At 42.7% G+C, this 51,304-nt stretch overlaps 1 long non-coding RNA gene across 1 annotated transcript; it reads right to left on the reverse strand.

The window, feature by feature from the left end:
- Positions 1-18,718: 18,718 nt before the first annotated feature.
- LOC144455038 (uncharacterized) lies at positions 18,719-26,842 on the reverse strand. Its single transcript, XR_013483681.1, has 2 exons — positions 26,426-26,842; positions 18,719-18,920 (listed from the first exon to the last, which is right to left on the reverse strand). It is a non-coding gene; the product is annotated as an uncharacterized LOC144455038 (long non-coding RNA).
- Between the last annotated feature and the right edge of the window lie 24,462 nt (positions 26,843-51,304).

The following is a 51,304-nucleotide window of genomic DNA, read 5'->3' on the forward strand; positions in this document are numbered from 1 at the left end:
CATGCAGATGGTCTGAGCCTGCTCTATCTTTGGTCTTTGTGAGTTTAGTGCTGTCACTCAACCAAATTCAGCCATTTAGTACAAAAGGGCTATTTGGTGATAGCTCTGAACATGGAGGGGAAGCCTGGTGTGCTCCTGGGGGCAGGAGGAAAGGTTCATAGGATTATGTCAGAGCTGGAAGAGACTCAGATGAAAAAAGAATAAGACCTAGAAGAGACCTTAGGCTAGAAAATTAGGGGCTCTTAAACTTTCATCTGTCCTGAACGCCCCATGGCAGGCTGGTAAAGCCTATGGACCCCTTCTCAGAATAATGTCACTAAAATATACAATAAAATACATAGGATTACAAAGAAAACCAAAAGCTGGTGAAAATATTGATGTCATTTTCTTCCATCCAAGTTCATGGACCTCTGGAAATCTATCCCCAATCCCCTTGAGGGTCTGTGGCCCCAGCTTAAGAATTCCTGTTCTAGTCTAACCCTCTAATTTTACAGATGAAGAAACTGAGGCCCAGTGAAGGGTCTTACCCATGATAACACATGGCATCACAGATTGACAATTTGCAGAGACTTTAGAGGCCATCCATCCAATCCAATCTCCTCATTTTACCCATGAGGACACTGAGGCTTGGAGAAGGGGAAGGACTTGGCCAAGATCACAAAAGTAGGAAGTAGCAAAGGAGGCAGCTAGGTGTCCTCTCCCCATCACCTAAAGAAGCCTGAAGGAAAAAAGAATGAGTCTAACTCTTCAGACAAGCAAGCCAGACAGCTCCATGTATTGGGCTCTGCTTTCCCCTAGCTCTGTTCTGTTCCCTTAGCTACCATCATTGAGCTAGGAAGAGAGAAGATGGGGATGCTCTTAGAGTCCCAGACTCTAAAGAGACCTTCAGAGGCAATCTAGCCCAACCCATCCCTGACCAAGAACCCCCTCTATGACATCTGATGCAAGTGTTCAGCCAACCTCCACCTGAAACTGTCCAAGGAGGTGGGGAGCTCATGCAGATCTCCTGGGGAAGTCCATTTGTTCATTCTGTTGAGGCAACAACTGCCTACTTCCCTGGAACTCTTCTATCCAAGGCCTGCCCTTTGGGGTCAAGCTGAACCCTTGTCTGCAGGGAATGGCAAACCCTCTGGAAGGGCTGGCAAACAACACAGGTCTTATAAATAAGAGAGCAGAGACTGCCCTGAGCAAGATCATGAAATCGGCATGGCACAGTAGAAAGAATGCTAGATTTGGAGTCAGAGGACAGGAGTTTGAATCCTGGCTCTGCCATTTATTAACTACATGACTTTGGACAAGTCACTTAACCTCTAGGGACCTCAGAACCTTATTGGTAAAGTGAGGAGCAAGTGTTGGATCTTGAAGGCCCCTTCCAGCTCTAATCTCAAATAAGTTTGGCTTCGCTGATACTGGCAACCACCCACTTCTTCCTCAAACAACTCATTCATTCTGAGAGATGAGGTACTCAAAGTAGGGGATTTGTATTTCTAAAGACTGAAGAGTAGGGTAATTCTTAGCACAAAGATTTAAACTACTAATAATGGGATTGGTTGGGCCCTCCTGGAGATTTGAGGACAGGGTGCTGTGTGACCCTGGGGAAGTTACTTACCCCTGTTTGCCTCAGTTTCCTCATCTGTAAAATGAGCTGGAGAAGGAAATGGCAAAGCACTCCAGTAACTCTACCAAGAAAACTCCAAATGGGATCACAAAGAATCCGACACAGCTAAACAACAGCTGGTCCTGTGCTCCATGCTAATATAAAGAAAAGAGCACTAGACTTAAGTTAATGCAAAGATTGGAAAGCAGACTTCATGAGGATCAGTCTCCTTCCCAGAGGGGGAGCATTCTTTCCTTCTGTTCTCATTAAATGGGGAAGCAGGTTGCCATTGAGATGCTTCTTTGCAAAGAGTTAAGTGAATGGGAATCCTTCAAGTCACTTGCACAGGTTTGGAATGTTCCTGCCATGGCAGTCAATGAATGGATGCTCCTGATATCATGGCTAGATTCCTTGGGAACACTGAGAAGCATCTGTTCCTTTCTTATTTTATTAATAAAAAAAATCAAAACAGAAACAACTGAACATGAAATGATGGGGATGCCAGTTTGTTTTCCTTCTGGGACATTTTAAAAGGAGGCCTTTTGCCTCTTGGATGGCTTAGCCTTCAGAAAGTCAAAATGGTAACATATGTTTCCAAAACTTGCCCTGTGCATTTAACCACTGCCCTTATCCAAAGGAATGAGGCATTTGGGAGCCACCCTTTCCATAAACACATCATTCTTAGGTGTCATGTAGAAATTTTGTTTGAGGCTGTGAAGTATTTGAATCATAGATCATCGAAGCAAGAAGGGACCTTAGAGACCTTTTCATCCAAGCCCATTGCCTTGCAGGTGAGGAAGCTGAGGTCCAGAGAGGGGCAGAAACTTGCCCAAGGCCACCCAGTGAGAACTAAAACCCAAGTCTTCTGACTTCCTATTTAGCAGTCTTTCTACCACACCTTGATGCCACGTCTTACCTATACCCGAAATTTGCATCCAAAACAGCTTTAAGACCATTCTATAGTGGAAAGAAAATTGTCCTTGGAAGCAGGAGACCTGCATTTGAGCCCCGATGCTGCAGCGTGCTAGATGTCTAATTCCAGGTAGGTCACTAAACCTCCCTGGTCCCTTGTCTATAAAGTGGGAATGAGAAGCAGTGAAAAAGAGCTGGCTTTGGAGTAGGGGAGACCTGGATTCAAGTCCTGCCTCTGATACCAGCTGTGGAGTCATGGGCAAATCACTTAACTTCTCTGGACCCCAGGCAATTCTCTAAGACCAAGAGTTAGCAGCAAATGGAGCCACATTCATGGAGGTTGTCTCCCACACTGATGAAATCCAGAAGTGCTTTGGAAACATTAGAGTGTTAGAGAAAGAGGGTCTATTGGATATAACCTGTGCGAAGAAAATGATTCAACACAACAGACATGGATTTGGTGTCTCCTACGTGTAAAAGCAGCGGCGTCAGGCCGTTCAGGTCCTGACTCGGACAAACTTAGCAGCTGTGTGACCCTGGGAAAGTCTCTTAACCTTCCAGAGCCACAGGTAACTCTCTAAACCTGTAAGATACGGAGGGACCAGAGGACCCTCAGTGTAGATTGAGAGCTGGACAGGACCTTCAAGGCCATCTGGTCCAACCCCCTCATTTGACAGATGAGGAAAGTAAGATCCCAGGATGGGGAAGAGATTCGTCCAAGGTCATACGTAGGCTCATAGCTCTAGGGATGGAAGGGATCTCAGGAGCCATCAAGTCCCATCCTTTCCTTTGATAGATGAGGAAACTGAGGGTCAGAAAAATAAAGTACATAGCTGAGGCTGTATTTGAACCCAGATCTTCCTGACTCCAGGCCCAACCCTCTATCCACTGTGCCACCAGCTACCTCTTGGGCAAGTGACTTGCCTAAGGTCACCCAGGTAGTAAATGGCAGAGCCAGGATTGGAACTCAGGACCTCTGACTGCAGCCTATGCCCTTTCCACTGTACACACCATCTTCCCAAGAGGTTGCAGCACCTTGATGGATCCTGGGGTCTTTGGGATACAAAGATAAAACACTGATTATACTATAAAATCACTAATGGACCTTACTGTGCTCAGGAAACATGAACTATTCTTATTCCTGTAGAGAGTACTCAGCTCTCATTTCCTGTTTGGGAGCCAAAGTTTTATTGGGATGAAATCTGGTTTTTTTGTGGAAAATTCTTGGCCCTCCAGCATAGTTGACAGAGGAGGGTCCCATACATTTCCCTTGTGGGAGAGAGTCCCACACCCTAGCATGGGAGTGGGCCATTGTGGTCGTCCAGTTTGATGCTCATCGGTATGTGCAATTCTTTCACTAGTTCTTCCCCTATTTGTCCAAGCCCAGTTTGAGTCTTGAAACAACAATTCAGTTAAACATGCATCTATTCAACACCTCCTCGATGCCAGGCCCTGTGCCAGATGCTGAGGAGACAAAGACATAAAGGCAAAAGTACCTGCCCTCTGAGAGATCCTATCCTAATGTGGGAAAACAATATATGCTTGGGTAAGTCAAAATACAGTACGTATGAAATCAACACAGTGATTTCTGGGTGTCGGGAGATCACTAACAGCATGGGGCATTAGAAAAGATCTCCTGTAGGAGGTAGAAATTGGGAGTTGAAGCTTGAAGCTGTCTAAGGGTTCCAAGAGGTAGAGGTGACGAGGGAAAGCATTTCAAGCAGGAAATGTGCAAAGCCATGGAGGTCAGAAATGGAATGGAATGTACAGAGAAGTAGGTCAGTTTGGCCACAACATAGAGTATATAAGGGAAGTAATGGGAAATCAGTCTGGAAAGGGAAATTGGAACAGGATTGTGAAGGGCTTTAAATGCCAAACAATGCATTTGATCCTAGAGGTGATGGAAGCTGCCTAAGCGTCTGGAGCAGGGCTGTGACAAAGTCAGAACGATACTTTAGAAATGTCAGTTTGACAGCAATGTGGGAAGATGGCCTAGAAGGCTGTATTGTCCCCTTCAAGGCAACTTCCCAGTTCCCAGTCATATAGGTGAGCTGGGCCCCAGAGGCTATATGAGTACTCCCCTCAGAGTTCTAGAGGAAACCTGAGGAGCTAGAGGATTTCTAGTATCATGGCTCACGAGCCCCAACCTGTGTGGGGCTTCCATTCATTAGCCAGTTGATATCAACCAGACAGCCAGAATTAGTTAGCTTTTAGTGAGGGGTATTTATTTAGGTCAGGGGTGGGGAACCTGTGGCCTTGAGGCCACGTGTGGCCCTCTAGGTCCTCAAGCGCAGCCTTCTGACTGAATCCAAACTTCACAGAACAAATCCTCTCGAGGCCACGTGTGGTCTCATAGATTCCCCACCCCTGATTTAGGTAGTATAGTAAGAACAGTTGATATAAAATATTCCTTCCCAAAGTCTGGCACACACTCTCCCGCAATTACATACAGAGTCCAAAAGAGAGTAGGCCAAATCTTAGGGAGTACATGAAGCAAAGGGGTAATATATAGCTCTTAGGTGGACAGAAGTCCTTTTCTCCCTTCCCAGAGTCCTCAGAAAGTTCCCCTGAAATATTTGTAGCTCTCTACTGATCCCCAAGGGTCCTTTTAGAGTCTTGAAGCTGTACTTTCTGCGCCAAAGAGGTCACACTCCCTAAAGCTGCTCTTTTTCCCTCAGCATATCTGGTTTGTTGTCTCTCAGCTCCCACCTAGATACATTATTTGTTATGGGTTCAATCTCATAACATGGTCAGTGGGGAAGGGAGGGTAGAGACAGTGTGACCCTCCCTCTATCCTACCCCCACCCCTGCTTGCTGCAATCTGCTTACAGGCACAAAGGCCTACTTCCTCAAAGTGAAACCAAAGCTTCACTCTCAAAGCAGTGGCTTGAATTCTTCTGCTGGAATCACCTTCTCTGATATTCAAGGCCCAGAGGAGTATCTTATTCTTTCAACCAATCCCAATCCCAATATGTTATCCAATTTTATTCAATGTCTGAAAGCATTTCATTGTTGACCCTCCTCGCCTTTCCAGTCTTCCTACTCCTCATTCACCTATCCCACCCCAGTCCCTGCTCACACATACTTTAGGGCCCGGTGACACTGGCCTCCTTACTATTCCTCTCATAATACCCACGCGTCTCCCAAATCTGGACATTTTCATTGGCTGGTGTTCATGCCTGGAATGCTCTCTCTCCTCATGTTTTCCACCTGACTCTGACTACTTTCAAATCCCAACTAAAGTCCCAGTTTCTACTGGATGCCTTTCCTGATACTCCATAATGACAGTGTCTTCTCTCTGTTAAGTATCTCCAATTCATCCTTATCTATATAATGTTTGTATATAGTTGTTTCCATGCTGTCTTCCCCATTAGACTATAAATACCTTTGGGGGGGGGGGATGACTATTTTTTGCCTTTCTTTGCATCCCCAGGGTTTAGCATGGTGCCGACACAGAATAGGCACTTAATAAATGTTTACCAACTGACTGATCTTGTCAAACAGGCAATAAAAATATCAAGGTGTAGAGCATTTTGTTAATTACATTCATTGGGATGGGGTGCAACCTTTTTAAAAGGAGAAGAGACTAGAGGCAGGGAGACCAATGAGATCATTGCACTTCCCTTACAAAGCTCAAATAGACCTGCCCAAAGGGAGATCTCCCTTCTTAGAACTCTTGTTGCATTTAAAACCCAAAGCACATGGGTTGCTGCAATCTGCTTACAGGCACAAAGGCCTACTTCCTCAAAGTGAAACCAAAGCTTCACTCTCAAAGCAGTGGCTTGAATTCTGGACTATTCTGGAATTCATCTCCCCAGTCAGACTCCAAACTCTGTGAGAGCAGGGGCCCTGCCTTCTACATCTTCATGCCCTGTACTGTTAAATATATGGTTGAGCACTTAATAAGATATGGAAAAAAGGACACTAGACTGGGGACCAGGGGCAGCTAGGTGGTGCTGCAGTGGATAGGGTGCTGAGCCTAGAGTTAGGCAAACTCCTCTTCCTGAGTTCAAATATGGCCTTAGATACTTACTAGCTGTGTGACTCTGGGCAAGTAAGTCACTTACCCTTGTTTGCCTCAGTTTCCTCATCTGTAAAATGAGCTAGAGAAGGAAATGGCAAACCGCTCCAGGATCTTTGCCAAGGAAAGCCCAAATGGGGTCATGAAAAGTCAGACAAGACTGAAATGACTCAACAGCAACAGCAAAAGCCTAGGGACCAAGAGGTCTGGGTTCAAATTCTAACTCTCCTACTTGCTAACATGTGTGATCTTAGGTAAATCACCCCACCTCTCTGGGCCCCAGCTATTCCTCTGTTCTCTATGGCCTTTTAAGGTCCCTTCCATCTCCAAATCTATTATCCTGAAATCTTATGATGATCCCTAATGTACCATAATCAGGAAGACAGGCAATTGGTCTATGGAGCCAGAAGACAGCAGCCATTAAAGACAGGACTGCCTGAGGAGGGCACTAGACCCTTATAATCTCAGAGTCTAGCCTATAGCCACAGAACTAGTCCCAGCTTCTTGTCCTCATACTGCAAATTAACTCTACTATCAGGAGAGAGAGCAAGAGATCCAAGCAAGAACTTTTCCTAACAGAGTAGCCCCTTCTTGGCAGAAGTCTGATTTAGTGGGCTGTGCTGCACACTGCCTGAGATCTTGAGGCAGAGTTTACATCAAAAGGCTTGGGCAATGCTAGTCATATCTCTTTGCTACATCTTGTCATTTCTCTCTCTGTAACATCTCTTGCATCTGACCCCTTCTCACTGCTCACATGGCCAGCATCCTAATTCAGGCCCTTAGCACCTCTTATCTGGACTGTTATAACAACATCTTAATTGATTTTCCCGTCTCCTCTCTCTCCTCTTAAATTCATCCTCCACACAGTTGCCAAGCTGATTTTCCAAAAGTGAAACTTTCCCCAAACCTTTCCCCAACCCCCACTTAGTAAACTCCAAAGTCTCCCTACCACCTCCAGAATCAAATATAAACTCCTCTGTTTGGCATGTAAATCTCTTCATGCCCTGGCTCCACCTTACTTACACATTATTGCCTAACGTGTACTCTATGGTCTAACTAAGCTGGGTCTCTTGCCTTTCCTCCAACTCCTATCTTAGAGCTTTTGCACTGGCTATCCCCCATGCCTGGAATTCACTCTCTCCTCACCTCCATCTCTAAGAATCCCTTGTTTCCTTCAAGACTTAGCTTAAGCACTACTTTCTATAGGTAACCTTTCCTGATTCACCCCAGAGCAGGGGTTCTTAACCTTTTGGTGTGTTATGGACCCCTGTGGCAATCAGTATGATAAAAACCAATGAACCCCTTTTCAGAAAAATGTTTTTCAATCATTGAAGGAAATGCTAAATTTAGAAGTTTGTGAAAATAAAGATGCCTTTTTTTCCTATCCCGCGTCATGGAGCCCTTGAAATCTATCCATGGCCCAGATTAAAAACCCCTGTCCTAGGTCTTAGAGCCCTTCCTCACAAAATGTTCTTGTATTCATTTGGTATACACTCCATATATGCTTATTTATTTACCTGTATGACCTCTTCCTTGATGGACATGAGGACAACTCCTTGAGAGCAGGCATTGTTTCATTTTTGGATCCAGCACAGTGCCTGCCCCAGAGTAGGCATTTAAGAGATGCTTGCTGGTTGACTGATGTGCCAGCACCTTTTGAGCCTTTTCTAGCCTCTCTTGGGGGACATGCCTGCGTCCATGCTCACAGAACGCTGATGCTAAACTCCCCATGTTCTACCAGTCTACAGGGCTCTATGGGTGCTGGAGAGCTCATCACCTATGGATGTGGCCACTTCTATTTTCCGATAACTCTGATTGTTGGGTGTTTCCTCTTCATGTGGAGCTGAAATCTGCTTGCCAGCAACTTCCCCCCATTGCTCCTAATTCCGCCCTCTGGGGCCAAGTAAAACACAGCTAATTCCTTTGCCACCTGATGGCCTTCACAGATTTCTTTGTGTTTTGTATGCCATATCCTGGATGACCTGAATCTCCACCAACTTTATGAAGGGGCTGACTTGGTGCTCTGAACATGGTAGGACCCTAATTAAAGGTTTTTGGATTGAATTGAATTGCAAGTGAGTTCTTTTGTCAGAATAGCCTCAATCTCTTTTAAAGCGTCTTAAATTATTACCTTTTAAATTCACAAGCATTTCATTTTCTCTCCCACCCTGCCCCCACCACATACACACTGGGGAAAAAAAAGAAATACAAAAAGCCTTGCAACACATATGCATACTCAAGCACAACAAATTCCCACATTGGCCATGCCCAAAAATGTATGTCTAATTCTGCATTTCGTTCAAGTCAAACAGCCTCATTCCCACTGCTACAGATAATAACAACTCTTGTTTCTCAGGCATTCTAAGGTTTCCAAGGCATTTTCCTCATAGCAACCATATGAGGCAGGGAGTGCGAGCATTATTATCTCCATAGTACAGAAGAGGCCAGTGAAGCCCAGAGAAGGAGAATGGCTTGGCCATTAAGTCAGAGCTGTCATTTGAACCCATCAGTATGACTTAGTGAAGAGGGCCCTGGACTTGGAGTAAGGTCGATCTGGATTCAAACCCTACCTTTAGATACTTACTAGCTGTTTGACCTGAAGCAAATGACTCCCTCTTTGTAAAATGAGGGAGTCGTACTGGATGGCCTCTGAAGTCTCTCCTAGCTCCAGATCTGTGATCCTCTGTATGACCTTGGGCAAGACACTTTACTTCTCTAGACCTCAGTTTCCCTGTGAGGAGGTTAAACTCAATAACCTCTAAAATTCCTTCCAACTCTAGGTCAGAATCCAATGACTCCAAGTAAGGCACTCTTTTCACCATAACACACTGCCTCCCTGAGCCAGGAGTAGGGCCAGGAGGCACAAGACTAGTGTTCAAATCCCAGCTCTGCCATTTACTGGCTGTGAGACTTGGGGAAAATCCCTTCCCTGCTCTGGGCCTCAGTTTCCTCTTCTATAAAATGACAAGGCTCAACTTCACGGGCTCTAAAATCCCTTCCAGGACTGACATTCTAAGTGGCAGCTCTTGCCAGAGGCAATCCTGGGGAATTCCTGCTAGGCAGCCCTGGCCTTGCATTCCAGTTCATTTTCCCAGTTGCGGTACTTTATTCTGAACAGGCTTGCCAACCATTCATTTCACGGAGATCCTCTCAGGAAGAAGGAATGGGAGCTAGAAGCAAATCTGTTTGGACCTCTGTGCACAAGACCTGGGAGAAGGCAGTTGGGAGTGGGGGTGGGGGGGGGAGAGGGGAGGTGGAGCTGGCCCAACTCCATTGTCTCAGCTTCTCAGAAACAGTTAGTGGCAATGCCTAGAGAAGGGGCCAGGGCCCTCTGAGGGCCAGTCCAGCCCCTCAGGAGCCTCCTGCATCCCAGGAGCATTCAGATCATATGATTCTTGAATCCTGTGATTCTGATTCTTAGGATTCCTTAAGGAAAGGATCTTAGAGAAGTCTGGTCTAACCCCTTTATTTTATAGAGAAGGTCACTTAGGTGCAACAAGATGATGTGGCTTCTTGCCCAAGATCATAGGATGATAAAATATATAGCCACGAGGAACCTGAGAGACCATTTAGCCCATCCCCTCATTTTACAGTGGAAGAACATGAGACCCAGAGTGGAAAAGTGATTTGCCCAAAGTCGGGTGAATCCATTCTTCCTCCAAACTCCCCAGTCTCTCTTGATGACATCACTAAAGTGTGACCTCAGGCCAGCCTCTGGGACCCAGTTTCTTCATTTTTAAATCAGTCAGTCAATCAACAAATATTTATTAAGTACTTCCTATGTCCCAGGCACTGTGCTAAGCAGTAGGGATCAAAAGAAAGGCAAAAGTACAGTCCTGGCCCTCAAGTAGCTCACATTCTAATGGTGGAAACAGCATACAAATAATGAGATATGTAAGAATTGAAAAGAAGGTAATCCAAGGGAAGATACTAGCAAGGGGTAATGGGGGAGGGGCAGGGTGGGATTTGAGCTGAAGCCGGGGAAAGTAAGAGGCCATTAAAATAATCCAAATGAAAGGCATCGAAGGTCCAACTAGAGGGGTGACTATGGAAGTAGAAAGAAAGAAATAATACAAGAGATATTTTGAAGGTAGAAATGACAAGGTCTGGCAACTGATTGTATATGTGAGGTGAGTGCAAGTGAGAAGTCCAAGAAAATACAAAAGTTTTGAGTCGAGGTGACCGGGGGAATGGTGGTAACCTTGACAGTAACAGGAAAGTTGGGAAGAAGGAAGGAAAGATAATGAACTCTGTTTTGAACACGTGGAGTTTGCAATGCCCACAGGCAGTGATGTGCTAGAGCCAGCTCAAAACTGGCAAACGCTATAAATCAGGGCTTTGATTTACTGTTTTGTTGATTTCTAGACTTAAGAAAGTGATGGAGAAAACATTAATGATGCAGATTAAACTTTAAAATGTGTCAGTACTTTTTTTTTTGTTCCAGAGAGCTGGTTGTTAAACATTTACCAACATATCCCTACCTATGGAATTTTTAGTTCAAGATATCCAGTAGGTAGTTGGTGATACTGGAGCTCAAGAGAGACACTGGGACTGGACATATAGATATAGGAAGCATCTGAATAGAAATGATAATTGAATCCATGGGAACTGATGGGATCACCAAGTGAGATAGTATAGAAAGAAGAAGGCTGAGGACAGAGACTTGGAGAACATGGTTAGTGGGCTTGATTTGGATGAAAAGCCAGCAAAAGAGGCTGAGAGGGAACAGTCAGACAAAAGTAGCAGGAGAGCTAGGAGACGACAGTGTCATGAAAATCTAGAGAGGGTATCCAGGAGGAGATGGTGACCAACAAAGCAGGCTGCAGAGACATCAAAAAGGATGAGAACGTGAGAGACCATTGCTAACTTTGGAGAGAATGATTTCTGTTGAATGAGGTAAAGTCAGAAGCCAGATCACAGAGTGTTTAGAACCCAATGAGCAGAGAGGAACTGGAGGTATCTTGTATAGGCAGTTTTCTCAAGGAGTTTAGTTGAGAAGGAGAGGAAAGGTAGTGGCAGTAACTATCAGGGATGATCGGATCAAGTGAAGATTTTCTTTAAGGCTGGAGGAGACATGGGTATATTTGTATCAGGGAAGCAGAGAAAGAGCCAATAGATTGAGAGAGACTGAAGATATGAGACAGTAAGGACAATGGTGTGGAGGATAAACTAATGAAAATAGAAGGGGATAGGATCAAGGTTGGTGTTTGTAAGGAGAAGGGCCACTTTTTCTTCAGTGTCAGAAACAGTCATCTTCCTGAGTTCAAACGTGGCCTCAGCCACTTACTAGCTGTGTGATCCTGGGCAAGTCACTTCACCCTCTTTGCCTCAGTTTCCTCATCTGTCAAGTGAGTTGGAGAAGGAAATGGCAAACCACTCCAATATCTCTGTCAAGAAAACCCCAAATGGGTTTACAAAGAGTCAGACATGACTGAAATACAACTGAAACAACAACAACAAAAAATAGGGATAATAATAACCCCTACCTCACAGACTTGTTGTGAGGATCAAAGGAGATAATATTTGTAAAGTTCCTGGCATATATAATAGGTACTATATAAATGCCAGCTATTATGAATTAATTAGACTGGAGTGAAAAAAGATAGGGGGGGGGAATGTCTGAGTGATATGAAATGAAGAAGGGAGAAAAAGGAACTCTCAGTGAATCAATATTTTCAGTCAAGTACAAGTCAAGGTCCTCATCTGAGAGTTGGGAGGGAGGAATTGCTGAGGAAGGCTAGGAAGGCTGGAAGGGCCAGGGCCCTCTGAGGAATGAAAAGGTGTAAGGAGTGGAAGTGGGAATCAATTAGGGAAGTGCAGAAGGATTGCCTTGCTGTTGTGAGGGCCCAATGGAGATTATGTAACTTAAATTTATAGTGGCTGCAATCAACATGGTTTCCTGATTTCTTCTAACTCTACTCATTGGCAAATGAATAGGTGAATAGGAGTGAAGGAATCAGATGATGGGAGCAACTGAAGATTGGAATTTGGCAAGTAGTGATTGGTGATCAAGGGAGCGAGGGACTGTAATGTAGGGAATAGTATAGAGTTGAACTGATTTACCAAAGGGTCTAGACAGAGAAGGAGGGAGAGTGTAGCTGGTATATGAGATGATAGCCTGGGAAAGAATTGAAAAGTTAATATAGGCCACTGTAAGGATGAAGAGCAGGATTAGGGATCATAAGACAGAATTGATGGGACTTGACAAATTATTACCTTTGAAGCATGGGGTAGAGGAAAGAATCAAAGATGATTCCACAGTTTTGAACCTGGTTAACTGAGAGGATCCCAAATCTTCACACAGAGAAACTCCATCTAATAATTTCTCAAGTCCCATCGATTCTGTCCTCATAGCCCTCATATCTGTCCCCTTCTCTCTACTCACCTGGCCACCGCTCTAACTTAGAACCTCATCACCTCTCTCCTGTATTATTGCAACTACCTCCTCACCCATCTTTTTACATGAAGCTTCTCTTCTCTCTGTGCCAACAAAATCTTTCTAAAACATGAGTCTGATCATGTTAGTCTCCTGCTCAAAAACTGTTAGTGGCTCCCCACTGCCTCTAGTCTAGGATAAATTTGCAAACTCTTCAGCCTAGCACTGAAAGCCCTTCCCAACCTAATTCCAACCTATTTTTTCAGTATTCTTTCACGTGAGTCCCATCCATACTCTACATTCAGCCAAATTGGACACGACTAGCTTTTTCCAGATTTTGACCTGCAAACTACAGCTGTCCCCTGGCCTGGAATGCATTCATGGCTTACCTCCAGCTTTCAGACTCTTTCTTATCCTTCAAGGCTCAGTTCAGGTGACACCTTTGCTGCCCAGATTTCCCAGATCCTGTCCCCCAAAGCCAATTCCTGCCCTTTGGCTAAAAGTGTTCTTCTATTCTCATTATTTCTGTCTCTCCTTTGCTCTACTCATTCCCTACTTTGTATCATACTTATCTGTGTATGTATTGTATCACCTCAGTAAAGTCTAAGATCCCTAAGGGCAGATATTTTGTCATTTAAAAAAATATCTTTGTATTCCCAGTGGCTGAACCATTACCTTCCACTGTACTAGTAAATGCTTAAGAAACATTTGCTAGAAGTTAAAACAACTCTGAGATACTATCTCAAACCTAAAATAGGCTAACATGACAGAAAAGGAAAATGACATGCTGGAGGGGAAAAGGGAAAATAGGTACATTAATGAATTGTTGGTAGAGCAATGAACTGTTCCAATCATTCTGGAGAACAATTTGGAACTATGCCCAGAGAGCTCTAAAACTGCATACCCTTTGACCCAGTAATATCACTACTAGGTCTATATCCGAAAGAGATCAAAGAAAAGGGAAAAGGACATATTTGTAAATATATATATATATATATATATATATATATATATATATATATAAAAATATAGATAGATATATATATACACATTTATTTATTTATTTATAACAGCTCTTTTTGTGGTGGAGAAGAATTGGAAATTGAGGGGATGCTCATCAACTGGGGAATGGCTAAACAAGCTGGGGTGTATGATTGTGATAGAACACTAGTGTAGTACAAGAAATGAACAGGATGGTTTCAGAAATATCTGGGAAGACTTATATAAACTGATGCAAAGTGAAGTGAGTAGAACCAGGAAAACATTGTACACAGTAACAGCAAAATTGTAACAGTGATCAATTGTGAAAGACAGCTACTCTGACCAAGATAATGACCCAAGACAATTTCAAAGGAATCATGATGAAAAATGCTATCTAGCTCCAGAGAGAGAACTGATGAACACTGAATGCAGATTGAAGAAGACTTTTTTCTTTTCTTTTTCCTTTGCGTGTATGTGTTTTCTTTTCCAACAGTGGCTGATATGGAAATATGTTTTACATGACTTCATATGTATAATCTACAACAAATTGCTTGTTTTCTCAAGAGGTAGGGGAAGGGCAGAAGGGAGAGAATTTGGAACTCAAAATTTAAAGAGAAAAGAATGTTTTTAAAAATTACATGTAATTGGGAAATATTTAATGAAATGAATAAAATTTTTTTTAAAAAAAAGAAATATTTGCTAGATTGTTGAAAGAACCAAGTCAGAATTCCAAGCCAGTTCCTCCAATTTTCCAGTCCATACTGGTTCCATTGCACTGTGCTGCCTCTCACACATGACCTTGATTTTTACCTCCACATTCAGAGAGTTCAGGAGGGTAATACTGATGATATCAAATATGTCCCTGGGCTTGTGTCTGTCTCTTAGTGGCCACTTTCAGTAGGAACAGGGCCTCTGAGAAGCAAGGGACTTGAGAGCAGTAGATCTCCAGCCATCTGTTGACAGAAATAAGCCCTTCCTATTGCTGAGCTTCTCTTTCTCTCTTCACAATAACTGAAAGGGAGTTGTACTAAATCAGGGGTGGAGAACCTGCGGCCTCAAAAGGATTTGTTCTGTGAAGTTTGGATTTGGTCAAAGGGCTGAACTTAAGGACCTAGAGGGCCACATGTGGCCTCAAGGCCACAGGTTCCCCACCCCTGGACTACATTGTCTCTAAAATTCCTTTCAGTTCTGACAGTCTATGATTTTCAAGTCCTACATCAGAAGCATACTAGCTGTGTGAATCTGGGCAAGTCACTTCCCTTCCTAGGCCTCAATTTCCTCCTCTATAAAATGAGGGGCAGATACATGACACTTACTAGCTGTGTGACCCTGGGCAAGTCACTTAATCCCCTTGCCTAGCCAAACAAACAAACAATTAATTAATTAATTGATTGATTGAAAAAAAATGATTGCATAAATAAATAAATAAAAATAAAATAAGGGGGTTGGACTAGATGACCTCTAGGAATTTTCCAGCTCTAGAGCTATGATCCTATGTCATTTCACCTCTTTGTGCCTCAGTTTCCTCCTCTGTAAAATGAGATGGTTGGACTAGATGGCTTCTGAAGTCCCTTCTGACTCTAGATCTAGGAGCCTGTGATTCTGTGAATCCTCTTACTGGCAGATGGAGTGAAAGGAAGGGGGACATATCTCTGTGTGGAGATTTGTGACCCCCATCATTTTATGTTCCAGGGACAACCCATACATATCAAATCCAGACATGATGGAGATGAGAATGACACCTATAGAATTTTCTGAGCTCAGAAAGAATCTTAGATATCATCTTGTTCAAATGTCACTTCATTTTACAGATAGATCTATTGAGGGCCACAGTGGGGGAGGGATGTGCCCAAGGTCATCCAGCGAGTGGCAGAGCCTGGATTAGAAACCCAAGTCTCCTGAACTCCAATCCTGAGCTTGGAGCTACTTCAAATTCCAATTTGAGAAGGGAGAGAGCAATAAATCCCAGAATCACCAATGTTTCGAGTTGGAAGAGATCTCAGCATCCATCTAGTCCAAGTCATACCTAAAAAAGAATCCAAGCTACAGTGTCCTCAGAAGGCCTCCCGAGGTAGCCCACGTCATTTGGGGACAGCTCTCCTAGTTAGAATACGTTAGCTTACAGCAAGCCTTGTTTGTTGTTGTTGTTAGTCCTTCGTTCTCCAAGAGGAGGGGGATATCTTGACTTGAAAGTGAATTGGACTTAGGCGAGGCAGGGCTGTGCAAGGTCATCAGTCTTCAGAGTCATAGGAGTCCAATGGCAAGACCTAGGTCAGGAAGACTGGCGATGGCCTTTGATGCAGTGGGAGACCCTGACCTTAAAAGCTGGCTAGAGTAATTCAGGAACATTTTCTAGAGGAGGTGAAGCTCGAAGGATCTAGACAGGCAGGGTAGAGAGGGGAGGGGAGAGCCAACAGGAACAACGTCAGGAGGTGGCAGTGAGCCTGGGACATGAACAAGTCTGGAGGGGGAGGGGGTGTCTTCTGGGCAGGCTACCCCTCATGGGGGTTGGGGTGGGGCTAGGGACCTTGGCCTTATGTTTGGCAGTGCCTTTTATCCTGATATCCTGAAAGGACTTCAATTGACTTCATCTAAACTGGAAGGCAAGTTCAAAAGATCTTTTTGTTTGAAGTAGCCCTTTCCTTATTTGTGAGAAGTTCTTTACCTCATGGGGGGTCCAGAAGGACTGGGTCTTAAAAAGGTCTCATTTGGTGATGGCAGCGTGAGATCTTTTCCTCTAGACTCCGACAAGAGGCAAGGTGGATTGATGGGGATGAACCTCCAAAACTTTCCTGGAGCCAGTCCAGAAACCTGGTGGAGCCCTGATGGCCTTTCTCAGTTACTGGGAAGGTATTGTGCATAGGATCATTATAGGCAAACCCTATGCAACAAAAAGTTATTGCTACCAGCACAGGGGTAGAGGACAGATTTTTTTTTGGGGGGGGGGCTGGGCAATGAGGTTAAATGACTTGCCCAGGGTCACACAGCTAGTAAGTGTCAAGTGTCTGAGGCTGGATTTGAACTTAGGTCCTCCTGACTCCAGGGCCAGTGCATTGTACCACCTAGCTGCCCCAGAGGACAGAATTTTTTAAAGTCCCTTCATGGCCTTAAAAGGAAATTAGGTCAGGATGGCAGTCAGGTTGCAGTCTCCCCTGGAGGCGTGGATTTGAATCCCACTAGTGACACTAATCTTTGGGGGCAGCTAGTGGCAAAGTGGATAGAGCACCAGCCCTGGAGTCAGGAGGACCTAAGTTCAAATCCCACCTCAGACCAAACACTTAACACTAGCTGTGTGACCCTGGGCAAGTCACTTAACCCCAATTGCCTAAAAAAAAAAAGTAAATTCAAAGCCCTCCAAGAACTGGTTTCAACTTATCTTTCCACCCTTTTCTTCTCCTCAATGCACACTTCCCCCTCCCTCACTTCTCTACCTCACAAGGTTGGCATTTAAAACCCTCCCCAACCTACCTCTAACCTACCTTACTTGCTTTATTTCACATGATTCTCTTTCATGAACACTATGTTCCAGGCAAACTGGAGGACTAACTGTTCCCCAGATCTTATCCTGCTATCTTCTCTGCCCCCCTGCCTAGAGTACATTTCTTTCTTATCACTCTGGTAGAGCCAGCATGGTGATTATGGATAAAAGACTGAGTACCTGGTTTCAAATCCCACCACAGTCACTTATTAGCTGTGTGACCCCGGATAAGTTACTGAACCTTCCTTATCTATAAAATGAAAAGGCCACTAAGGTTCCTCCTAGCTCTAGATAAATTATCCTATGACCTTGTCTTATATACTTCCTTGTTCACTTTTAATTTTTCATCTTGGGATCGTCTTTACTACTGAATCAATAAGCTTCACATGCTCAATTAACAATTCTTAAATTGAGTTTACCTTGTAAATTCCCACCTCTGCACCTTTCCCCATGCCCTTCCTCCCACCTAGGTTGCCATCAACCCTCCTCTTCAAAAGTCTCAATCTTCCCCATGCCTCTAAGTACCACTTCTCTGAAGCTTTCCTCACCACCATAGCTGTGCTGGGAAGTCCTCAGCATTTAGGATCTGTCCTACTCGTTTGACATATTTTGTCCATGTGGGTCAGGTTCCTCTCTCCTGTTAGAAAGAACAGCTAATAAGTGACTGTGGTGGGATTTGAAACCAGGTTTTATACTTCACCTCCTCCTGCACATAGCAAGTGACCAATAAAGATTTACTGACTGATTGGTTGGCTGAGAATTACATGAGTTTTCCCTAGATTTAAAAAAAAATCAATCATCTAGAGAGAGACAGCATAGTGTATACCAGAACAAGGGAGAACATTTGGCCCAAAAGGGTGGGCTCCTTGCTTCAGTGGGATTAGCAGGGAAGCTGAACAGGAGATAAGGCCCTGTTTCATGCCAGATGAATGTTCCAGTGCTACTGACATTCTTCCCTCTAAAATGTTAAATATAAAATTTTACGTGCATCAAAAATATATATCATGAGCAGTAATTTTTTTTGTCATAAACATAGGTTGTCAAGATCCCAGCCTACTGAGTACAAGAGTCCTGCTGCCTCCAAATTAAGCATATCCAACACCTAAGAAAGTGTTTTATTTTTTCTTCTTTTTATATATTTCTATTTATTTTGTTAAATGTTTCCCAATTACATGTGAACATATTTTAAACATTCATTTTTTAAAATTTTGAGTTCCCAATTCTCTCCATCCCTCCTACCCCTCTCTCCTTCTTGAGAAGGCAAGCTATTTGATATCAATTGCACATGTGAAGTCATGTAAAACATTTCCATACTAGCTGAACACAGGCAAAAAAAAAATAAGAAAAATAAAGAAAGTTTAAAAAGTCTGTTTTAATCTGCATTCAGGGTTCATCAGTTTTCTCTCTGGAGGTGGTTAGCATTTTTCATCATGGGTCCTTTGGAATTGTCTTGGGTCACTCTCTTGATCTTTTCCAGTTGATCATCCTTACATAATTGCTGTTATGGCGTATGATGTTCTTCTGGTTCTGCTCATTTCACTTTACATGAGGTTACCTAAGGTCAGAAGGTGTTTTCAAGAGTGTTGCCATACTTGTGACAGAGATCTGTCACAATCCCCTAGCCTAGCCCCTCAGTGTACTTGGTCTAAGTCCTCAGGCAGCTTACAGCACAGACTGAAGCACAAAACTTTTTTACACACACACACACACACACACACACACACACACACACACAATGAAGGGAGAAGCGATCACAAAAACTCACAGCCAGGTGTGAATGCACTGCTCTACCTACACAGAGGTTTCACTTTGTTCTCTCGCTCTCTTTGTCAAAAGAGCCAATTCTACAGCATACTAGTTTAAGACTATTGGCCCCAAAGCCTGAGATCTCCATGTTTTTCCTCTGCCAGGAGAAAGACTTGTGCCCTCTCTAAGGTTATCCATATCAGCTGCTACCTTCCTGATTCTGTAAATCAATTGCCATATCTCCCTGACCATAGTAACATAATTTTCTGTTTTAATCCAGTTTCCCTGGCTTCCCTTTTTTTCATCCTATACTTCAGATCTCTAGGATTAACAGGGTTGGGTCCCATAAATATTCTAAGTCCTAAAGTGTTCCATTGCAAAATTATCCTGGAGAATTATTTCTTAGGCAGGTTACCTTCACTACCCAACATCTTCGGCCTAGACCTAGAGACCAAGGCAAGGTTAGCTACATTCTTGGCCTCTGCCCTCTGGTTGGCATCACAGAACCAGAGCTAGGGTGGCCTAGTGAGGAGGACATTCAATGGTTAGGGGAGCTACTTAGTAAAATGAAAGATTGGGCTCGTGTACCAAAAAAAAAGTCAACTCAGAGAAGGAGGAAGGGAGGGAGGAAATTTCGGGGTCTTTCATAATGCTGGGTGAGGCTTTTGCAGCTGTGTGACCTACAGTTGTTTAGAGAAGAAGAAAACTATGGAGAATTAAACTATGAGTATGTGATCAATCTGTCCACACCTACTACTCCATTCCTGACTCAATTCACTCTCTATTTTGGGGAAAAGAAAGCCAAACCTGACAATATGTCATTCTGGTGTCCTCTGGCCTAGTCAACACCTCCCCCCTTTTCCTGCTGAAGGACTATGTTGCATTCTAGCTACCCAGTGATAAGATAGAGATGACCAGTGGTGACCAGGATGGTGCAGGTCGTGACATCATGCCACATGACAATCAACCCAAGGAACAGGAGATGTTTAGGCCGGGGAAGAGAAGGGACATGATAAACATCTTTGAATATCTGAAGGGCTGTCACTCAGAAGAGGGTCTGGTCTTGGTCAGCTCAACCTCAGAGGTCAGAACTTGTAGCAATGGTTAAAAGTTACAGGAAGGCAAATCTAGGCTTGCTGTCAGGAAACTCTTTCCAAAATGTTAAATGCCCCAAAGTGGCATGGAGCTGAGTTGTTGTGGGAGAAAACGACCCCCACCCCCAGCTCTGGAGGGCTTCAGGCAAAGGCTCAATGAGCATTTGGCAGGGATGCTAACTGGAAGGGAAATCCCATATGAATATGAGTTGGATTCACCATGGTCCCTGTGGTGATTTCCATTATTGAGGTTCTGGGATTCTGGGAGGTGTCCTGACCTCTCATTCACCAGATGTGCATTTCCTCCCCCTTCTCTCTCACCACCATTCTTCCCCACTCTCACATTCCCCTTTCTCCACCTCTGCCAGGTTCTTTTCCCCAAAGCACTCTGCCTGGAAACAGAGATGCTCAGGACAATGTATTAGAATGTCAGAGCTAATGTTCTTGGGAGCTTCCTCTCTCCTATTATCCCCTCCTCTCCTCTCCCCTCTCCTCCCCTCTCTTCTTTCTCTCCCATCTCTTTTACTCCCTTCCCTCTCCCTTTCTGTCTCTCTCCCTTTGTCCATCTCTCTCTTCTTCTGTCTGTTTCTTGAATTATTAAATTGTCGCGTTTTACTCTGCTCTGTGAAGTCTATATTTTAGTCAAACTTTACAGCTCTGTCCCACAAACACACCCCATGTTCTACCCACTCCGTGCCTTGGCTCACCCTGTTCTCTACGCTTGAAATGTCTCTCCCCTCCCCCCACACTTTGACTTTTGATTTCATGACCAGTGCCTTCCCCATGAGAGGCAGCATGGTCCAGTGGAATAAGCAGAGGCTTTGGAACCAAAGGATGTGGGGTCAGAGCCCACATCTAATGCTTCCCACCTGCATGACTTCGGGCATAACACGAACCTTCCCCGGGCCTCATTTTCATCATCTCTAAATTGAGAGGATTAGATTCTGAGGTCCCCTCCAGCTCTAAAGCAGACCCTTCCCTAATCCCCCTGGGAAGTAACAGTCTTCCCCCTCACATTTCACCTAGCAGGTTGTTTGTCTGTTTCCCTACAGTTGGCATGTAAATGCAGTGTGTATTAAAGCCATCTTGGTCATCATTTTATCCCCTTACTAGACTGTGAACTCCAGCGGGGCAGGGACAAACACCCACATTTTCTGCCTCTGCGCCTGCCCCACCCCTTCCCGCTAAGTACATCAGACCCTTAATTTATTGATTGAATTGAATCCCCAGAAAGTCCTTGCCTTATGGGGGTCTTCATTTGATTCCAGGCACCATTCGTAGTGGGAAGAGCAATGGATTTGGAACCAGAGAACCTAGGTTCTCAGGCCAGCTAAGCCAGCGCCTTGGGGCAAGTCATTCACTTTGTTTAACTTCAGGCTCTTCATCCTCAACTCTTTAGTATGGAGAAGAGAAAATTTGAAGTTGGGGGCTGAGAGACATGGTAGCTATCTATCTTCAGGTATTTCTGAAGGGTTGTCCCATGGAAGAGAGATCAGACTTGTTCTGCTTGGCCCTTGGAGGGCAAGACCAGTAGCACTGGTTGACAGATGAAGAGGCATATTTCCAATTCACAGAAAAGGAAATTTCTCAACATTTGCAGTGGTTCTTAATCTTGGATCCGTAAACTTTTTTTAAATTGATAACCAGTTATTAATTTATTATGTATTGTTATTGATATTATATTTTATTAATATTTTATATAATTTGATTCTCTTTGTAATCATAAGCATTTTATTTTATGCATTTTACAAACATGATTCTGAAAAGGAGTCTATAGGCTTCACCAGACTGTCCAAGGATGTCCAGGAATCTTTCAGAATCCCTGAAGAGCTATCCATAAGTAGAATGAGCTGGCTTACATGGTAACGAGTTCTTCCGGTCTGGGAGTTCTTGGGCAGACACCAGATGACCACTCAAGTGTGTTGTTCTAGGGATTTTTGTTTGGGTATAGGTTGGATTAGCTGGCCTCTGGGCTCCCTTCCCCCACTGAGATTCTGTAATCTGGACGATAAGAGGGTTGGAGCAGCCCCTCAAAATCTTCTAAATTAGCAGTCTCTCTGTAATCCTCTCTCTGTCTCACCAGGCTAGATGGACCAGTCAGCTCCATGAGGGCAGGGAGTATATAGCTTATTACACTCTGTATCTCCTCCTTCTCCAAGCACAAGGCTCTGCACACAGCAGCCATTTAACAAATGTTTGCTGCATAAATGAGTGACTGGCTGCCAAGAACTGGTTGCAAAGCACTTTACCAAACAGGAAAGCCTGAACAGTTGGAATCCGAAATGTACATTAGCATGCACGGGCCGCAGCTGCAGCCCGGATCCCAAAAAGCTCAGACACTACCTGAACGCTAATAAGAGCTACCCAGTCTGCATCAGGTCAGTCTCTGCAGCTCAAGTCCTGTTGTTCAGCCTTGGTTGTAAATTCCTTTTCCTCAACCCTTCCTGGATCCCAAAGGATGAACCTGGCCCTTACCCAGAGGAACTGGGACCATGGGAAAAAAGGAAGGATGTCATTGTGCGGAGCTGGCTCCCTGTCTGGAAGACAAGTTGTCCCAGCCTTTGGCTTGTAATTCCCACCACCCAGGGCCGGGCTGGGCCAGGCCAAGGTGTGAGTCATCCTGCCTGTCCCTTGTTAATCATCAGCGAAAGGAACACTGCAGAGTGATGTCAATGATTTTGCTAGCCACTCCTAGAAACATCTGGCGCTGGGAGAGGATTATGATTATGAAAAAGGAGGAGGGGAAGATTTTTTCACTAAACCTAGTTTCCATGTCTGTGGTGCAGAAATGTGGGCCTATCTTGACCTAAATGGTCTAAGAGCTAAGTAACTGGAGAATGTCCTTGCAGAATTTCTAGGTCCATTGTGCAAGGAGGGGCAGTTGGCTTCTGGACCCATTGGTCTCCTCCAAAAGTCCTTTCCTTCTTTCACTTCCTCTTTCCTTGGATTTCTGGGGTGAGGATTTGCTCCTTTTCCCCCCGGGGACACAATTAGCAACCCAGTTGGAGCTTTGTGCGATATTTGCACATATTCTCACCGTTGTTAGGGAGGAAGCATGGCATAGTGTTCAGAGAGCTGGCCTTGCATCCCCAAAAGGCTTACAATCAAGCCTCACCTCTGACCCCTACTGGCCATGTGACCCCAGGCAAGTCATTTCAGGGAGGTAACTCTCCAAGTTGTAGAGAAAGTGCTAATCTGCATTGGCAGAAAGAATTTCCTCAGCTGGGAGTTCCCTATACCAATGAAAACATGGGTCCAGTTCCAATCATTATTAATAATAGCACAAACAATGGACATTTTTAGTACCCTAAGGTTTGCAAGGGCAGCTAGGTGCTACAGTGCCTGGAATAGGAAGACTCCTCTTCATGAGTCCAAATCTGGCCTCAGACACTGACTAGCTAGGTGACCCTGGGCAAGTCACTTCACCCTGTTTGCCTCAGTTTCCTCATCTGCAAAATGAGCTGGAGAAGGAAATGGCAAACCACTCCAGTATCTTTGCCAAGAAAACCTAAAATGGGTCACATAGAGTCAGACATAGCTGAAACGACTGAACAGCAAGGGTTTACAAAGTATTTGGCATCCATGATCTCTTTCAATTCTCCATAGTAACCTTAGGAGAGAAATGCCATATATATTTTCCCTGTTTTACAGAAGAGGGAGCAGAAGCTTAGGGAAGTTAAGTGATTTGTCCAGGTACACATAAGCTGTGTGGCATGGTAGAAGAAGAACTGGCTCTGGGGGTCAGAAGAGCTGGGTTCAAATCCTGCCTCTAATATTTATTACCCATGGCACCTTGAACTTCTTGGAGCTCCATTTGCAATATGTTGCATTAGATGGCATCTCAAGTCCCCTAAAATCTATGATCCTAAGTGCAAAGCCAGGTCTTCCTGACCCCGAGGCCCATATGCTCTGCCACACTGCCTCTGGGGCCTGGAAAGGATAGCAGCCTGCTGCCTCACTCCTTTTCCATGCTCAGAAAATAGACCCAGTGACTGTGGGGTGATGATCTACAAGTATCAGCAGCTTAGTAAAAGTGGAAAAGTGTGGTAGAAAGCACAGTAACCTTGGCTTTGAGGTCTCCTAGCTGTATAGCCCTGGCGAAGTCCCTCCTCCTCCTCCTCTGGGTCTTAGTATCTCCTATAAAGGGAGAGGGCTGGATGAGGTGGTTTCTAGGGTCCCCTTTAGTTCTAACATTCCACTATGAGGTTAATGCCATCTGCTCTGGGAGAGAATCTTAGAACTCACCTTGCCCACCCCCTTCTTTTGACAGAGGGGGAAGCAATTCCCCCAAAGTCCCCAGGTAGCAGAACTGGGATTCGAACCTGCATCTTGTGACTCCTAATCCAGGGTTCTCTCCACTGCAGCAGGCTCACTTTGATGAACATAACAGCAGGCTAAGTGAGGGATGTGCTGAGGCATTAACAAATGTACACTGAAAAGCACTTGATTTCCAGTCCCCATGTATCTGTCTGATCACAGCCACACCCAGACTGGATTTTAAAAAAAAAAAAAAAAAGGAGAGCCTCAGACTCTCCTCTGTCTGACAGGGGCAAGAATGATAAACCTGCCCATCTCATAGCCACCAGGGTGACTGTGTTCAAATGAGTATAGCCTGCTGGCAGCCAGCCACCTCCCGCTCCTGACCAGCTCCTATTAATCAAAGGTGTCCATTGTCAGCAGGGCCTTCCCTGCAAAATCAGTAAGTGCTATGAATTAGAAGCAGGAAGCTAAAGAGCAGACATTGGTAGTGATCCCTCCCAGGGCCTGCCTCTGGCCCTTTGGGAAACAAGCAGATTCTCACTTTGGGATTTGGGCCAGTGGGTGGTGACACTTTCTCAAGGTCAAAGGTGTAGGGCTCAAGCGGTAAGAGATACCGTGCAAAGCGAAATTGCCATGTGGGAGAGGGTGGGGGGAACTGAGTTGGGGTCACTGGACAGTACCAGGTGGCCAGGAGTCAGGGCAAGGGCAAAGAGGGAATGGAGGTGAGGAGGGAAGGAGGGAGCCTCAGGTCCAAGGATCTAAGATAGTGCCCAGGAAACCCACGGGCCAACGTCAAGGATTAATACTGAAGGATCAATGGTTCAGAGCCTTCAGGAATGTATCTGGTAATAGCAGGCAGAGGTTCAAAGGATATTTTACGCAAACATCATTAAAAGTGGAAGGGCCCTAAGAGTGATCCTAGATTGAGAAATGGAAGAAAGCTCTAAGGTCATTCAGTCCAACCCTCTCATTTTATAGATGGAGAAACTGAGGCCCAGGGAGGGAAAGTGACCTGTCCAAGGTCACACGCAGGATTCTAGATCTAGAGTTGGAAGGGATCTCAGAGGCCATCTAGTCCAACCCCTTCATTTTACAGAGGAGGAAACTGAGGCCAAGACAGGGGAAGTGACCTGTCCAAGGTCATTCACAGAATCCTAGATCTAGAGCTGGAGGGGATCTCAGAGGCTATCTAGTCTAACCCCTTCATTTTACAGAGGAAGAAACTGAGGCCAAGAGAGGGAAAGTGACTTGTCCAAGGTCATTCACAGAATCCTAGATCCAGAGCTGGAAGGGACCCCAGTGCTTATCTAGTACACCCCACTCATTTTCACAGATGAGGAAACCTGAGGCCCAAGAAGGAGAAATGACTTTCCCAAGGTCACACAGATAGGAAGTGGCAGCACTATGAGAATCTGAACCCAGGTCCTCTGACTCCTACTCTAAGGCTCAACAAACATGTATTAAATAGCTTCGATGTGCCATTGCCTAGGGTCACACAGCTAGCCAGTGCCAGAGCCGGGCAGCACCATTTGAGCCATCCAGGAGGGTATCAGTTATCCTATGGCAGGAGCTCCATCTCTGGACGGACAAGAGAGCGCTTGGCCAACCTCTTCCCCAGGACTAGACTAACCAGCATTCATCCTGGAGGCCCACGCTGCCGATGGAGTGAGGGAGTATGGGTCACTTGCTATTGCCCAGAGCAAAAAGCCCAAACATGTACAATCAGGGACACCTTGAGCATGTGCTACCCCAGAGATTGTACCCATCTCACTCCAGCCAGGTCCCAGGAAGCATAGGGTAGAAGAAAGAGCACTTATCTGGGAGCCACAGACCACAAAAGGGTTTTGGGAAGTAGAACCCAAAATGTCAGAACTGGAAGGGATCTCAGAGATCAGCTAGTTCATCTCCCTTATTTTACAAGTGAGGAAACTGAGACCCAGGAGGAAAGGAAGGGACTTACTTGCCCAGGATCACTCAGGGGGTAAGGAGCAGGACTGCTCATGATTCCAACCCAGGTCTTCTGACTCCAAATTCAGTCCACTTTCCTTGCCAGAGAGATCTGGGTTCGAGTTTTGGCTCAGCTACTCACCGCCTGATTGTGCAACTAAGTCAATGGTGCTGGTTTCCCCTCTCTGGGCCCCAGGTTCTTGCTCGGTCAAATGAATGGTTTCAAAGGTCCCTTCCAGCTCTGATGTGGTTGGAGCCTATGGCTGGGAGAGGGCCTCTGTGGGCGGATGCTGGACCCAGATGCCGGCCCCAGCCTTGGACCAGGCGCCATTGCATTACTGGGTTTGTGGCCACAGAGGAGAAGAAGAAAAATGTGCTGCAAACTCAGAAAGCGATTGATTCCTCAGGAGGAGGCCAGAAATGTTGTGAGTTCTGGCAGCCTCGTTGGAATCAGCAGGCTGCCTCCCGAGGGGCCTCTGGTGAAGGACAACGTTCATTCCGAGTTCTCTGTTCTGGTACATTTGTCAGGCAATCAATCACATTCTCTCAGTCACACCCTAGCGAAGGCAGATCTTCAATCCCAAGTTGGCTTCCCTATACTACCCAACACACTCCTGCCAGATATATGTTCGGGATATACAAGCTAATTTTAACATTAGCCTAAGCAGAGCCATAATTAGGAACACCTGCTGCTGCTGCTGACAGTCCATCCTACCCTGCCAACAAACACACACACACACACACACACACACACACACACACACACACACACACACAAAGATTGCACTCCTAAAACAAATAAAAATGCTCTCACCCATCTTTGGGGGTTATTCACACCCACGAATCCATCTACTGGGCCAGATATTAGAGAGGTGACTATATTTGTCGAACAAAGGTGATGCTGCTGTAATAAAGCATGTCATAAAGCCCATGCACACCAAATATCCTGAAGGCTACATTTTCTCTGTGTTACTATTCCTCTTGGACTAAGTCCCTGTCAGGGACCTCCAAAAGCCATTTGGGAATTTATCACAATATGAAAGGTCTCCTACTCCACGGCTCCTTAAACTTTTTCCACTCCAACTGTGACCCACAGTTTAAGAAGCACTAAAGTGGAAAACAAAGAATAAAAGTCAGAGTGGTCTGGAGAGAATAGACCACAGAAGGCAATCAAACAAGGACATCCAAAGGACAGGAAGAAAGGACATTATGTAGGAAAGATAACAAACTGGGAAAGGTCAAAGGGTGACAAGCGGACATGCAGAGGGCTCTATGGGCACCCTCACGTGACCTGCTGGGAGAACAAGGACAAGAGTCACACCATTGGGTTACCATTGGCATTGAAGGAAACTCCCAAATTGGTAAGAATACATTGACTGTTCTCCTTTGTTTCCTCCATTCTGCTTCGCTAAGCTCTGGCAGGCATGGTCTGAGAGGGTGACAGCCTGGCCTTGGAGTCAGGAGACCCAGGCTCATATTCCAAATCTGACATTTCCTGGCTGTGTGACCATCAGCATGTTACTGAGCCTCTCTGAGGCCTGGCTTGCTCTTCTCTGAAATGAGCATAATAAACTTTGCACTCTCTATCTCACTGAGGTAGAGTGCAGAGGGTTTTTTTCAAACTTATTTCACTACAGAAAAGAAATATTTCTCTCTTTTGGGCAAAGTCAAGTTGGATAAGAATCTGACCTGAGAGTTTAAACGGCTCTGAAATGTAGCCGCAGTGCAGTGGAAAGAATATTGCCTTGGGAGTGAGAGGTCATGCAAATTTTGCTCTGAGGCTTGAATGTGTGACCCTAGGTAAGTCTTTTCCCTTCCTTGAGGCCTCTTTTTTTCCATCTGGATAATGAGGGGACTGGACAAGATGGTTTCACAAATCCATTCAAGATCCAGTGTGTGACCTAGGCCAAGTAATTTTAACCTGGCTGAGCCTCAGTTTCTCCTCTGTAAAATGCGCAAGTTGGACTAAATGCCTCTGGGGTCCTTTCTGGCTCTAGCTTTCTAATCTTATGGTTGCTTCTTAAACCATTGGAATGGCCTGGTTAAGTGACTGAGGGCTCCCCCCATCATCACTCCACCCCAGGTCAGGAAGTGTGTCCTTGATAGAAGGTTGTCTGAGAGATGGAACCAAGTCCCACTGTACAAACTGGTATGTTCTTGTAATCCTTCCATGAGTTTGTCCCATCCAAACCTCTGGCCCTCCACAAATTCTAATTTCCCATTAGCCGAAGTCTGCTGTCTGAATCTCTAAATGGGTTAATTTCTCAACCCCAGCTGTTTTTTGAGAAGAGCATCCCTCCCCATTCCAGGAAGAGCTGTAGGTCATATGAGTCCAAAAGAACGTCTCCCCACTGTTCTCCTGCTTCATTCCAAGACTGTTCATTTTATTCCCTTTCTCTTAACAAACATTGTTCTCTTTCTTCCTCACCTCATACTCCTACATATTCATTCCAAGCTGGCCACATTGTGTTCTGTGTGAGCCTTTTCCAGGCAGAGTTTCTAACCTTCTGTCTTTATGCAGACAGAGGCGGCTGGTGGTACAGTCACAAGAGCGCTGGGCCTGGAGTCAGCAAGACCTCAGTTGAAAGCTGGCCTCTGTTACTTACCAGCTATGTGATGCTGAGCCTCAGTTTCCTCAATTGTAAAATGGGGATATTAACAGTACCTGTCTCACAGGGTTGTGGTAAGGATCAAATGAAGTAACATTTGTAAATACCAATGCTTTTTCCTTTTCCCCTACCTTGCAGGATTGTTGTGGAGATCAAATGAGATAATATTTGTTTTTTTTAATTATTAGCACAGTGCACGGCACATTGTAGGCACTATATAAATGCTTATTCCTTTCCATTCTCCTCCCCTCCCCCCCCAACTTTCCCATGCACAGGAATAGAATCACTGTTCTTTTCAACAAAGGTTTCTCAGCATCAGTCTCTTCCCCCACCCACTCTAGTTATTAGCACAGGCAGCCTGGAGAAATAGTTTAGAGGAAATAGCCGAGGTCTGAGAATCAGGGGTTCTGGAACACATCCTCATTTTTGTACCCCACTGGCTCTATGACCTTGGGGGCAAATCACTGTGCCTTTCTGGGCCTCAGTTTCCTCATCTGCAAAATATGAGGATAACAATCTCTGTCTTATGTAGGTGTGAGGATCAGGTGAGAAATTAGATGGGCAAATATTGGGCAAAGGGGATTTTAGGTACACAAAATTCTATGTATTTACTCAAAGTCATTTAATTGTGGCCTCTAGCTGTGTGACCCTGAATAAATTATTGCTCCATTCTGAGACTCAGTTTTATTATATGTAAAATGAAGGGGTTAGGCCAAATGGCCTCTAAAGTCCCTTCTAACTCCAAATCTAGGATTTTATGATACTACAGTGATCATAACACTAGCTCAAATTCCCCTGTTGCTTTAAGATTCACCAAGAATTTTGCTCATAATAGCTCTGTGAGTTGAGAAGTTCAGTGATTATTGTATCTGTTTTAGAGATGAAGAAATTGAAGTTCATAGATAAAGTGACTTGCTCAGGGTCACTCAGCTAGGAAGTGTTAAGGCTGGGATTTGAAAAGAAACTGTCTGTAGGGAATGGCTAAATCATACATTGTAGAACATGAATGTGATGCACAACTACATCCTGATGAATATGTCTCTCTTCCTACTTCCCCTACGTTCCTACTCTTTATCTCTTGCTCTGCAGTAATCAAATCAGTATAGGACCATTGCTTTTGGAAAGGGCATGACAATTGATGGCCCTCTGGCTCCATTCACCATCCCTTGCCTGGCCACCAGTCCCCTATATGTGTTGTTTCCTCTGATTAGAATATAAGCACCCTGAGGCCAGGGACTTTCACTTTTGCCTTTGTATCCCCAGTGATTAGTATAATACTTGACAAACTTGACTTTTTCACTCATTCATTCATTCATTGATGTACCATAAAAAACAATTAATATGATGAAGACAGAAGCTTGGGAAGACTTATACAAACTGATGAAGAGGGAAGTAAATAGAACCAGGAAAACAATATACACAATGACTAGAACAATGTAAAAGAACAGAACTGACAACAGAATAAAGCAATGCTATGTTATTATGATGATCAGCCCTGGCCCCCAAGGAAGAGAAGAGAAAACACACTACACTCTCTTCTTTGCCAGAGGTGGGGAGCTATGGGTGTGGGATATTGCATATACTGTCAGACGCCGTTGATATGTGGGTTAGTTTTGCCAAACTGCTTCTTTTCTTTCTCTTGCCCTTTCTCTTTTACTCTCTGTTATAAAGGATAGTATACTGCGGAGGGGAAGGAGGAAGTATTTATTTGAAAATAAAGGTAACATAAAAACAAAAGATATCCATTTTTAAAAGTTTTTTTCAGAGAAAGCTTGTCTGACTCCAGGCCCAGCAACTTTCCTCTACACTACCTGAGACCCTGCATCATAGACCTGCTGGGAGAAAGCAAATGAGAAACGAGAGTTACTACTATTCTGGTACTATGACCCCAGCAAAGGGGGCCAGGGCCAGAGCTGGGACAAGGGCGCTCTCTGTGTTTTCAGTTACACTTTAGTATTAGTAGTTTCCCTGGTCATATGGGCTTGCACAGTGGAATATCAATGTTTGCTTTATGGATGGCTCCAAGATACCCAGCTGGACCTTTACACCTTTACCAGAAGGTATAACACATTAGTATTAGCCTCCCAGGAGTTAAAGAAGCTTGAAGCTTAACATGAAAAAACTAAAATTTTGGCAACCAGTCCCATTACTTCCTGGCAAACAGAGAAATAAGAAATGGAAGCCATGTCTGATTTTATATTCTCGGGCTCAAAGATCACTGCTGATGGTGACTGCAGCCATGAAATTAAAAGACGCTTGCTCCTTGGAAGGCAAATCTGGCCAGCATACTAAAAAGCAGAGACATCACCTTGCCTGCTGACAAAGATCCATATAGTCAAAGCTATGGTTTTTCCAGTACCAATGTATGACTCTGAGAATTGGACTATAAGAGTGCTGCAAAATCAACACTTTCTTTTTTTCTTTCTCTTTCTTTCTTTCTTTCTTTCTTCCTTTCTTTCTTTCTTTGTTAGCTTTTTGGTGAGGTAATTGGGGCTAAGTGACTTGCCCAGGGTCACACAGCTAGTAAGTGTCAAGTGTCTCAGTCTGAATTTGAACTTAAGTCCCCTGACTCCAAGGCCGAAGCTCTATCCACTGTGCCACCTAGCTGCCCCCAAAATCAACACTTTCGAATTGTTTTTCTGGAGACTTTTGAGAGTCCCTTGGACAGCAAGGAGATCAAATCAGTGAATACTTAAAGAAATTAATGCAGACTACTCCTTGGAAGGACAAATACTGAAGATGAAGCTTAAATACTTTGGCCACATAACGAGAAGACAGGACTCATTGGAAAAGACCCTGATGTTGGGAAAGATTGAAGGCAAAAGGAGAAGGGGACAGCAGAGGATGAGATGGAGAGGTAGTGTCATGGAAGCAACAAACATGAGCTTGGGCAGACTTCAGGAGAGTGTAGAGAATGGAAGGGCCCGGTATGCTATGGTCCATGGGGTCACAAAGAGTTAGACGTGACTCAATGACTGAGCAACCAGAAGACACAGTGAGAGAGACAAAAATAAAAGAGATCTTCAGCGTCTGCCTTCAAACTGTTTCTACTCTAATAGGAGGATTGAAAGAAATACAGACAGACAAGTTAAATCCAGAAGCATTGTTGGAGCTCATCTAATCTGTGTTCAATTGTTGACTCATTGAGATTTTTGATTTTTGAAGTAACAAGCACGCTTACCTTAGAATCCCAACTACATTTATTAGGGACCCAAAAAGAATCTCTCTTATCATAGAATAAGGAGGCTAGATGGTGCTGTGAAAAGTATACTGGATTTGTGGTCTAAGGACCTGGATTTGAATCCCAGCTCTGTTATTTATTCCAGGCCTCAGTTTCTCTGTAAAATGAAGGGGTTGGAACTCCTGGCAAAGGAGTCATGGACTCAAGATGCAGAATGAGACGTGTTCTTTTGTACATGACAAATGTGTGGGTTTGCTTTGCTCTGCTATGTTTGTTTGTTACAATGATTAACTTTTTTCTCTTTTTTTTTTTAATTGGGAGAGAGAGGCTAGGGGAAAAGGGAGCTACTTGCAGTATAAATATAAAATTGAAAAATATCTTTTTAAAAAATGAAGGGGTTGGACCATATGGCCTTCAAGGTCCCTTCTAGCTCTAACTCTATATATGATCTATGAGCTAAAACAAGTATGTTGTCCATGTGGTATTGGAAGGATATGCTGTAGCTCATATGGTATTATAAGGTTTAAGAAGCTGTCACATCTAGGCTGATGGTATCTCTCTTGAATGGGGGGAAAGGAAAGGGAGCAAATATTAAGTGCCTACTTTGTATTAGGACCTTTACAAATATTATCTCATTTGGACTTCACAACAACTTTGGAAGATAGACGCTAATATTATTGCCCCATTTTACAGCTGAGGAAACTGAGGCAGGCATAGGTTAAGTGACTTGCTGAGGGTCACACAACTAAGGAAGTGTCTAAGACTGAATTTGAGAGTAAGGAAGGACCTCATCAGGCATCTAGGTTCTCTAAGGCAGGATTTGAACCCAGTTCTTCCTGACTCTAACTCCAGTGCCCTATCCTCTATGCCATGCTGCCTGAGAGAAGGGTGTTTCCTATTATAATTAGTAAGATTTCTATGTAAAATAGCTAAAATCAAAGCTTTTATGTTTTAAGAGCTAAGTTTTTATTCCTTGAAAAAATCTTTGGGCCAGTAACCTCCCAAGGAGCTGACAGATGAGTGATGTGTAAGTGTATTTATATCATATGTTATGTCTCTTTTTTCCCCTTCCAAGAAGGGCAGGCATTGTGTATATGACTAGTTAACTGCACACAGAGTCTGTAGATTTCCAAGTCCTCCTTTCTGAACTTCTTCCCTGAGCCCCCCGCTAAAGCCATGTTGGAGGTGCTCCATCTGGAAAACCATCTTCTCAGCCAGAAGAACACAGCAAAATAGAGAGAAGCAGAATGGTGCTTAAGAGAATCACTTCCTGGTTACCGGAGAGTAGCTGAAATGTTTGAAATTAGCTCTTAGGCTCAAGTGCTGGAAGGAGCCCTAGAGCCCAGCTAATTCAGTCTTCTCATTTTACAGAGGAGAGAACTGAGTTTCAGAAAGAAGAATGGACTTGCTTATAGTCACCCAGCTTGCAAGTGATGGAGTGGAGATTTGAACCCAGATCCTCTGACTTTCAATCCAGGGTTCTTTCCATTACACTGAGATTTTCCCTCCTTTTAAACATTTACTACACTGAGTAAAGATTTACAGACTACAGACGCAATTCTAGAAGCATCAGTAGAATGAGGTCAAGAGACTTGGCTCCCAGTTAGGGGCGAGGAGCTGAAATGTTTGAACATTGGCTTCCCTTTTAAACATTTACTATGTTGAGTAAATGTTTAATCACAGAAAAAAAAAAAGGTTAGGGATAGGATATTTAGAATAAGGCTGTCTGACTGAGAAAACAGCTTATATACTTTATTGTGGGCTCTATCTAATAGATTTGGCTATCTTAAAAGAGAAATATGTTCTTGCTCTTCATTCTTCCTTGGGCTTAATCAGCTGCACATTTCCTTGCAACATTAGACAGGGGTCAGCACACCTGAATTCAAATTACAACTCTAACACTAATTCACTTAGTGTGTGACCTTGGGCAAGTGGCTTACTTTCTGTTACACAGAAAGAGATCAGACTAGATGATTTTGAAGGCCACTTTAATTCTATGGTTGTTGTTGTTGTCTAAGTCATTTTCAGTCATATCCGACTCTTTGTGGCCCCATTTGGGGTTTTCTTGGCAATGATCCTGGAGTGCTTTGCCATGTCCTTTTCCAGCTCATTTTACAGATGAGGAAACTGAGGCAAACAGGGTGAGGTGACTTACCCTGGGTCACACAGGTAGAGAGTGTCTGAGGCCAGATTTGAACTCAGGAAGATGAGTCTTCCTGACTCCAAGCCTAGCACTCTATACACTGCAGCACCACCTAGCTGCCCCAAATTCTATGATTATATGAGCATAAAGGTAGCTCATGGCAAGGTCCTTCCTGCTTCAGGAATCAAGGAGAGACAGCTTGGTGCTATGGAAATAGAAACTCACTTAAAGTTGGAGGCCTGGATTCGAGCCCTACCTATGCCACTTGTAAGCTGTGTGTCCTTGAGCAAGTTTCTTACTATCCTCGGTCTTCCATTTCTCTTTCTATAAAATGAGGGAGTTGGATCAGCACTTCTTACACTGTGAGTCGCAACCCCATATGTCTGCACCCACAGTTTAAGAAGCGCTAAAGGGGCCTGGAGTGGAAAAAGTGTAAGAAGCCCTAGACTAGATGACCTCTAAAGGGCTTTCTAGCTTATGATCTTGTATCCTAGGTGTGACCTTAAGCAAATCTTTTCCCTTCTCTAGCTCTCAGTTTCCTCATCAACGAGGAGGTTATACTAGATGGCTTCTAGTTCTGCCATCTTATAGGACTTTCAATCTGCACTTCCAGCTGCCTCAGCTCTGCTTTGTCAACCTCTTGACTTTCTTCTGACTGCTGGTGATTTGCCTACAGTTCTGGTAGACTTTAAACTTGTGCCTGGCAAAGATCACATCTTATACAACTTCATGTCCCCCATGGCCCCTTCCATGTCATAGATCTCAAGGCATGTTTGTCAAATGAACAAATGGAGAAATGGAGATTTCCCCTATGGACTTTAGATTCCCCATCTGTCTCAGCCTACCAGTATTGACGTTTTCTTGGTTTCTATCATTCACCTTGCCTCTGACTCATTGCTGTCTGCTTTCATCTAAACAGTCCTATGAGGGAGGTAGCATAAGGTTTATTATATTCATTTTATGGAAGGTGTAACTGAGGCCCAGAGAGGATAAATGCCTTGTCTGGGTTAACTTTACATTGCAATTGTGCCTTGCTTATTACCAGGGGACAATGTCTATGGACTCATATGCAAAAATCCATTGAAGTTCCTCCTATAATCACGAACAGCCAGGCCCAAATCATTTTTAACTATTCACTATAGTCTCCCACTCATGTTCTCTGATGCCTTGATATGGAAGGGAGGTGACACTGGGCTCTTCAAGGCAATGCCAACTCAGTATAATCTCCAGCAGAGCCTACCAAGCTGAAATGTTGACAATATGCTAAGAGTAGGACCAGACTAGCTTCTCCTCCAGGAAGCTGATGATCAGCAAATGCATTTATTTCCCCCATGGCAGCTCATGGAGAGATATCGGAGTGGCCCAGAGTACCTACATGGACAGCATCACAATTCTTTCAAACACATGAGGACATATACACTCATTATCTCCATTTCAGTACTAAAATCGAAAGAACTGATACCATTTCTGTTTAGATCAAGATCAACCAAACAAGAAAAAAATGCAGTTGATTTACTTTCAACCCATTTGGAGGAATAAGTAAATATTGCCCGATTGTCAGCAGCACTTAAAATACTAATGTGGGATTAAGTCATGGTGTTGATATCAGTGATGCAAATGTTGTTGTTAGATTGGGCAGACAGCAGTCACTCACGGTCCAAAAAAATGCTATGGCTTCTCTCTGAATTTGCTGGAATCCGTCAAAATACTCAGCATAGGAGTTGACAAAGAGAAGAAGTTTCTGGGAGACAGAGCTATTTGCTGTATCATCGATGAGGAGCTGGGACTAGATCATAACAATACCTATGTCTCTGGGACTTGAAAGTTAAAAAACAGCCTTATGGGGGAGATGGCATAAAGATTATTATCTATATTTTACAGAAGAAGAAACTGAGCCCTGGAGGGATGAAGTCATTGGACTGAGCCAGGAGGTGATTTGAACCAGGGACTAAACCCAGGTTTTCTAACTCTAAATCCTGTACACTTTCTAGAAACTACAGGTTGTATCTCCTGGATGACTTCTCAGTTCTCTTCCACTGAAGAGAGTCCTATGGTTCCATCCCTTGACTCACTAGCTACAAGCCTGATTTTCTCTTTTTAGGCAAAAGTTATTCTGTACATAGCATCATGGGATTCTAGATCTTAGATCTAGAGCTGGAAGGGCCCTCAGAGGCCCTCTAGTCCAAGCCTCTTGTTTTACAGAGGAGGAAACCGAGGCCCAGGGAGGAGACGAGACTTGCCCAAGGTCCTGCATGCAATCAGGACCAGAAGTAGGGTTTGAACCAAGATTGGGGGATTTTTGACCTATACCATATTAAGGAGCTGTCCCCAGGGACAATGCACTGGTGACGTGAAGTCACTCTTTAAGTCCTATGCCATCTACCAAGCAGATAAATCCTGAAGGTATACATTCGGTGTGGTAGTAGGACTAGTCCTGTGAAGGAATACTTTTTCCTTGGACATACTATAGGAGAAAGTACACTGCTCTCCTAGTTGGAAGACCTGGGTTGAGAGTCCTTGCTCTGACCCTTTTTTTGAGTCCTTTACTTACTTCTTCGAGCCACAGTTTCTTCCACTATCAAATGATATGGTTGAACTAGATGGATCTGAAGGTCCCTTCCAAGTCGGATCCTCTGAGCCCATGATCCATGTGAATAGTAAGCTGACACCATTAATCTGGGTGAAGCTTTGCTATGAGGCTGGCCCCATAGGTCAGGAGGAGAAGTTAGACAGGCTTTGAGCAATAAGAGAAACCTGGATTATTGGTGCTTTCAGGGAGAGGACATGTCAGGGATTTTCTCCAGAAGGTGGGGCCATGTGCTGGCCAACCCAGATGTACGCCAGATGGGAGGAGGCTGCTTGACTGGGAAACTATGTCAGTCAGTGAGGCCAGAGAAGGGGGTCTCTGAGGATCAGATTGCCAAGCTCTGGAACTGGAGGAGCTTGGGCTCTGGGTGTTGGTTTGCTTTTAGCCTCTTTCCCTTAGAGGCAAATTTTTCTTTTTGAAAAACCCAATATTTATCTTAAAGTTGCAAACAACTGGAAATAAAAGAATTTTCATCCATTGGGATAGGGCTGACCAAACTACAAGTTATGAATGTAGTGGAATAGTATTGTGCAGTGAGAAATGTCATGGATAAGGAAATTAGACAAACTTGCAAAGACTTGCATGAACTGATGCAGAATGAAATAAGCAGAACCCAAAGAACAAAGTATACAACAACTACAACAATGTACATGAAAAGAGTATGGAAAAAAACCCTGAACTCAGAGCAACTGAAAAACCAGCAACAGTTTTGGAGAATGGATCATGAAATAGGCTTCCCCCTCACAGCAGATCAAGAAAGGTAGAAGGGAGGAGCCAAGATGACAGATTAGAGGCACCAATCCAGCTGAACTCTCCTAACATTCCTCTCCAAACAACTTTAAAATAACACCTCAAATCAAATTTTGGAGTGGCAGAGCCAATGAAAGTTCAGATGAGAGCATCCTTTCTGGCCTATGAAAACTCAGGTCTGCAGAAGAAGTCTGTGACAATGGGGTGGAGACCTGTCCAAAGTGCACACATGTGGTAGCAGCAACAGTGGCCATAAGAGCAGCTTCAGAAACTCTCATCCCAAAGATGATAAGGGGATCAGACAACTGGTCAGAAAGAAATTATAAGAGACTTTTTGCTGCAACTGGGTACAACTGGTGCTAACTGTCAACTCTATTGCCCATACACAGTTTTGGGTCGCAGTCCCAGGGTGAAGAGAAACGCTTGTAGTCAGAAGAGAGTAGGTACCCTGGTCACAGTTTAACAGCCAAGAGGAGCACTAGAACTTTCAATGCCAAGAGAACAGGGGACCTAGTCACAGTTCCAGGGCCAAGAGGAGTACTAGTGCTTGTGGCTTTGGGTGAGCAGGGGCCCTCCCTGGATAAAGACCAGAATACACACCAGGAGAGCAGTAGCCACACCTCTCAAAGGGCCCCACCATCTTGGAAGCACCAAAAACTTGCAGACTCCCAGGAACTAGCTCTGAAAACAGCAGCATGAAAAAAGCTTAACTAAAGCTTAAGATGGTGCTTTCCTACCCCAGGGTGAGCAGAGCCCAACTTTAACATAAAATTCAAAGGCAAATGCTCTAAATCACTATTGATTAGAGAAATTCAAATTAAAACAACTCTGAGGTACCACATCAAACCTATCAGATTGGCTAATATGACAGAAAAGGAACATGATAAATGTTGGAGAAGACATGGGAAAATTGGGACACTGTTGCATTGTTGGTGGAGTTGTAAACTGATCCAACCATTCTGGAGAGCAATTTGGAACTATGCCCAAAGAGCAATCAAATTGTGCATACCCTTTGATCCAGCAATACCACTACTAGATCTATACCCCAAAGAGATTATTAAAAAAGGAAAAGGACCCACGTGTACAAAAATATTCATAGCAGCTCTTTTTGTTGTGGAAAAGAACTGGAAATTGAGGGAATGCCCATCAATTGAGGAATGGCTGCACAAGTTGTGGTCTATGAATGTAATGGAATACTATTGTGCTATAAGAAATGATGAGTAGGCAGATTTCAGAAAAACATGGAAAAACTTACATGAACTGATGCTGAGTGAAGTGAGCAGAACCAGGAGAACATTGTACACAGCAACAACAATATTACACAATAATCAACTGTGAATGACTCAAATATTCTCAGCAATATAATGATCTAAGACAATTATGAAAGACTTTCGAGGAAAAAAATGTTATCCACTTCCAAAAAAGATCAATGGAGTCTGAATGCAGATTGAAGCATACTATTTTCACTTTTGGGGGGGGGGGTTTGTGGCTTTCCCCTTTTGTTCTGTTTTTTCTTTCACAACATGACTAATGTAGAAATACGTTTACATGATTGCACATGTATAACCTATAGCAGATTACCTGCCATCTTGGGAAGGGGGAAAGGGAGAGAGGAAGGTGAAAAAAATTTGGAATTCAAAATCTTATAAAAAATGAATGTTGAAAACTATCTTTACACATAAGTGGAAAAAATAAAACAATATTTACCAAAAAGAAAAAGAAATTCAAAAGCAAGAAATAGACTGAAAAAATGAGCAAACAAGAAAAAAAGTAACTTGACCATAAAAAGCTACTATAGTGCCAGGGAAGAATAAGACACAAATTCAGAAGAAGATAATAACACAAAAACAGCTACAACCAAAGCAACAAAGAAAAAACCCTGCTAATTGGACACAAGCCCAACAAGGATTCCCGGAAGAGTTAAAGAAAGAGACAAGAGTGGTAGAGAAAAAATTGGAGAAATAAATGAGAGTAATGCAAGAAAATTGTGAAAAAAGATATAACAGCTTAGTAAAAACAAAAAAAAAAGCACAAAAATGAAGAAAATAACACTTCAAAAACAGAATTGGCCTAATGGTAAAAGAGGCACAAAAATTCACTGAAGAAAAGAGCTCCTTAAAAAGCAGAATTGGCTAAATGGAAAAAAAGAGGTACAAAAGCTCACCAAAGAAAATCATTCCTTAAAAATTAGAATCGGGCAACTGGAAGGTAATGACTCCATAAGACATCAGGAACAAAACAAAGTAAAAGAATGAAGAAAAAAAAAAAAGAAAAATGTGAACTTTCTCATAGGAAAAATAACTAACTTAGAAAATAGATTGATGAGATATAATTTAAGAATTATTTGACTACCTGAAAGCCATGATCAAAGAAAGAGCCTAGACATATTTCAAGAAATTATCAAGGAAAACTGCCTTGATATCTTAGATCCAGAGGGTAAAATAGAAATTGAAAGAATCCACTGATCACCTTCTAAAAGAGATGCCAAAATGAAAACTCCCAGGAATATTACAGTCACATTCCAGAGCTCCTAGGTCAAAGAGAAAATATTGCAAGCAGCCATATCATGGAGCCACAGTCAAGATCACACAAGATTTAGCACCTTTCCCATTAAAGAAGTACAGGGCTTGGAATATGATATTCCAGAAGGCAAAGGAGCTAGGATTACAACCAAGAATAACCTACCCAGCAAAACTGAGTATAATTCTTCAGGGGAGAAAATAAAAATTTAATGAAATAGAGGACTTGCATGCATTCCTGATGAAAAGACCAGAGCTGAACAGAAAATTTTACATTCAAACACAAGACTCAAGAGAAGCATAAAAAAGTAAACATCAAAGAGAAATCATAAGGGACTCGATGAGGTTAAACTGTTTACATTCCTACATGGGAAGATGATTCATATAAATCCTAAGAACTTTATCATTATTAGAGCAGTTAAAAGGAATTTACATAGACAAAGGGCATGGGTGTGAGTTGATTATGTTGGAATGATCTAAAAAAAAATAACAGGGTGAAAAAGAGGGATGCACTGGGAGAAGGTATAATGTGGAAAATTTTCTCACATAAAAAAGGAAAGCAAGGAAGAGCTTTTATAGTGACTTTCCCAAGGTCACATTGGTAAACACCTCTTAGTGAACCCATCTTGATTCCCAGTAGTCACTCAATGTCATTCTTTCTACACATCATTTGTCAAATAATCCCTCCTATTTTGTGGTGGCAAAGAATTGGAAATTGAGAGGATGCCCATCCATTAGGGAATGGCTGAACAAGTTGTGGTATATGAATGTAATGGAATACTATTGTGCTGTAAGAAATAATGAACAGGCTGACTGCAGAAAAACCTGGAAAGACTTGTATAGTCTGATGCTGAGTGAAGTGAGCAGAACCAAGAGAACATTGTACACAATAACAGGCACGTTGTGCAATGACTAATATTGATAAACTTAACCCTTCTCAGCATTACAAGGATCTAAGACATCTCCAGAGGTCTCGTGATGGAAAATGCTATCCACATCCAAAGAAAGAACTATGGGTGTTGAATTGCTATCATTTTTTTTCCTCTTCTGTTGAGTTTTGTTTCCTCTTTCTGATGGTTCCTCCTATTGGTTTGAATTTTTATTTACAACTTCACTAATGTGAAAATATGTTTAATAGGAATGTAAATGTATAGCCTATATGAGATTGTGCGCCGTCTTGGGGAGGGTGGTGGGGAGGAAGGGGGAGAAAAATTTTCAACTCAAAAGCATATGGAAGTGATTGTTGATAAATCAAAATAAATTAATAAAATTTTTTAAAAATTAAAAAAAAATCCCTCCTAGAATTTTGTTGGGGATTATATCCAACTTACTAGCCTATGCTTTCTAGAATCCCACCCTTTTCTTCTCTTTGGAAAAAAAAAAACAAAAACAGGACATAGTCAATTTACTAAGTCTGAGGGAGGAGGTGAGAAGATCATGGCATGGTGGAAACACTGGACTTGGAGTCAGACAACCTGGTTGAAGTAGCATCCAGCTCTGTCACTTACTAGCTGTGTGCCTGAGGCCAAGCCAATTAATTGGTTGCCGAACAGTTTACATTTACAGGATCATAGATCCAAGCTAGGAAGGACCATAGAGGCCAGGTAGTCCAACCACTTCATTTTATAGATGAGGAAACTGAGGTTCAGAGAGGTAAGTGACTTATCACCCAGCTAACAAGTGACAGAAGCCAGATTTTAACTGATGTCCTCTAAAATCCAGTGCCCTTTCTGGTGTTCCATGCTGCCCCTATCTTAAAGTTTTAACATTGCTTTTGTGTATGCAAACTTATTTGATGCTGATAGCAACCCCATGAGGGGGGTACCATAGATAGTAGAAGCTCCATTTTTCAGATGAAGAAATGGAAGCACACAAAGATGAAATGATTCATAGTCAGATGGGAAAAGACTTGAAGAGATAGAAGGGAATCCAATTATGCCTCATACTATAGAGCCCAATATATATCCAAACACTTTCGCAATCATAACAGCCAATGTCTATTCTTTTTCACATGTTAATACATGCATATTTTAGGCCTAGAGTTTTCACAAAGGATAGGGGAAACAAAAAAGGGGGCTAAGAGACTATATAATTATGGCTATTATAGGATTTATAAATGAAAAATAACTCGAAGGGCTTTAGTCCAACTTCTTCATTATAAAGAGGAGAATGCTTAGGGCCAGAGAGGGAAAGTCACCTAAAGTTGCCCCAAATCACACAGGGAATTATCAGCAGATTCAGGACTGGGATCCAAATCCTCTGACATCAAGTTGACTGCTCACTACACATTACAATTAACTCTCCTCCAAAGCATCACTTATCAATGAGTGTGGCAAAAAAATGCCCTCCCCCAAATCATTGTGGGTTTCAGGAGAGAAACTTCTAGCAAGATGGCCGAGTGAGAGGTCATGTCTAAGTAAATCTCTAAGTGTCAAGAAATGAGACAAATAGTGTAAAGGAATAAGAGAAAATTGCAGATGGGGGAGTAAAGAACTCATCATGAGAAAAAAATCAGAATGACTAATAAATAAGGAAAATGAGCAAATATACAAGAAAAGCAAATAACAGTGGATAAATACTATTGAATGAAGGAAATAAATTCACAAATCCCTGGGAAAATATCACAATAAATTCCACGAGCTCCTTGTTAATTGTAGTGGAACAACTATAAGAACCTACAGCCCTAGGTGGTACAGCGGATAAAGCACTATATTTGGAGTCAAGAAGACCTGAGTTCAAGATGAGTCGCTTAACTTCCCTTTGTCTCAGTTTCCTCATTTGTAAAATGGGAATAATAATAATAATGCCTATCTCTCAGAGGATGAGATAATGTTTATAAAACAACTTATAAACCTTAAAGTGCTATGTAAATGCTAGCTATTATTATTAATAAATAAGAATGGAAAGGGGAAAAGTAGAGTACTTGAAGAAGAAATTTAAAAAGACAGATAAAAGAGTAAAGAATTGGGACCAAATGGGCAGAGAATCTCTCAAAAACAGTAGACTCTCTGAAGAAGAGAATGGCAAGATTTGAACCAATATGCAGGGTTGTAAGGAAATCAAACCATTTTTTTTTAAACCAACAAGACTTCAAGAGCACACAAGGTCTCTACAAGCCAATGAAATGGAGCTTGAATTGAGGATAGGAAGGGATAATCTAGGGGTTGTAAGTCTTCCAGAAAAACATGAATAACAAAAACTAATTATCATACATCAGATAATCATACAAGAAAATTGCCCAAAAGTATTGGAAGTAAAGGGCAAAGTACAAGTTGATAGAATCCTCAGTGTGCCAAGACAGAAACCTTAAGTTTTACTCATCAAGAAGATCATTGTGAAACTTCAGAACCTCAATGCCTCTCAGTAAATAATGCACACAGCCAGGAAAAGGCCCTTCAGATTTAGCATGTCCCAAAAGTCTCAATGCAGTTTTAAGTCATTAAAGCTTAAAACTGCACTAAGACTTTTGGGACACCCTGTATGAAGGAAAATAATTTTTTAATTGCTCAACACTAATCTTCTTTCATAAGAAATCAAAGGAAAATTTGGAATATAGTATTCCAAAAAATCAAAGTAGATGGATTTGCATGCCCAAAATAATGTAACCTAAGCTCAGCTTTATTAACAAAGAGAAAAGATTGATTTTTAGCAAAAGGGAGGAATTTAAGTCACCCCTTCAAAAGAAATCAGAAGTGAGAGCAGTGTTTGGCATGTAAACTCATCAAACAAAGGAACCATAGGAAAGGTAAACAAGTATAGCTAGCAATGAAGTCAGTGTTTTCATTCTTCTAAGGCTAGAAGAGGCTATTTTTTAAAAACTCACATCAAGGGAGGTCAAAAGAATCAAGAGAAGGGAAGGGAGGGGAGGACTACATGAATATTTCTCAGACTAAGACTCATGTTTACTCATTAGTAAATCAATATTTTGAAGAGTGGGAAGTCAAAGAGAAAGATCTTTTAGGTGGGGAGAGTAGAGAGCCACTGGTGATCCAGAAACACCCTTCTTCCTGGACTGGCTTCAGAGAAAGGGCTTTGCTCTTTCAATGTCTTATCCTGTCTGGGAAGCTCTGTGACATCAGGGAAAGAGCACTGGGGTGAGAGTGAGGAGAGTGGGAGCTGGGTTCTGCCCACCGAGAGGGAATACTCTATGGACAATCACAGTGTTTCCCCAGAAGTGAGGGGTGTGCTGTATAACAGAGGGCTTATGACAATTTCTGTTCTAGGAGAAGGAGCACTTCAGGAGATATTCAATAGCCAGCTGTGCTTCTCAGGACAGGAGTCTGGATCTCAGGACATTGATAATAAAAGACATTGACAATAAAAGACATTGAAATAATGTCAATAATTGCAAAAGAAATTATTATTCTTTTTTCAGAGTTGGATAATTTTAACAGAAAGATAAACAAGAAAGAAAATATAGAGCTTAACAGATTGTTAGGAAAATTAGAATGGAAAGAATGATGGTGATTTCTGAATAGCATTATGACAGAATAGATATATTTCTTAATATCACATGCTACTTTATAAGACTGATTGTGTACTAGGGCATAAAGAATGATAATCCAGGGGCATCTAGGTGTCACAGTGGATAGAGCACTGGCCCTGGAATCAGGAGGACCTGAGTTCAAATCTGGCCTCAGACACATGATACTCCCTAGCTGTGTGACCCTGGGCAAGTCACTTAACCCTGACTGCCTCACCAAAAAAAAAGAAGAAGAAGAAGAATGATAATCCAATGCTCTAATGGATCTATCATCTATCATTTAGCCACTCTCTCCCAGTGATGTAGACCATAACTCAAGTATGTCTTCTCTTCCTCTATGACTGTTATCCATAAGTTTGCCCTAGTGGGGCCATATAACATTCTGGAGGAGGGCTCTTCCCTGTGTCCTCTTGACATGATGAAGATACCAGTGAAGCGTGAGAGCTGTTCGTCAGTTATATATCTCACTCTCACTATATGACCAGTTCACCTTGGCAGAAAGAAAACATAAGTATGTGCTAAAAGCAGAACTATTAAATATATCATTTACAGATCACAATGCAACAAAGACAGTAAGTAATAAAAGAAATATGAGCCAAAGTTATAGACCTAAATGGATACTATACAATGACATCCTAAATAAAGGGTAAGTGACATAACCATTTTAAAAAGAATCATAATGAGTAGACAACATGCCAACATTTGTGGTATACAGCTAAAAGAATTCTCAGAGGAAAATGAATTTCTTTTGAAAATATATATTATTGAAAGAGAAAAGGACAGAAATATAAAAAACTATGAAATTCAAAAAACTAATAAATCAACAACCCCAAAACACAAATAGAAGATTTTATGAAAATCAGAGAACTAGATAAAATTGGAAAAGACTAAAGCAAAGAACTGTTTTTTCAAAAGACTAACAACATTGATAAAACATTAAATAGCTAGATCCAAAAAAGAAAATTACTTTGCCAAAATAAAAAATGAACACAGTGAAGTCACAACAAATAGAGAAGAAACAAAAATAATTATCTGAAACATTTATACACCAACAAAACTGAGAATGTCAAGGAAATGGGTTATTTACAAAAATGCAAAATGTTCAAATTAACAAAATCATAGAACAGGTATCTGAAACAACCCAATCTTAGAAAGAGAAATTAAGAAATCCAAAAATACATAATTAAAGGGGGGAAATGGTCGAGATGGATTTACACCAATTCTACCAAACATTTTAAAAGCAATTAATATCTATACTATATAAATTGTTTTCAATAACAGGAAGAAAGCACTCTATAAAACTCTCTTTTATGAAACAAATATGATCCTGATACCCAAACTAGGGAGGGATAAAATGGAGAAAGAGAAGTATGGATCTAGGCCTATTGGGGCAATTTTTTTTTTTAAATTTTAGCAAAGAGGTGATTATGATGTATTTTTAAAAGCATGTAAAATACAAAAGGGAAATGGTATATCATTAGGGAGTTCAGTTAACTATTTGCCTAACGTATTACAGAGATTTCCTTCCTGAGTATCCAATTAATTATGCTGGATGAATTATATTTGTTTTTGAAGGACAGTCAACTGATTATCTATGTGTGCTGGAAATCATTTCCTGTCATCCAGCTAATTATGTATTTTACCACTTTACATGCTATTTCGCAAGTGAACTACAAAATTAATCAGGGTGTACAATGTAATTACCTCCGGCTGTCAATAGCAACCAGGAGTTAATACCAAGCTCAAGCATTTTGACATCAAAATGAAAATGTGCTTCATAGGACTTTAGAAACATGGGAAGTTCTTGGTATTTAAAACTCAGTGACACAGAACAGGAAGATCACAACCACCAGCTTTGAAACAGAACAAAGTGCTTCCCGTTTATGCTCTTGCCTTGCTGTATACCTAAGTAAATTTCATGAGTAAGAGATGACAAGAATTTGCCTATGCCATCAACTTTCTTATTATTCACATGCAGTCTGGCCACTTTATAGATTATCCACGGTTTGGTTTTAATCTCAATGGAAAGAATACTGGCTTTTGAGCCAGAGAAGCCAAGTTCAAATCTTGCCTCTCACACTTACTGTCTATAGGAACTTGGGTAAATCACTTAAACCTTAGTTCCTCATCTATCCAATGAGGGGATTGAAATTTCCTTTGAAATTTTTTCCAGCTCTAGGTCTATGATCTTATGACTTTCCACTGCCCATCACCCAGGCAGTGTGTGTTTAGGGAATAAAAATTAATTTTAATATTTGCTTTTCAACTAAAATTTAGTTATAGCATAATATTAAAGACTTTAATTTCCCATAGCACTTTACCTGGACTTCATCTTTATATTTAGCTCATATTCCTTTAGGTCAGTGTTATTTGTCTATATCTTCCCCCTTCCATTACACTGAAAGCTCTCATCTAGTCTCCTGCCTCGAAGCTCTCCCCTCTCCAAATCATTCTTCACATACCTATCAAAATAATCCTCTCCATACAAAGATAGAACCATGTTGGATTCCACTGGAAAACCTTAAGTGGCTGCCTAGTGCCTCTTGGATAAAATACCATCTTCCTCCCACCAGAGAGGTGATGAAATGAAAATGCCAGGAGAGACACACATTTTGGGGCATGGCCAAAGTGGGTATTTGTTTTGCTGGACCATGCATATTTAGGATGAACATTTTCTTTTTTGATGTTGCTGTTCAAATGGGAGGGAACAGATTATAAGTTCATGTAAAAATAAATAAACTCATTTTTTTTAAAAAAAGAAATCCTTTTCTTCCTGTAAGGTCCAACTCAGTTGTCGTTTCTTCCATGAAGTCCTCAATTATTCTCCCAACTGAATGTGATCGCTTTCCTCACAAAATTTCCTCTTACGTTCAATTCTCGTATCATATTTATTTGTGCACATGCCATATCCTCCTCTCCCCCAAATTAAATGCTAAGCTCCTTGAGGACAGGGACTATGGAGGTTTTCATCTTCACATCCCAAGAACCTAGCACAGTGCCTTGCATACATCAGGTACTTAATAAGTGAACAAATGAGAATAGGTGTGCACCATGTCATCATTTGTAAATACCCTTCCCCCACCTTCAGTGTCTTGCATATGGTGGGTGTTGAATAAATGTTTATGGAGTTGAATTCTTTTGAAAGGCCAATATGAGCAACAAAGTATTCATTGATAAAACATTCACGACTCCTCCTTCTCCATGCCTTAGAAGCAGTTAGTGGTACTGTGGATAGAGTGCTGGGCCAAGATCCAAGAAGACCTGAGTTCAAATCCAGCCTCAGATTAGTTGTATGACCGTGGGCAAGTCACCTAACCTCTTTCTGTCTCAATTTCCTCATCTGTAAAATGGGGATAATAACAGCACCTACATCCCAGGGTTATTATGAGGATCAAATTAGATAATGTTTGTAAAGTACTTAGCACAGTGTCTGGCACACAGGAAGTCCTATATAAATGTTAGCGATTATTATAAGTCTTCTCCTATTTTTCTGAATTGCTCATGTTCATTATTTCTGATATCCTAGACTATTTCAATACTCTCCCAACAGGTCTCCTTGCCCCCAGCCTCGCTCCCCTTTCCACCCATTCTTCCTATGCTGGAGGAATAATCTTCAGAAAGTATAGCAGTGACCATGTTACCACTCTACCCCTCAAGACCTGAACCATACCCTCTTGCCCCAGGAAAGTCCAAGCCCTTGAGTTGTGTTAACCAGTAAGTCTCCCCTCCCTAAGGAGTGAGGAGCTGAGAGTCACCACCCTGATGGCCATAGTCCTTCATTGGTTTTCCATTGCTTACATACGGACACGAGGGCCCTCTATAATCTGGCCCCTTGTACTTCTCCAACTTGATCTTTTATGAACCATCCAATCTCAGCAAACTGCCCAAGTTATTCTTTCCTCGAGGGTCCAAGCAAATAGCCACATTTTCACCTTTGCTTGTGATAAACTGGTGTTACCTTGAACTGGCTTGGCTTGGACTGCTTCAGACAATACCCTTAGCCTGAATGTTCTGACCCCTCCTCTCTACTTGTCTTCAGCCTACCCTTCCTCAAGGCTCAGCTCAAATTCCACCCCTTTTCATAAAGCCTTAAGAGATGTCATCCCCATGACCCCCATGTTCCAGAGATATTGCCCTCCTCAATACCTATGAATGCTCTGTGTTGCATTCATTTATTTCAAGCATCACTCCCTGGGCCTTTGCTGCCTTGTCTAATTATTTATCTTATTATCTATTGGACTTACCTCCACAACCAGATTATAAACCCCTTGAGGGCAGAGATCAAGAGATACAAAGATGTATCCCCAGAGTCTAGCATAGTGCCCTACATATAGCTGGTGATTGATAAACCTTTGTTATTACCATAAGAGAGCACTACTGTATTAACCTTCGTTATTATGATTAATGTTGTTATTATCTCATGATTATCAGTTTTTATTAATGCCATTGTAAATAATGGCTGGCATTTATTTTAAAAAAACTCCACTTTTGCACAGCAGTTATAAAGGCTGGTGCTTTACAACTTGTGGAGTCCTTTTACAGACATTACCTCATTTGGTCCTCATAATACCCTCATGAGGCAGGTAGTTTTATCCCCATTTTACAGAGGAGGAAACAGGCTCATAGAGCCCCCAAATCACATCGCTAGCAAGTGTCAGGGCAAGTACTTGAACCCAGGAATGTTGGCATCATGTCAGTGCTCCCTTGCTTCCTTTAAGTTCCAGTGAAAATCCCACCTTCTGTGGGAAGCCTTCCCCAACCCCTCTTGATTCCAGTGTTTTCCCTCCATTAATTATCTCCTATTTATCCCATATCTAGCTTGCTTTGTATATATTTGTTTACAGCTTGTCTCCCCCATTAGACTGTAAACTCCTCGAGGGCAGAGACTGTCTTTTGCATCTTTTTGTATCCCCAGCAGTTAGCACAGTCCCTGGTACATAGTAGGTGTTTAATAAATGTTTATTGGTTGATTGATATAGCACTATACTAGGCACTGTGGGTGATAAATATAAGACATGGGAAGAAGTTTACTGGAATAGAACAAAGTGAAATGATTTTTTTGGACTATCTATACATGCTCCCACGCTCTACCTTCCCCCATTAGAATGAATTGTTTCTGGATGACTGCTTCAAGTTAACTATATATCTGCTAAGAATGTCCTTAACCCTGAAATAAATATGATCAGAAGCAAGTACAGTTGCTCTGCTTTCTCTGCCATATATTTCACATTAAGCAGCTTTTCCCCCTTGTTCATTTGGAGAGCTCACGGGATGGAATGTACTGATCTCATTATGTTGGAGATTGTTTGGGGTACAGATTTCCTCCAGGGGACACCCAATTTATTTACAAGTGGACCTCTGACTTATGGTGAGTTATATTCCTGGAGCAGTTCCTGTGAACAGAAATGATGGAAGATGAATCCAATTTTCCCAAAGAAACAATGTTGCAGGGAGTTATATTCCTAACTAAAAGCCTGATGCCAATTTTTTTATGGAAATGACCACAAACACTCCATTGATTTGACCCTAATATGTTTGACCTTTAGCAAGTCCCTTCCTCTCCCTGGTCCTCCGTTTCCTTCTCTGTAAAATGAGATCAAATGACTTCTGAGGTCCCTTTCAGCTCTAAATCTCTGATCCCATGTGTGACCTTGGGCAAGTCACTTAAATACCTCTGGGGCTCAGTCTTCCCCTTTGTAAAAGGAAAGGGCCAGACTAGGTGGCCTCTGAGGTCTTTTCCAGCTCTAGATCTATGATCCTATAGATTTGTGTATACCTGCGCAGTAGAAAGCATTCCAGAACGCATTACAATGTGAAATTCTTCATAATTCTTCGTTTTACTGCAGCAAACCAGAAAGAAAAGGGACGCCTCTATTGGGCTCCTGGAGCTTGGGTTTCCAAATCCTCTGATTTTCCAGAATCACACTGTCTGGCAGCTAGAAGGTCCCCCAGTGGCTGTCTAGTCCAAGGGCTTCCCCCAAACAATCTCCATCACAACAGCAGTGACAAGGGATCACGCAGCCCATTCCACTTAAGGGATAGCCTTCCCTGACAGGCTTCAATGTTGCCTGTTTGCCACATCTACCCCCCTGCTCCTGGTTCCCTCTTCCACATGAGGGTCCTTCAAATACTAAAAGAGAGCCATCATGTTAACCCGAAGACTTCTATTCTCCAGGTTAAACATTCCCAGTTTCTTTAACCAGCCCTCACATGACATTTTAGACTTGAAAAATCCCTAGAGGTCATCTGGTCCAAGCCCCTCATTTTCCAGATGGGGAAAACTGAGGCAGAACTGGCATTTGGAGCCTTTTCTTCTAGCTCCAAATCCAAGGTTCTTTGCACTGTACCCCCATCATCATAGCTGACATATCTATAGCGCTTAAAGGTCTTTTTCCCTCATGTGGCCATGTGACCTCAGGGCTAGGCACCCTTGGTCCCAGCACCCTCTCTGCATCATATCTATATCCTCCCATTTTCCAGAACCAAGTGGCTCTTCTTTCTGTTTCAAAGCCCATATCCCTTGTTGATCTCCCACTAAATTACTGTTTCCAGTCAGAGGGCTGCATCTGGTCCTGTTCTTATTCACACAGTCCAGACAGATGATGGACATGCCCCAGCCC

The sequence above is a fragment of the Phascolarctos cinereus genome, unplaced genomic scaffold (assembly GCF_003287225.1).
Source record: "Phascolarctos cinereus isolate Bilbo 61053 unplaced genomic scaffold, phaCin_HiC Scaffold_8;HRSCAF=390, whole genome shotgun sequence".
In the NCBI taxonomy this organism is placed as follows: domain Eukaryota; kingdom Metazoa; phylum Chordata; class Mammalia; order Diprotodontia; family Phascolarctidae; genus Phascolarctos; species Phascolarctos cinereus.